The sequence below is a fragment of the Schistocerca americana genome, chromosome 2, assembly GCF_021461395.2.
Source record: "Schistocerca americana isolate TAMUIC-IGC-003095 chromosome 2, iqSchAmer2.1, whole genome shotgun sequence".
NCBI lineage: Eukaryota > Metazoa > Arthropoda > Insecta > Orthoptera > Acrididae > Schistocerca > Schistocerca americana.
The window spans coordinates 659,219,685-659,291,773 of NC_060120.1; the positions used below are offsets into that span (position 1 = coordinate 659,219,685).

A 72,089-nucleotide genomic window follows, 5' to 3' on the forward strand; every position below is an offset into this window, starting at 1 on the left:
AGAGAGCTGGTGTGTATGTCGATCCGCGGCAAAGACATAACGACGGGCAAACTTTCATATACCCAGTGAGACAGGTACGAGTGACAGAACAAACTACACCATAAACATGGTTTTCCTTATATGCCCTTGGATATTACTTCTGTCCACTGCTGTTTGGTTGCAAGGATATGACTACATAAGAACATCTAACTGTTTTTCTTCAACTTTAAATTGTGAATAAACATTGATTGGTTTCCGACATGTTCTTAAGTAGCAAATTATTCTTGTTACACTTTCTTTCCCTTGACCCATATTCCCTGTTGTTGTCTCTCTCTCTCTCTCTCTCTCTCTCTCTCTCTCTCTCTCTCTCTCTCTCTCTCTCTCATATGTAACAGTCGCACGAATAATAGAAACTGGAAGATTTTAATGAAATCTTAACGCTCATGTCAGTGATTTAATATTCTTCACTCAACTGTCCATTGAAAGTTCTCTCGTCGAAACAACAGCTTATCTATAATTTCTGCTAACCTGAAAGTCGTGCGTCTTTGGCGCTCTGCGGTAATCGAAGATTGTTCCTCCCAAGAAGGCGACGCTCAGATGCAGAGATGGTGGGACGCTGGACTGCATCCGTTAGTGCACGATCAAAGTGCAATTGTTACTATTGACGTTAAAGTAAACAGCATCATGCGCTAGGACGATGGTTACTTAAGGAACCAAAATTTCAATAATCAGAACTAAAATTGTGGCAGTGAATCACTCCACGGTGCGACGGCGTATATAAATACACATCAAAATGTCACGAGAGGTCAGTCATTTGCCAGTGACCGGCATGTGTTCATGTTGACAGGTCAACTACAGGCTGACTGTTTTTAGAGAAATTGTGGTTAACGATATTTTGAAATATATGTCCAAATATAGCCGACAAGTCATTGTCTACTCCTTAGATAAGAACCACATTCAGAGGGTCTACGAACAACTGTGTTTCGGTAAGAATAGCAAGAAAGAAGGCAGGAAGCTTGTGATTAACGTTGTATCGATGGCGAGATGATCAGAGATAGAGTACAGGCTGTGCCTGGAGGAAAAGGGAAGTAAGGAAGGAAGGAAGGTTAGATACGGGACCTGAGACTGGAAGATGATGGGGCAAGGAAATCGTGCGTGTCTTTTTTCAAGGAACAGTACCGGAATTTGCCTTTATGTGATGTTGGAAAACCGCGAAAAGTTTCCATCTAGATGGTCGGAAGGGAGCTCGAATCGAATCGATATTACTGCGATCTCACTGAGCCTCTTTGCTCAGTTAGAGGAAGAGCAGCGGCGTGAGTGTTTGGGTCGGCTTTAGTGCTGACACAGACACTGATTGTCAATCCCAAGACCGGCTAGAACCAAGTTCGGCCTCCTCCTACATACCGACAGACATGGAACAGCTATAAACGCACTGGACTCGCATTCGGGACGACGACACCGGTTCAACCACATGTCCTGCCACCCATATTCAAATGTTTAGTCAGTTGCCCAATTCGAGCTCATGACTACGTCGTCGGCCGAACATTAAACTGTCATATCCCACTCCTTCTTCGTTTTACATAAAATTTTTACGTCAAGAGCGTTCAACTGCATATGATTTATTCTATCTTTACTTCAAACAACCCTTTGGAGTCAAAATGGGGGATCAGGTACTCGACGTAACGTAGGAACCTTTCATTTCTGCAGTGCTTCTGACAAAAATCGTCCGCTTGCTCTTGGAAAGTTTCCAGTGTCATGTCGGCCATCTGCCCCGCCATGTGGGTGTCGAGGATGAGCGGCAAGATGTGGAAGGTGACGTAGACGCCGACCATGCCGAAGCGGTCAAAGTCGCGGCGCAGGCTGTCCAGTGGGTAGGCGTCCGCCTGCTGGAGGCGCCCCAGGGCCCGCAGCACGCGCTGCAGCTCCACGTGGTACTCTGCCAGCAGCTGGTCCACGTGGTCGCGCAGCACTTCCAGGCTGGCGCTCGTGTGCAGGAAGTACTGCAGCTCCACCGCCGGACACCCCACGTACATACCCTGCAAAGTTCAAGCAACCGTGCTTACTGTGGCCGGCTCAGCCCCTCCTGAGATTCCTCACATCCCTTTTCTAACGTGTTTCTGGAGATGTCCAGTGAGCCGATATGAAATGGAATGATCATAGGGGTGCGTCTAAAGTTAAGCATGTGGCAGACGTTTGTTCATTGGTAGGAAATCAGTAAAACGTGATTAGTCTGCAAACGAAGTTGTTTACAAAACATTCATGTTATCTATTATACTGAGAGACTTGTATCAAATAGGATTACAGCGGTTACTGAACTATACAAAGAGTGACAGCACGAATGATTGCTCGACCCATCATGACAAAAAAATCTTAACTAGCTGACACTTTAACATAGACAAAAACTGTCCCCAAAAGCCTATTTACAGACATGACCAACTAGCTTCAAATGAGAAATCTAGGGAAAAAAATGTTCAAATGTGTGTGAAATCTTATGGGACTTAATTGCCAAGGACATCAGTCCCTAAGCTTACACACTACTTAACTTAAATTATCGTAAGGACAAACACACACAACCATGCCCGAGGGAGGACTCGAACCTCCGCCGGGACCAGCCGCACAGTCCATGACTGCAGCGCCCCAGACCGCTCGGCTAATCCCGAGCGGCGAGAAATCTAGAAGTATACCACAACCCCTACGTAGTGATCTGTAGGTATCGTGCACACAAGTTTAGACTAGAAATCTCCTGGCAGATTTAAACTGTGTGGCGGACCGATAGTCGAACCTGAGACATTCGCTATTCGCAGGAAAGTATTAGGTTGGTGCGTAAGTTGTGGCGTATTTCTGTAAGTTTAACAGAACGGAGACTTTAGTTATCAACAACAACCTCCTTCACTATTTACAATAGTCTGACATCGTTAGGTTAACTTTTCGATTCCGCGACTGTAGAAATCACGTGGTTATGATGCGAAGAACTGCTCGAGCCATTTTCGTACCACTTTTTCATCCGGAAAGGAAGTTCCTTGAAGGTTGTTTGATGGAGAGCGGAAAACGTGAAAGATCTGAGGGCGCAAGATCATGTGAATAAGTCGAGTGCGAAATGACTTCCCAATCCAACTCTTGTATAGTGCTCTTTTGTCAGTCTAGAATAATGCGGGCGGGCGTGTATCATTGTCGATTAATACCTTTAAATGATCATCAATTTTCTTGCAATGCTGTGTGTACTGGCATTATTCCCGTACACAGCTGCCTCAGGTACTGTCGCCCCTCTGTTTAACTTAAGCAGAAGAATATGTCGGAAATATTCTGATTTATCCACATGGCACTCCATTTTCTAGCTTCCATAGCTCCACTCACTATCTCCAAATGACATCATGACATTGTGTAAAATCAAATGGCACCAGTGTTCTACAAATAAAAAACAGCAGATAATTAGATCTATGGCAACCGTAATACCAGCAAGCAAAACAAAAACACCAACATAACACATAGCGAGAGAACTGGCGCAGTGATCAGTGCATAAGACTTGCTTTTGGGACGACGATGGTTCAAAGCCAAGTCCAACCATCCAGATCTAGTTAGTCCATCAGTTCCCCAAATCGCGATACCAGCATGGTTCCTTTCGTTCCCCATTCTTCCCCATCCTTAAATGGTCTCTCGTTTGGAGAAATGTGCTTCTCACAAGTGACTATAGAGAATTAAGCATGTAGACATGAAGAACAAAGATGTAGAATGTTTGTTTTATTCATAAAGCTTTAAGAGTTCTCACATAAAAATTGAAGGCGCTACTGTTCTCCGCACCCTAATATATAAAAAGCAATTAATGTAAAACTAAAATGTGTACTACAAATACCATAGCATTGTTTATGTTTAGTTTAAATGTTTTCTTCTTCTTTGTACAAAGATACTTACAGAATTTTCGTTTTGTAAGTCAGTTTATTCATATGAAATACCACTAACAAGGGGACTTCACGATGCTGGGACCTCAGTTTCTTTTGTCAGAAACGTAATTTTATTAAGAATGGCGTTTAGTTTTTTGCTCAGGTGATGGGCTAGACGCTTCATACAGTTAACTACATGCCTACATGGTACATTTTCATGGTGTCTTTTTTGTTGAGATCGTAATTTAAGAACTGATAGATTATCTTTTTACCCCATCACCTTTCAGTTTTGTCAAATAAGGTGTCCTTCCTATTTAACACTTTTTTAAATAAGTGCCTCAAGTAAGTTTGTTGGGTTTCTGCCAATGCATCTTCTGTTGTTTCTACAAAATGCTCGTGTTTTATTGAAGTATTCTTGTTTAATAGTTGCAATAGTGTCTGCTTTGTCTGGTTTTGAAATAACAGCATCATTATCTTTTATTTTGTCATTAATAGCATTTACGATTTTGCTTTTTGTGATCAATTGACTTACTGGAATTTTTATTATTGTTTCTTGATTATTATGGATCTTTTACAAACTACATTGCTTTATTCTGCTGCTGGATTTTTGTTGCATATACTGCCATTTTTACACGTCCAATCATTTCTGCTTTACTACTATGGTATGAATCTCATACAGTGCTGTAAGTTCAATATTTCTGTAAACATTTTTGCTGACAAGTTCAATGTTGGGAAGGTCTCACACTCTTGTAGAATTCAAGTTTTCAATTTGAATTTGTTTTCCGGTACATGAGTTATTTATTAGTTAGTGAAGAATTAATGTTCTTACTGTGTTGATGTCTAATCGTTTATGTTATGTGTAGTAATGTTCATCGTAATGTTAAATATTGTGTTTTGTGCTAGCTTGCCCTTTTCTAGGTATGTCATGTGTATTATAGTATTCAGATGCCCTGTCTTCTTGTATTTCAGTTGGACTTCTTCTTTCACCAACATCACGTCTTATGTTTTATTTAACCAGCTAGATACATTGTTGACTTGGTACTGATCATATTGTGAGATGATTTGGTTTTTCAAGCACTTGGTGTTAGAATGTATGTGGCTTTGCAACAGAGGCATAGTAGTGGTTTCATAAAAATAATAATTTCATTTATTATTCTCTTTCAGAGTGAAGGAATGACGTGTGCATTAATTCTGATATCTAGGGGATCAACAAGTACGTATTGCTACTACAGTAGCGTGGTACATGGCAGCCAAATTTTACTATGTGACTCCCTTGTTTTTAATCATTAACAACCCAGTTTGGATGTTTGCTTTGTCAAACGCAGATCGTTTTTAATTTTTGTTCGTCTTCTGTAATTTTTGTTTCTCTGTCAGCATGAACAAAATTTTAAATGTAAGTACAAAAAGTGAAATTTCAAATTTATCATGCAGTCTTAATGGCATGAATAGATGGCAATGCAAGAAATATTTCGACAGTTACTTGGATTTGAGTTTTACATGTACTGTTGCTGGGGAGAATGACCACAGCGCATCAGTTGTTTCAGAATCCTAGCTAATAAAGGTATGCTTCCTAATAAAACGTTACGACAGTTGCCGAATCACGGTAATTCAGTAAACAAACCAACAAAGCATTTTCCCTCAAGTTAAAAGAAATGACAGAACAACGAAAGCATTCAGTAAATAAGCTACGATTCCTACAGAGGCCCTACCAAAGTTGTCTACCATGTAACCAAGGAAAATCTTATATTTTAAGAGTTGTTCTGGACATACTAAATATTATAACAACTGAATCAGCTACCAAGCAACTGTTAAAGTTCATTGCCAGAATAAAGAGGATGAGCCAGCCACTCTGCAGTACACTAAATTTAAATTTCCACAATAGGCCACACACAGCCCGAAACTTTAAAACCTTCAACACACTCACCATTAAAGGGCAGGTTCACAGCTAAATCAGCTTCTATCCATTTAATACAATATAAAAGGCGCCCAGTGAAAATGTACCTTTCAGTAAGTTGTCGAGCACATGCATCAAAGACAGGTGGAGGTGAACCTCTTTCCACGGTACAAACCCATATGTGAGGGGACAGTTTCCAATTTCGATTCAGATCAAGGACACTCATCCTGCCTGTGCAACCAGGAGGAGGAATGCCAGGTTAAATGCCGGCCGGAGTGGCCGAGCGGTTCTAGGTGCTACAGTCTGGATCCACGCGACCGCCACGGTCGCAGGTTCGAATCCTGCCTCGGGCATGGGTGTGTGTGATGTCCTTAGGCTACTTAGGTTTAAGTAGTTCTAAGTTCTAGGTGACTGTGACCTCAGCAGTTAAGTCCCATAATGCTCAGAGCCATTTGAATTTGAACCAGGCTAAATAGCTGGCTTCAATCAATCACAGCTTATTGTCCATCACTGGCAGCCACTGCTCCTCGTATGTGGATCTCTGACTCTCAAACTAAATGACAGCTTGAAGGGGAATAGCACATTGTGCCATGCTATGTTCACAGCAGGCCTGCTTGGCGGCGTACTCCGCCGAACCCTCACATGCCCTGGTTCGCGGCAGAATGATACCCAACACCCCCACTGCTGAAGCAAGTACAGTTTGTCATGTACGAGCTGGGCCATTTTCTCTGCGGGTGTCCGTGTTGCAATGAGTTTAGGACAGAAAGGGATCTGGGGCAGATGAACTGTTTGCCCAAAAGATGTCTCATCTGCTTCATTGCCTTTAGAATCGCATGGACCTCTGCAGCAAATATAGCATATTATTTGGAAATCTGAATACTGAAGACACGATTGGGCATGTAAAACGTTAAAAAAACGTTTTTGTAGCAATTTCCACAACAAGTTGATCAACACTACCGTATCAAAGATCTTTCCAGTGTAATTTGTTTCCTCATCATTGCTTTAGTTACGGAGATCAGTGAAACAGGACTATCTCCAAGTAGGTAACAAGACCCCACATGTTTTGTAACTTTTTGCAGAGTAGTACTTGGGTGGCTTTTTCAGCATTCGCAGTTATCAACACGAAATATAGATTGTACATGAATATGAAGAAAGAGATGCGAACCGCAATTTCCATTGTTTTGCCAAGATTTGAGGAACTGATATACACAAGCAAGCTCATCCTTCGAATTAATTGCATTGAAATAATAAGATTTAATAAGATTTTAAGTTGATTTAAATGTATTGTGTCAACAGTTAATAATGTATATCTATTCTTATGTCAAGGGATCTGTGGATCGTAAACGTTTGAAAACCAATGGAACAGGAAACCCATGTTCCACATCATAAATGTAACACCACTAGCCAACAGTTGAGAGTCACCGCCTAACTACTGCATAACCATATTGCGTCAAGAACCTGTTTCTGCATTAAATCACTCAATCTGGCACCAGTATGTCGCTATGACCATTGTCCAGCGTGATATTTGGGCATTCCAACATGTGACCAGAGGATACCTTCAGCATCTACATCACAACATGCTGGATCAATGTTGCGTCTAAGAAACTCCCTCTCAAGCAGCACAGGGCAGCGTGTCAGTGGCCACTTCATTGGGTTACCGCCATATCGTTCAGACTGGGAACCAATCGCTGTCCGCTGGTGCAGTAATCAATCTCAGTATTGTTCAACTAGACTGTCTGCCATAGGTTCTCCATCTGCAATCGGCTGTCCTGGGCTTTAAACTTGACCCATACTAGGCTGTCGCTGGAAGCTGGCAGGACTGGTGTTACAGATTTTGCTCCGCAGATGACATCGCCTTCAAGGCTGTCAGTACCACCTGTTCACCATGTTGACAGGAAATATGAGTCACCATCACTAACTCGGCACCAGCAGCTGCTGAGCTGCCTGTGCAGCAGGAATGCTCTGACCCTGAATCATGCTGCACTGTTTATGGCCACATGCGTGATGATGATAGCATACTATCACTGGACGTGAACCTGGGGCATAGTTGAAATCTTAAAGATCATCATTGGTACCCCACTAGTGAATTCACACTTGGAGGTTCAGACGGGTACCTTGACAAGCTTCCACCAAACCGCGAAAGGGTAGAGACCTCATGAAGCTGCTGACAACATTATATAAAGGAAAAGTACTGCAGTTATCCGTTGAATTTCAGAAAGGAGTTTTGAAACTCTAAGAGCACAGAACATGTGATATCTGAGTCTTTTTGTCATTATCTCGCACAAAAAAAATCTAGAAATTCTGCGGACAGTTGAAATATCGTGAAAGACCGGCTGTCGCAAACTTTTTCATCAATTTCCTGCACCAGTTTTTTGCTTACTATAGATGAGCAGCATTTGTCCATCTAATCTTAACTAACGTTGTAAGTGACTATCACAACCACTTATCATATTCGGTCCATATACAGCATTAATTCCATGATGAATCTCAAGTACTTTGACATTTTGACTATATAAACCGTATGAGAGTGAAATTCAATGTTACTTTCCCATTACTGCAGCTATGGACACGCTGACCTACTGGGTTAGAAAAGGTGGTTACTGTTCTGCTACCTCCACGAGGAAATGGGGGTTACTTTTCGCACTGATCTCTTAGAAAGACACCTTTGCATAGTTTCCCTCCAGTCTCGAGTCACACATACAAATAACTTTCATGTACACGGTTATCAACTGCTTATTCCTTTGTGCCAATTTCTCAGAGTCGGTTTACTGGTATAATGGTGCATCTCCAAAAGGATTCCATACTGATTAATTTAACAATATGAAAAAGTTCTCCAATATCTCACCTGAAAATCGAAGACGCGAACCTGTAGACTTTCCCCGTCCCTGCGAAACATCATGTTGTTCCTGTGGAAGTCGCCATGTAGCATAACTCTGAAATCTACTTTCGACTTTGTCACCACATCCACTGTCGTGCGCAGCAGAGGAAGCCCGAAATCGCTCAGCTTGCCCTTGTACTTGTGAAACCAAGCGTATTCTTCGAAGATCTTTAGCATTTTACCAAATCCGTCCGCCATTGAGGACTCGTAGCTCTCGAGCATCTTTTCGTTGAAGATGAGCGACTGGTGGAATAGACCGTCTGCATACTGCTCGTCGTCCAGCAAGGCGACGGAGGCGGCGTGCAGGCGGGCTAGACCTCGCACTGCGACCGTACACTGCTCCAGATCCAAAGAGACGGCCTCGTCCACCTTACGGAACCCGGAAGCGTCCAGGTCTTCAATCACCAGAAAGTCGCTCGGCGTCGAGCCCTGATAATAAAACTTGGGCCACACAGGCTGCCACTCGTCAAGGTCAACCGCTCTGAGAGCAGCCTCCACGGCCGGGAGGAAGCTGCTGTAGGCGATCTTCTCCTTGGTGAACACTCCACTTTCGATTACGTCCTTGAGGAGACCGTCGGAGTTCGGCGCGATCTTCACAATCAGCGACGTGGTCTTATCTCTCTGGGTCGCCCCAGTCACGGTGTTCCGCGAGACAACCCTGAAGGTTTCGCTCAGGTAGCCGCCACACACCTCCGCCACAGAGACGATCTGTACGCTGGATTCATCGGTTGCTGGGTCAGAGGCTTTCAGGGCGTCGGCGACAAAGGCCTTGTCCAGCCAAGACGGTGGCGTCACCTGTTTCGCTCCATCTCCTCTCGGCATGGCTGATTTATGTGCCTCGACCTTCGGAACAAAAGAGTCACATACTACGTTAAATCAGGAAATGCTATAGTATGACTGAATTTTTACATAACAACATTCGGAAAAGGTATCTTAAAACCACCAAGAGCATTGATTTATGATAAAATATTAACAAAAAATAAATAAAAACAGTATCTAAACTGAAATTTATGGGAGAAATATCTGAAGCCTTCAGAATAACTACAGGTATATAGCAACGTGATGACCTTTACCCAGTTCCTTCAGATTGTGTTCTAGAGAAAACAGTGCGAATCTGGTATGAAAGGCTGAATGAATGTAACAGATTTCTCATAATAGAGATAAGAAGGAGCTATCCGTAATTGGTTTGGAGTAATTTTAATAGTCAAGATCGTATTCAGTACTATTATTCCAGATTAACAGTTTCAAGAGTTAAGACTCGTTAAAAAAACTTGTTATATGTCCTGTTCCATTATTACTGTAACCCATACTATGTCGACATTCTAGTGGGTATTATGTAGGACAATTGACACAGGTTTGTTAAATAATATAGATCAATGGAGTACTTAATTCGTCATGTAAATGTAAACAAGTGCAGTAATCATTTTATTTGTGACAAACTGAGTTTTAATTTTGACAAACCTGTGTGGAATATCCAACTCAATATCCACTAGGATGTCAACATGGTATGTGTGATAGTCATAATGGAACGGGACGCGTAATAGCAAGTTCTTTATCTGTCAGAAGACTACAGTCTGTTGAAACCCATAACAAGGAATAAATATCACTGACTATTAAATTTTTTCGAATGAATGTAACATTTCTCCAACAACGTCGGGAAGAAGGATAACTTTGCTACTCCTTCTGAAAATGTGACATCTGCTGTAGCACAAATTAATGTTTTAGAAGAACATAGTAGATAAAACTACCTCAAGAATTTCTGTAGAGAAAGAAATAATATTTTTTAAAAACATTAAAAATGCACAAAAATTTCTGAAAACAAATATTGACCAAAATGAAAAATTTAAAAATTTAAATTTCTTGGTGAGATAATGGACGAGAATTGTTTGTAAAAAGCTGCTATGAAGGAAAGGAAACAAAATGGGAAGCGCATATGGTATAACTCGAGACTTCTACAACAAAAAATGCCTGTCGAAAAATACAAAACTAGGACACTGCCATACATTAGTGAAGCCAGAATGTCTATGAGCCAGTGAATTTCTAGCGTTAAACTAGGATTCAGATCTTTAGAAACACTAGAAAGCGAATCATTATGAAAACATTAGCCCTACGAAAAACTATGCGAAAATGGAAATTACGGATTAAGAATGAACTTTATCGACATTGGGAAAACTGATTAGAAATAATGAGGAAAAAAGGGCCCGGTAATTTTTGGAAACTTGTGTCGAATGCAAGACAGTAGACCAACCAAAGAGATCTTCAAATTGTGTATGCACTGAAGCGCCATAGAAACTGGTATAAACATGCTTATTCAAATACAGAGATTTGTAAACATGCAGAATAAGACGCTGTCAATGTAAGACAACGAGTATCTGCTGCAGTTGTTTGATCGGTTACTGCTGCTACAACAGCATGTCATCAAGATTTAAGTGAGTTTGGAGGTGGTGTTATAGTTGGCGCACAATCAATGGGACACAGCATCTCTGAGGTAGCGATGAAGTGTGGATTTTCCCTTACGACCATTTCACGAATGAGTAGCAGGAATCCGGTAAAACATCAAATTTCCAACATCGCTGCGGCCGGGAAAAGATCCTGCAACAACGGGACCAACGACGACTGAAGAGAATCGTTCAACGTGACAGAAGTTCAATGCTGGGCCATCAACTAGTGTCAGCATGCGAACCATCAACGAAACGTCATCGATACGGGCTTTCGGAGCCGAAGGCCCACTCGTGTACCCTTGATGACTGCACGACACAAAGGTGATGCCTCGCCATATGTAAACATCCCGTCTGTTCACCTGAATCCATTCATGTCCATTGTTCATTCCGAATGACTTGGACAATTCCAGCAGGACAATGCGATACCTCACACATCCAGAATTGCTATACAGAGGCTCCAGGGACACACTTCCGAGCTTAAGCACACACTGGCCACCAATAAAGGGTTTTGGACATCCCTGCATGACTCATGGTGTCAATTCCCTCCAGTACTATTTCAGACAATTATATATACACAAATTGAAGTCCCCTGCTCGCCTCTTTCTGTGTGTCCGGGCTAATCTGAAGAATCACAGCGGAGATTTCGATACGATTTTGAATCCTTTGGGCTAATATCTTGCATATATATATATATATATATATATATATATATATATATATATATATACACTCCTGGAAATGGAAAAAAGAACACATTGGCACCGGTGTGTCAGACCCACCATACTTGCTCCGGACACTGCGAGAGGGCTGTACAAGCAATGATCACACGCACGGCACAGCGGACACACCAGGAACCGCGGTGTTGGCCGTCGAATGGCGCTAGCTGCGCAGCATTTGTGCACCGCCGCTGTCAGTGTCAGCCAGTTTGCCGTGGCATACGGAGCTCCATCGCAGTCTTTAACACTGGTAGCATGCCGCGACAGCGTGGACGTGAACCGTATGTGCAGTTGTCGGACTTTGAGCGAGGGCGTATAGTGGGCATGCGGGAGGCCGGGTGGACGTACCGCCGAATTGCTCAACACGTGGGGCGTGAGGTCTCCACAGTACATCGATGTTGTCGCCAGTGGTCGGCGGAAGGTGCACGTGCCCGTCGACCTGGGACCGGACCGCAGCGACGCACGGATGCACGCCAAGACCGTAGGATCCCACGCAGTGCCGTAGGGGACCGCACCGCCACTTCCCAGCAAATTAGGGACACTGTTGCTCCTGGGGTATCGGCGAGGACCATTCGCAACCGTCTCCATGAAGCTGGGCTACGGTCCCGCACACCGTTAGGCCGTCTTCCGCCCACGTCCCAACATCGTGCAGCCCGCCTCCAGTGGTGTCGCGACAGGCGTGAATGGAGGGACGAATGGAGACGTGTCGTCTTCAGCGATGAGAGTCGCTTCTGCCTTGGTGCCAATGATGGTCGTATGCGTGTTTGGCGCCGTGCAGGTGAGCGCCACAATCAGGACTGCATACGACCGAGGCACACAAAGCCAACACCCGGCATCATGGTGTGGGGAGCGATCTCCTACACTGGCCGTACACCACTGGTGATCGTCGAGGGGACACTGAATAGTGCACGGTACATCCAAACCGTCATCGAACCCATCGTTCTACCATTCCTAGACCGGCAAGGGAACTTGCTGTTCCAACAGGACAATGCACGTCCGCATGTATCCCGTGCCACCCAACGTGCTCTAGAAGGTGCAAGTCAACTACCCTGGCTAGCAAGATCTCCGGATCTGTCCCCCATTGAGCATGTTTGGGACTGGATGAAGCGTCGTCTCACGCGGTCTGCACGTCCAGCACGAACGCTGGTCCAACTGAGGCGCCAGGTGGAAATGGCATGGCAAGCCGTTCCACAGGACTACATCCAGCATCTCTACGATCGTCTCCATGGGAGAATAGCAGCCTGCATTGCTGCGAAAGGTGGATATACACTGTAGTAGTGCCGACATTGTGCATGCTCTGTTGCCTGTGTCTATGTGCCTGTGGTTCTGTCAGTGTGATCATGTGATGTATCTGACCCCAGGAATGTGTCAATAAAGTTTCCCCTTCCTGGGACAATGAATTCACGGTGTTCTTATTTCAATTTCCAGGAGTGTATATATATATATATATATATATAAGACTCGAGAAGGTCTACGAATCTACGATTTTTGCCTGTTATCGATGTCGATACTTGCAAGATATTAGCTCAAAGGATTCAAAATCGTATCAAAATCTCCGCTGTAATTCTTCAGATTAACCCGGACACACAGAAAGAGGCGAGTAGGGGACTTCAGTTTGTGTATAGGTAGAGAGGTAACATTTAATAAAACATCTGTTTATCTATTAAAAATTGACTACAACTTACATTTTACGTTTGAATGCATGACTGTTCGTCTTAGACTTTTGAGTGATGATGAATGCAAAGTATGTTCAGATGGCAAAAGATTTTTATATGATGTTATTAGAGTTTAACAAGTTTCAGAATCTTTACTTTACTCGTCCTGTCAAACCTTGATTTCATGATTATAGGTCAACGGAAAGTACCCTATTGGTTTTGATGAGTGATTTTTTTTATCAAAATATGTGATATTAATGACTATCTTTTGATTGCATTGACTTATAAACTTATATTTTTTTAAACCACACTGTGACCTTAGACTTTAGTATGTAAAATAAATCTGAATTTGATACGCCAACGTGTTTCAGAAAATAAAATGGTCTTAATTGATGGACAGACAACAAAGCGATCTTACAGACTGAGGTTTTACAGACTGAGGCACGCAACCCTAAAAATAATAAAAATTAATAATCACAAAAGGCGAATGGTTACAGTTGTTTCTGAAGAAATTTTAATAATAATATTAATTATTATTATTTTTACCGGCATAGATTGTAAATAATCATGTTGCCAAATAGTACCGACACAACACGGCAGAGAGATTCGTTGAAATTTGTTGGTGTGAACGTGATGTAAGATGGAAACTAGTCTGAAATAATAATATACATTTTGGCATTTTCCTCTTTCGCCTACACAGTTCTAACTTCAAAGAACTCTAAGGTTTGAATCCATTCTGATTTGTCTAATTATCAACTACAGCTACAATACACTAGATTCTTTTTAATGCAGTAAACTTCACCATTTAAATCAATTGTGTGTGAGTGTGTGTGTGTGTGTGTGTGTGTGTGTGTGTGTGTGTGTCTTGATTCATAACGATGCAATTTTAATCTCCAGATACCATTCGTTAATACACCGAATCTTTATCTTGTGCCAGGTATATATTTCATCGATAATACTTATGAAGCAAAATTCTAATTTGTGTTGGCACTCTAACCTGGATGCCTGACAGTACTTTCTGAGCTACGCTGTCCAAGCTAGTCTTACGAGCCGATCTAAACCAACTTTCCATTGACCTCAACCCTTCCCAAACGGCTCGGGCACGTCCGTGACGCGTGCTCCAAAATCACAATTGGTAGCACACTGTTCACGAAGTCAGAAATGTGCTAGGACCAACAAAGAAAGGTGCTAAACTGCACTCGTCTGGAGTCAATGAAAGCAGCTGCGAGTAAGGAAGTGTATGTCGGTGAGACGGTGAGATCTGTTATCAGAAGCCTCACCAGATACGAGTGACATTTATGTTGTCGAATCTAAAGTATCTGGACATACCTATGTAATGCGGAACTGACACCGCCAGTGTAAAAGACAGCCGTCAGGAGACCACAGTGACTTCGATTTTGGGATAGTCGATGGTAACGTAATAAATCAGCCAAATCTACAGCTGGCGACGTGAATGGATTAGAAATGTGAAGGGGAAACCACAGATAAACCATGACCAGGCAGACCTCATGTGCTGACAGAGAAGGACCGTCGTAACTGCCGTGGGTTGTAAAAAATCGCTTAAATCAGCGGAAGGAATCATTCATGTGATCCACAGTGCTACCAGCAGTCCAAAGTTCACAGTGACTGGATATGGAGCTAAGAATGGGCAGCTCCTCGTAAGCCATATATTTGCGTAGTGAACGCGCACTTAAGACGGTGTGAAGAGCGACACCACTGGAGAATGGAAGTGGATAAGTGGAAGTGGATAAGTGGAAACGAGTGCTTTGGAGTGTCGCATCAAGCTGTACCCTGCTGCAATCCAATGGAAGGGTTTGGGTTTGACTAATGCATGGAGAATTTTACCTCTCATCAAGAGTAAACCAAACACTCAAAATGGAGAAGATGACGTTACAGTATGGGCGTCTTTTTAGTGTTACAGTGCGGTGCACTTATTGCGCTTAAGAAAACACTATATGTGGAAGGATATGAATTTACAGCATTGTGCAATAAGTAGAGCAGAGGGACAGTATCGAAACGAGGATTCCTTTCATAAGCACTACAATGCAACATATCATGGAGCAGCATCCTTTAAGCTACCGTTTGTGGACATTCCTGAAATGGGCGAACCTACCCAGAATCCCGACCTGAACCTATTGGAATACCTTCGGCATGAGTAGAAACACGGATTTTGCTCCAACCCCTGCGTCCAATGTCACTACCTTCTCTGGTTTCGGGTCTGCCATTCCTCATCGATCACTCAGTCACCTCGATGAAATTGTCCCCAGCAGAGTTCACGCCATCATAAAAGAGAAGGGTGGACACCACTAATGGATGATCGGATACTTTTGATCCGAGAGTGTATAACTCGTACAACGCAAGTGAGCGGTGACGAGCTTCACAGTGAGTGCAGAGTTCCAGAGAGCTCTTACTCTACCTAGGAAGCCACTCACCCAGGATATGAACACCATTTGCAGCATTGTGTACTGTGTACATCAGAGGTACAGCTGGGGGACGAGGAAGATACCAGAAGTGGTTGAGATTTTTTGATGCAGTTTCACAACATTGACAGGCTTTCGTCATCACGGCCGTCAGCTGCGATTGGATCCTGGCCTCAAGAGAATATTTAAGAACGAGCAGCGCGTTATGTCGCGACGACCTTTAGTAACCATGTGAGTGGCGAGGAGATGCTCATAACACTCCCCTGGCAGACATAACAAGAGTCTCCGAGGACATAAGGGAAGTGTTATGCATTACGGAAATGCTTACTGTTAAAATTCACAGAACTGACTTTCCACGAAAAGTCGTCAGGTATGTTGCTACCTCTCATGGATATGTCGTTAACTGACCGTAGCCGAGCGAGTCTGAGGCGCCTTTTCACGGTTCGCGCTCCTCCTCCTCCTCCCCCCCCCCCCCCCCCCGTCAGAGGTTCGACAAATTTCCAAACTGATCATAATCTGCAATTTTCATAAATCCAGAAGCATACGGAGGTTCATAGACAGTCATCCTTATGGTGTACCATTATTGCATGGCAAAACGACAAAACAACAGGCAATAAGAACAGAGAATAAAAAGATGCATTTGTTAAGATAGTGGCAGAGTATACTCTACTGGAAGCCCGCCCGGTTAGTCGTACGCTCTAACGCACGGCTTTCCGGATTGGGAAGAGCGCCTGGTCCCTGGCACGAATCCACCCGGCGGACTTGTGTCGAGGTCCGGTGAGCCGACCAGTCTGTGGATGGTTTTTAAGCGGTTTTCCATCTGCCTCTGCGAATGCGGGCTGGTTCCCCTTATTCTGCCTCAGCTACACTATGTCGGCGATTGCTGCGCAAACAAGTTCACCACGTACGCGTACACCACCATTACTCTACCACGCAAACATAGGGGTTACACTCGTCTGGTGTAAGACGTTCCCTGGGTGGTCGTGGGGGGGGGGGGGGGGGTTCCACCGGGGGCCGAACCGCACAATAACTCTGTGGGGCGGCGCAGGGGTGAAGTGGACTGCGGTAGTCGTCGTAGGGTTGTGAACCACTGCGGCTGCGGCGGGGACAGAGCCTCTCCGTCGTTTCTAGGTCCTGGTTAACATGCAATACAATACTCTACTGGACATGCAGAGGAAAGAAGCCTTCAGACAAGAACTTGCTGTAAAGGTGACAAAAGTTATGGGATAGCGATATGCACATATACAGATCGCGGTAGTACAACATACACAAGGTATAAAAGGGCAGTGTATCGGTGCAGCTGTCATTTGTACGCAGGTGATTCATGTGAAAAGATTTCCGACTTCATTATGGCAGCACGACGCGAATTAAAACACTTTGAACGCGGAATGGTAGTTGGAGCTAGAGACATGGGACAATCCATTTTGGAAATCGTTAGGGAATTCAATATTCCGAGTTCAACAATGTCAAGTGTGTGCTGAGAATACCATTCTCAGACATTATTTCCCACCACGAACAACGCAACCGTCCACGGCCTTCACTTAAAGACCAAGAGCAGCTGCATTTGTGTACAGGTGTCGGTGCTAACAGACAAGCAACACCGCGTAAAATAGCCACAGGAATCGATGTGAGACGTACGACGAACGTATCCGCTATGAAAGTGCGACGAAATTTGGCATTAATGGGCTGTGGTAGCAGACGATCGTCCCGGGTACCAAAGCTATTTGCATAACATCGCCTGCAGCTCGTCTCCTGGGCCGGCTGGTGTGGCCGAGCGGTTCTAGGCGCTTCAGTCTGGAGCCGCGTGATCGCTACGGTCGCAGGTTCGAATCCTGCCTCGGCATGGATGTGTGTGATGTCCTTAGGTTAGTTAGGTTTAAGTAGTTCTAAGTTCTAGGGGACTGATGACCTCAGATGTTAAGTCCCATAGCGCTCAGAGCCATTTGAACCAATCCTCTCCTGGGCTCTAACCTCATCTATTGACCCCCTAGACGACTGGAAACCTGGTCTGGTCAGATGAGCACCGGTTTCAGTTGGTTAGAGCTGATGGTAGTGTTCCAGTGTGGCGCAGGAAGCAGATAGTGGCTCCATAATGGTGCTGTAAACGTGGAAAGGATTAGGATCCGCTGGTCCACCTCAACCGATCGTGAGCTGAAGATCGTTACGTTCGGCTACTTGGACACCATTGCAGCCCTTCAGTGATGGAATTGTTATGGATGACAACGTGCCACTTCACGGGGCCACAGTTGTTCACGATTGGGTTGAAGAACATTCGGGACAATTTGAGCGAATGATTTGGTTAAAATGGTTCAAATGGCTCTGAGCGCTATGGGACCTCTGAGGTCATCAGCTCCCTAGAACTTAGAACCACTTGAATCTAACTAACCTAAGGATATCACACACATCCATGCCCGAGGCAGGATTCGAACGTGCGACCGTAGCGGTCGTGCGGCACCAGACTGTAGCGCCTAGAACCGCTTGGCCACTCCGGCCGGCAGCGAATGATTTGACCAACCAGATCGCGAGAGATGAATCCCATCGAACATTTATGGGACATAATCGAGATGTCAGTCCGTGCTAAAATCCTGCATCGGCAACACTTTCGTAGTTATGGATGGCAATAAAGGCAGCATGTCTCAATATTTCTACAAGAGACTTCCAACGACTTGTTGAGTCCATGCCACATCGAGTTGCTGCACTACGCCGAGCAAAAGGAGGCCAGATGCGATATTAGGAGGTATCCCATGACTTTCGTCCCCTCAGTGTAATATTTGAGAACGAATTAAAGGAACGCATGGCTAGATCCGGAATTGACAGAACCGCGATGATATAGCTGAGGTAGATGCAAAACAACAATAAAAAATGGAAGGAACGATCAAGAAGTTTCCACTCGATGGTCTTAGTGTCCAGAATCTGTATGTTAGTCAGACAAATTTGCCGTGAGCATTGACAATCATCCAACTAGCGCATCAAATTAAAGATACCCATTTTGCAGAACACAGTGTTCTGCTACGTAAAATAGTCACATTCTCGTCCGACAGGAATCGTCAACCCTTCAGGGTGTTTCTTTAAGGGACCAAAGGCGTGACAATCGTATGGGGAGAGAATGGGCCTATGGTGCCGGTGCTCGGCTGTCTCCCACGTGACTCGGCGTAACTTCTGCATTTTCGACATGGGGACGTGCGTTGTCATGAAGCAGCAGCACCCGACAACGGTGGCTTTTCACAGGCATGCTGCTCCGTTTCTCCCTACACGTTCTTCATTCTCCGATGGACGTCTACGTCCGTAGTTCCACGTTCACACATTTGTCGCTCGCACGCCGGAAAGACACGATGCCAGTCTAATCCCTAGCCTGCATGTCGGTGCCACATCGGAGTCGCGCTTCGTTGCACACAGGCTACAGCCACATCCTCGGACGAAGACTTTTTGATCGCCCCTTACAGTTTAAAAAATCGGAGACGAAATGAGTAAATAAAGACTGAACGCCAGAACAAATCTCACGGAAGTGGTTCTGCTGCTGCTGCTTATGATAAGCACGGTAAATGCCAATAATAGGATAAACACTTACTTTGACGCAAAACTAAATTCGATCGCTACGGGCATGATTTTATGCACAACCATTCTCTGATACGTAACAATCCCCTCGCAGTGTTTGTATGTTCGCAATCGTGGAACAAACGAACTGCATTAGCAGTCTCCCGCAGTGAGGGGTGAATTTCCGTCTTCCGGTGGCTCATTACGTTACCAGTCACGGCAAATCACGCTGATGAGGTACTTCACCAAGCCGTCCCTCCCAGAAATAAACACCTGTACTGAAAACAAATCACTTATGCGTCTCCTGTACTTGACTACCGCTCCATGAATCCTAAGAAACTACAGTTTATTACCCGCGTCATCAGACACGTATACAGAGTGGAAGGAGTTTTTACCAATTTTTTGTGCATTGTTAACCATTTGTGATTCATCCTCCCCGCACTGTTCGGCACTTTCTTCCTCATTAATCATTAGTTTTCTGGTATGTTAGTATATTCTTCGGGGGTCTATTTAGGAGATTTGTGCCCATAGTTCTCCCATGATCACAAAGGAAGCCGGTATTCCTGCCACTGCCGATAATATCGTACGACAGTTAGTGGCGACACAACTTTGAAGCCCGCTACTTCCTTCTTTTGCCGTTCCGTCACATCAGTGTCGGGTGCCATTGTACCTGAGCCTCGCCCCCCCCCCCCCCCCCCCAAAAAAAAAAAAAAAGCTTTGCCGTGTACTGTTTCCACGGACACACTGAATATTTAATATTTGTCAGAAATCTCGAGTCTTCCACACTTGACTTGCTTCTACGTCACTAACAAACTCGAAAGCTACTACCACCGCATCATCTGCATTTACATCTATACTCCGCAAGTAACTTCATGGTGCGATGCGGAGGGTATTTTCTGTGCACTTGTCACGTTTTATGTTCCAGTTTCCCGGTCGGCGGAAGGATGAGTTCACCAGATGATTAAGTACTTGATAATGTATCAGCTCCAGTAGCGTAAAAAGGTTTTTATTGAGAAAATTGTCTTTGGCCCCTAGGTCCTCCTCAGGTGATCTGCAGTTAGTAACTGTGAAAATAAAGACATACAGTAAGTGTCTTAAAACAAGCTACACGCAGAGTAATTATGAAGTAGGTCGCATAACAACTCATCACAAAGTTTAAGAAAACGCATGTACAGAACAAAAGTTTCGGATAAATTTAACCAAATCTTTTCAGTGGATAACACTAACATCTTAAACTCTTTCTCAACTCGACATCTCACTTATATACACAAGTATTGACTCAATTTTTAGGCAACCAAATAAGAAGCTGCTGTACAGAATATGAAATCAAAAATCATCGTTGTGGTCTTGATCTCAGCTGATTGTGCGAATAGTGTGATTCTTGTTGAAAAATGAACAGCATAGCACCAACTTTTTAAATTACGAAATAACTTTTTTCTTGCAAGTAGACTATGTATAAACTATGAATAAATGAAATGGTATTATACTGTACGGGTAAGACGAACGAATTTGCACCTTTTTAACAGAGTAGTCCTGTATTCGGGAAGACAGAGGCTCTAATAGCCATATGGTTATCATGCTATATATCTTCCTTGTTTTCCCTAAATTACTGCAGTCAAAAGCCAGGATTGCTCTTACTATAAGACCACGGCCTATTATGGCCAAACTAGACCTACAACAATTTAATTATATCCAATATCCTTTGGAAGTGTCAGCAATGGGTGCGGAAGATGAATTGAACAATAGCTGGACACAAATGAAAAATATAAAAGAGCACGTTTGAAACGAAATGGTAATCCCGTAATACATGCAACCAGACATTTTCGAAAACAGCTCTGTAAGTACATATTAAACAGTAAATAATTCACCTTACATGGGACGATCGGAGTACATAGACGAAGAAAGAACCTGCACGGTAAGACAGAAATGAAATGAGACAGACTGACCAACAGAAACATCTCTAGACAAAAGTATCGTTTTTAGTGGATTTTCATGTGTGTCCTCGGGCTTTACAGTGTACGATTCACTTTCATACAATGCTATGTAACAAACGTACATTCTCGGAAGTTTATTCTTTAAATTAAGGCCTATGTTTCACACTAGTAGACTTCTTTTGGCCAGGACTCCATTTTGTGCTTGTACTAACCTGCTTTTGTATCCTTGTTTTGTCAGTCAGAGGTTATCTTCCTTTCAATGTAGCAGAATTCTCTAACTTCATGGTGACCAATTTGTGTGATAAATTTATCTGTAATCTCATTTCTACTATTCCTCATTACATTCATCTTTCTTCGGTTTACTCTCAAACCATAGTGTATGCTCAAGAGACTGTTCATTCCATTCGGCAGATCCTGTCACTCTTTCTAACTTTCACTGAGGATAGCAATGTCATCAGTGGACCTTTTCGTTGATATCCTTTCACCCTGATTTTCATTCACACTGGTTAACCTTTCTTTCTTTCTTTCTTTCTTTGTTTCTTTCTTTCATTTCCGACACTTCTTCTTCGATGTCTAGATTGAACAGTAGGGGTGAAAGGCTACAATCCTGCTTGATACCCTTTCTGATATGAGAGTTTCGTTCTTTGTCTTCGATTGTTATTGTTTACTTTTGGTTCTTGTATATTACCTGTCTTTTCCTAAAACTTACCCCTATTTTCCTCATAATTTCGAACATCTCGTACCATTTGACATTGTCGAACGCTACGACCGTGTCTTGATTTTTCTTTAGTCTTACTTTCATCATCAAACACGTCAGAACTGCCCCTATGGTGCCTTTACCTTTCCTAATGCCAAAATTACCCTCATGTAATAGAACCTTAATTTTCTTTTCTATTCTTCTGTAAATTATTTTTGTCATCAACTTGGATGCATGAACCGTTAAGCTGATTGCGCGAAAATTCTCGCTCTTGTCAGCTCTTTCAATCTTCGGGATTGTGTAGATGATGTTTTTCCGAAAGTCAGCTGGTATATCTCAAGTCTGAAATTCTCAAGACTAACGTAAATACTGGTTTTGTTCCTCCTCTCCCCCCCCCCCCCCCCCCCCCATGATTTTAGAAATTCTAACAGAATGTTATCTGTCCCTTCTGCCTCATACAGTCTTAATTATTCCAAATCTCCTCTAAATTCTAATTCTAGTACTGGATCCGAATTACCAATTTCCTTTTAACTTCACCGAAGACTGCTTTGACTTTTCTGAATCCTGACTCAGTCCTTCCGACAATCATTTCTTTTCAGATTTCTTCATGTTTTTCATGCAGCCAGTTCGCCTGAGCTCCCCCTCATTCCCTATTTATTTCAATTCTAAGTGACTTATTTCCGTATTCCTTAATTTCTCTGGACATTTTTGTACTTCTTTCATCGATCAACTGAAGTATTTCTTCTGTTACCCATGGTTTCTTTGCAGTTACCGTTTTGTGCCTATCTTATCTTTTTCTCCCCAACTTCCGCGACTGTCCTTTTTGAGAGATGACCATTTTTCTTCCACTGAACTGCCTACTGAGCTATTCCTTGGCGCAATATTATAGCCTCAGAGAACTTCAAGCGTATCCCTTAATTCAGTACAACTTCCGTACCCCGTTTCTAAACATTGATTCTTCCTGACTGGTTTCTTAAACTTCAGCCTACTCTTCATCACTACTAGATTGTGATATGGGTCTAAATGAGTGTATATCTGCTCCTTGGTACGCCTTACAACCCTTAATCTGATTTCGAAATATCTGCCTGACCTTTATGTAATCAAACTCCCAGTTTTTCCAAGTATACCTCCTCCTCTTGTGATTTTTGAACAGAGGATTCGTTGTTACTAGCTGAAATTTATTGCAGAATTCAGTCTTCCGCCTCTCGCAGTCCCAATACCAAGCCCGTAACTCTTTCTTCTACTCCTTCCCCTACAATTGCATTCCAATCCCCCACGAATACTAGATTTTCGTCTCCCTTTACGTACTGAATCATACTATAGCTCATACATATTTTTCTCAGAATTTCGAACATTCCTAAGTCAACAAATCCTTTTACCCGGTCTTCCAGGTCTTTATGTTTCTTTTTTAAGTCTCCGTTCCAGTATCAAGCACATCAGAATAGCCTTTCTGATGCCTTTACCTTTCCTGAAGGTACACGGGTTGTCATCTAAAGAGATTCAGATTCCTTTTCCAGCCTTCTGTACACAATTAGTTAAACAAATTACGGTTGCCAGTCCCAGCGTGTACTGAAAAACGTTATCGGAATTCACTTCAGGTGAACAGGAGGGTGTTCTCTCTGTACATCCAACTACACGAGTCTATTGAAGACAAAAACCAGTCTCGCAGGTGAGTAAACGTTCAAGGAGTGAGAGACGTCGTATCGTGCATCGTCACTACTGCTTCATGACTCTGCACCTCTTATTAGACAAGAGCGTAGCAAAGACGCAGTCTGCAAAGAGCCAGTAATCGGCGTTCTCCCACCTTACATGATTTTAACCATCCGCCTCATCTCACTCCAAATTCGGTGTTTCTCTGGCGAACAAAGATACCATCGCAGTGTCTCTGAGGTCGTTTGTAAATTGGTCCTATTACACGCATGTGGCTGCAGATCGCACACTTTCCAAGTCGCTACAGACAGAAGGCTGCCCGCATACAACTTTTGCTGTTTCTTTCATTTACCGCTGGCTTTGTTCGCCAGAAAAACACCACATGATGTTCAGATGAAAGCCTTCTCCACAAGACGAACTGTGTCGCGTCTCTCTTAACCTGACAGCTCTTATATTAATAACAAACAGCATAAGAATATGCAATACAGGCATTCACGGCCGGTATTTATCCTATATTCTTTGTGACACGTGTTGTATGGGTTTAATTCAGGAGTTTTTCTGTGCCTAAACTTTTATCAAGTTCCTATCATGCCGTTGTACAGAGGTCACAGAAGTTCGAACTTAAAAAAAGTAACGTTAAAAGGAAATAAGAGGAAAAACTAAAGTCAGACAAGTTGTATACCTTAATGCTATACGTATAAATTATCGTTTTATACTGTAGCTGTTACTACTTTTATTAACATCACCACCACCACCACCACCACCACCACCACCACCGTTACTGTTACTATTGTCACTACTAATGACTGCAGCTGCAGCAGTAGAAGTAATGCCAATATTAATTTTGTTAGTTCATAGTCAGTATAATTTATTCACACGGGCACTGCAGACACTCGGATCATTTTAATGCCAGTCGTCATACTAAAATTGTTAATTATTTAGGTTACTATGATGTAATTTATACTGTATGTGAGAAACCCCAGTCCGATGTAAGAGGGCCTGAAGGTTCTAATAGGTCAGTATAAATAAATAATAGATAAATAAATAAATAAAAGACAGCTAACTCTTCTGCTGTTTAAGTTACGGAACACGCGTCAGCATGACTCTTAGTAGCGGTCGGATGGCGTCACAATTGCTAGCTGTGAGATTACCAATAAAAAATTCTATAGTTTCGGCTAAGTTTGAAAATTAAGTTATTACATCTTTATAGCTTCTGAGGATATCTCCCGAAGTAGCGGACGAAACGTTAGGCACAAAAATATGCCTTGGAGCTTTGCCAAACATACCTGGCAATGCCCATAAAACGAATGTCAACTAGAACATCAAAACCTAGCAATTAGTTTCTCGGAAACATATCAGAACATCTGTTACTGAATTCATTGATGCGAAGAGGCCTTAAGTGGCCTGGACTCTCAACAGGATTTTTTTTTCAGCGTTGTAATGGTACTGGTCTGGAACGATAATTTTGCGTTCAAAGCATTCGCCGTTTGAAATAGGTGTTTTTCAGGCGAGTTTCTCACAATATTGCGATTTTCTTACTCCAGCACACGTGGACGTGTTGCTGAGTCATCATTACAGCGCTCGCATGCAGACAGGTTCGCGGAGCCTCAGGTATTTCTCCTCTCTTGCATCACGCCAGTGCTACAGCCAACGACTGCGGCCAGCAGCTGTGACGTCGGTGGTGTTGCAAGCGCTCGCTGCCCGCAGGCTTCGCCTGCTCTTGCTTGGAAGGCCACGTGCCGGGCGTCATGCGCAGCTTCGGTCCAGCTTGTTCACCACGAAATACACCTGTTGTAAAAATTACGTTCTCGTGGAAAACACTCTATCCTGCAGAAGCTGAATGCATCCACCTCTACGACCAGAGTACCACCTACAATCAACATCGGTGAAACACAAACTGTTCACTGCGCATACTTTCGCGATTCAGTGCCAACTGGGATGAGGAAATACGTTCAAGTTGTTCAGACAGAAAGAATACTTTTTGACCGCGGTAGGTACTTATACACTGAACCCAAGCATATTTACGGCCCGCCGCGAGATTGAACGTCTTTGCGGCCACATGACGCTGTTAAGTATTATTTTCAGCCATAAAGGCTATGTTTGTGAACCGTGATTGTGTGGGATAATTATTTATTTCAAGTTTCTGCTACCAGTCACTTTTTATTTTATGCTTAATCTAACATAATGCAACGCGTTTCGAACACGTCCTGTTCATCTTCAGGCGTTTATACATACATACATACACACACACACACAGTAAAATGTTACTTAAAAATAAACAGTCTTAAACTAGATTAATCTAGAACACTTTGTCCATTATTTTTTACTGTAGCTGCTGGCGTGGCATTTGGGGGGAAGAAGAGGGGCAGTGTACGGCTAGATATCAAAATCAGTGATGTCCTCTGCTGGTTTTCTTCCTTGTGTTTGACTATGTATATCACAGCCTGTATAGGTTGCAGATAGATTTGCATCAGTTGTGTGTTACGAAAGTAGTGGGAAAGGCTTTTATATGACAGTTGATCACTTACAATTTAATCATCTTGCTGCTTCACTTGCATAACTGGTGTAATGGCGGAGCTATTGACTAACATTACACTATTGCACATTGTATTTTAAAAAGTATACTCTGAGGTGACAAAACTCACGGGGATAGAGATATGCACATTTACTGATGGAGGTACTATAACATACACAAGGTAAAATACGGCAGTGTATTGGCGGACCTGTTATTTGTAATCAGGTGATTCATGTGAAAAGATTTCCGACGTAACTATGGCCGCACGACGTGAAATAAAATATTTTCAACACGGAATGATAGTTGGAGCTAGACACATGGGACGTTCCGTTTCGGAAATTAGAGAATTCGATATTCCACGATCCACAGTGTCAAGAGTATGCCGAGAATACCAAATTTGAGGCATTACATCGCACCACGGACAACTCAGTGGCCGACGGCCTTCACTTAACGATCGAGAGCTTGCGTAGAGGTGTCAGCGCAACACCTCGTGAAATAACAGCAGAAATACGTGTGGAACGTACGATGAACGTATCCATTGAGACAGGGCTGTGAAATTTGGCGTTAATTGGTTATGGCAGCAGGCGTCAGACGCCAGTACCTTTATTAACAGCACGACTCGCCTGCAGTGTGTCTCGTGGGCTTGTGACCATGTCGGTTGGACCATAGCCGACTAGAAAACCATTTCCTGGCCGTGTGAGTCCGGACTTCAATTGGTAAGTATTGATGGTAATGGTCGAAGCGTGGCATAGACCCCACGAAGCCATGAACTTAAGTCGTCAACAAGGCGCTATGTAAGCTGGTGGTGCCTCCATAACGATGTGGGCTGTGTTTACATGGAATGGTCTGGGTTCTCTGAATGTTCGACTACTTTGAGACCATCTGCAGCCGTTCATGAGCTTCATGTTCCCAGAAAACGATGGAATTCTTATGGATGACAATGGGCCAGATCGCCCGACACGAATCCCAGCGAACATTCATGGGATGTAGTCGGAGGCTCAGTTCGTGCACAAAATCCTGCACCTGCGAACACATTCGCAATTATGGACCACCATAGAGGCAGCATAGCTCAGTATTTCTTCAAGGGACGACTTGTCGAGTCCATGCCAAACTGAGTTGTTGCACTACACCGGCTAAAAGGAGGTCCGATACAACATTAGCAGTATGTAAGCGGAGCAGAGATGGTGGGGGAGCATTCTAGCGACGATACGGGTCTAAAATGGGGAAATCCGCTGACAAACTTGTAAGACGTACATGACTAAGGAATTTATTGCTATCGCACTCGAGCAGATGTAACTTCGATGGATTTCTCACGCGCTGCCTGAGGTATGTAAGCCACAACAGAATCGCAGACCAGAGAGCAATGTCGGCAGCAGCAGCAGCAGCAGCAGCAGTAGCAGTAGCAGTAGCAGCTCGCAGTCGGGCGGTTGGGGTCAGGTCGCTCGTATACAGCAGTTGTCTCGTTGTATAGCTCACAGAGAGCACTTGTGTCCTGTATGGAATTACTAAGGCCGGTCGTGGAGAACAATGGCGGTGCCCGAGCGATGTAGTATATGGTAAAAAGCAAAAAATTATTATTATTATTAATTTCCGCGCGCATATGTAATTTGCAACAACTCATTTTGTACTATTGTTACATCAAAGTCACATGTAAATATTTTTTCAACAATTTTTCAATAATAATCTTTCTTATAAACATAACTTTTGCCAGTAATTCACCTGAATTTAAAGTTTTTTGGTAATTTCTCCTATCCATGGGCAAGCCAATTATCGTAAATAAAATCAGTTGTTTTTCATACATAATAAAAACTAGTGGCTAGCATTGCACTGGGCTGTGCCAGAAAAATTTCTTACAGGAGCAGATATATATATACGCGTTATCCGGCGACATCATTAAGGTAAGAATTTTCAGTTTATTCAGAATGACTTTTCAGGGCAATAACGCAGCATTGCTGACGTCTAGATGCACCAGCTTAGATTCACAGTCAATTATTGAAAGGTTATATATGAGTCACATTTTTATTGCGAGGTTAGTCACATTTTTATTGTGAGGTTACGAAAATAATTTAACTGTTGGGAGGTTAAAAACTATTTAGATAAATGGCAGAAGGTTATGGCTCGGTATCTGGGAACAAGAAACTCGCAAACGGCTAAGCTTGTCAGCTGTCCGATTGCTGTCACGAGTATGTATGAAACATACTGAAGGGCAGTGAAACCACGAGGAGGCCACACGGTGTTTGGACGTTCATTTCTCATCCCAGGATGTGGATGTCAGACACTTTACTGCTCTGTGAAGTAGAATAGGCGAGGATCTGTTGTGGATCTTACACGAGAGTACAGTGTTGGTGCAGGCTCAAATGTTTCAGAGCGCACAGCTCAGGACACATTGTTGAATATGTGGCTCCCTGTTGACCCAAAGATATCGTTTCACTGGGAAACGTGTCACCTAGTCGGATTAATTACATTTGCCATTGTATTAATCGGATGGTCGTGTCAAGGTGAATGACTACTCGAAACATGCATCGCACCGCGGACACAGGCCGGTGGGGTCAATATTATGTTATGGGAGAGATCTGTGGTGGTAATCGAATCCATCACGACTACATGAGCATCATTGGGGACCACCTGCAGCCCTCCATGCTTGATATCTTCTCCGGCGTCGCAGGTGTCTTTAGCAGCGTCACAAGACCAAAATCGTGCTACAGTCGTTTGAGGTTATAATAGTGAAGTCACGTTGGTGTCTTGGCCACTAGATTCACCGGATCTGAAGCCGATTGGTCGCATCTGAGACAGCAATGGGGCGCCAGTTCCGTAGCCATAAAGCACCGGCCTGTAATTTACAGGAAATGCGTGATCTGTGACACCAGATGTCTAATCTGCTGTCACATACCTTCGAGACCTACCAAAGACTTATCAAGCAGAATCGGTCCACTACTGCATTTAAGAAATGTGCCAACATGCTATTAGGCAGCATAATGTCATTCTTCTTCAGAGCATGTTACAGTGATTTAAGTCGTTGAAATCAGTGAACTAGTAGAGAAAAGCGAACAAATATAGAGTATTTTTGAATGCGTAGTTATGTTTTGATAAATGAGAGTGATGAAATACTGTTCTTGTAAAGAGGATAGAGGATCATTTACCAGTAACAGCAATTCAAAGATTGCGTTTTGCTTGATTTCCTCAAATCATTTCACGTTTACTGTCAACAATTAATGGCTTTCACTTTCCACAGTTAATATTTTGAAATTAAAGTAAACTCTGATCCAAGGTATATATCATCATTATCATCCACATGTTCACTACTACTTTCATTTTGGCATTTGTAACTCCTTGCTGCTGGCCGGGGTGGCCGAGCGGTTCTAGGCACTACAGTCTGGAACCGCGCGACCGCTACGGTCGCAGGTACGAATCCTGCCTCGGGCATGGATGTGTGTCATGTCCTTAGGTTAGTTAGGTTTAAGTAGTTCTAAGTTCTAGGGGACTCATGACCTCAGAAGTTAAGTCCCATAGTGCTAAGAGCCATTTGAACCATTTTATCTCCTTGCTTTACCGTCCGCTTTCCTCCTTTCTGTAGGCTCTGGGTATTTTATGATGTATTCAGGGAAATTACGCCACTAGCAAAGATATCACTCAACGAGATTTAAATATCAAGTAATCGTATCATTGCTGCCTAACATATATCTTAACGAATTTTTGCACTTTTGGCCTTATGGCGTACTTCGCGATTACGAAATACATGACGAGGAAAGAAATTCTTCGTCTTAGGCAACAAATTATATCGTTCTCAAGGAGGAATGTAATCGGAAACAAAGTTAACGCGCCCTCAAGGATCTGTAAGAGGACCAAAACTATAAGGCCCATCGTAAGAAAGCAGTAACACGATTTGTTGGTAAAGCAGTGCTTGGTGCTATGATTGGTAGCAGGCCCTCAACGTAGCATATGAACGTACAATAAATACGCTGAACAGGTAAAGATTCTAGAATGAGACGAGGTACTGGCGGAATTAAAGCTGTGAAGACGGGGCGTGAGTCGTGCTTGGGTAGCTCAGTCGGTAGAGCATTTGCCCGCGAGAGGCAAAGATCCCGAGTTCGAGTCTCGGTCCGGACACAGTTTTAATCTGCCAGGAAGTTTCAGGTAAAGATTGGTTGATTGATTTTGATGGGGTTGGGGCCAAACGGCGAGGTCATCGGTCCCATGGTCTAGGATGGCAGAAATCACGGGAAGAACACAAACAGCACAGTTCGGTCTAGAAAAAAAGTTAGGGCAGTAGGGAGAGGAAATAACAGGAGGGGTGGAGAAGAGGCAAAGATACCTGTATTGTTTACATCACTAGTGATTAATCATTTGTATAAAAATTCAAGCACATACTATGGCATGTAGACTGCATTTATTTTCTCGCACTGTTCGAGAATACAGCAGGAAGTGGGGAAATATATACTTTTAACGCAGTGTACCCTTTTACTTAGACCGTACGGTGGTTTGCAGAAAACAAATACAGATAGCCAAACAGGGGCAACAGAATGCGACCAGTGACTGCAATACGAAAATAGTCCCTCATGTTCTGTTTCCTCATACTCATTTTACCCACATTCACGAAGCCATCTATGAGTTTTTGGATCATCGTAATTGCTTTTCGAAGTGCATCTGTGTTTGAGTGTAGAGCACTTTCAAAGCTTTTCCGAGAGCTTTTCAGACAATGAAGTCTGTAACCATTCACACATTATTGCATCAAGTTCGTTCGAGGAGCCCAGGCGATAAAATTATTTACTTAACCATTTACAATTACGATTCATTCGTTGCACGAGAAACTCAGACGTAAAATATATGTAATTCACAACACCATTAATAATTTCTTTGAAACTTGTCCAACGAAATTACTACAGCAAAACGATCTATTATCTCCTTTTAAAAAGTTCCAGGAATTGAGTCCTAATTATTCTATTATTTCTATGGCAAAAGTTCATAATGAAAATATTGCTTAATATTTGTGGGTATTCAGGATAGAGCAAAATAGAGGTAAATTGATTATAAACACCCTACACGTATCTTTGGAAGCCATATGAATATGATTTGTGGATATATAGAATTTGTCAGTTTACGGTGTATAGTAACGCAGATGACTTGCCCTAGAAGTAACAATACGCGCGTATCGTGTACCTGAAAGTTGTTTCAGTGATACACCTGTAATCTCATTTTGTTTTTCTTTCATATGATAAACATTCAGCAGCATATATCGCACAAAATATTTGTTTAAGAGAACCGGTTTCGACAGACTTAGCTGTCATCTTCAGCTCTTAAAAATCTTTTGTTGTGAAACATGTTCCTTTTATATAAAACTGGGACCCAAGTTGTCAAGTTGATAAAAATCAGCACGTTGAAAAAGGTTTGTGCTGACAACTTGGCGTGAGGTTCAACATAAAATGAATGTGTTTCACAATAAAACATTAAGACCTGAAGATGACAGCTAAGTCTATCGAAACTGTGTCTTAAATAAAGAAATATTTTATGCGATCTAGGCGTATGAATGTTTCATAGCAAATAAAACAGATCGATCCTTCAGTTCTCTCAAAACGAGAAAATTCTATCTTTACGCGTTAGCGGCTCATTAATTACTTAGACGATAGTCGAATACCAAATCAGAACTTATGCAAGCTCAGTTTAAGTTCCTTATTTTTGCTTGAATATTTAGGCCCTGAGATTACGATAAACTCATGGTTTAAGCAAACTATGTTTTGTTAAGAACAGGCAGTGGGTTTTTCATACAAAAGTTGCTTTCCAAATACGAAAAACCGACATAGAAAGTACATTTTTCCTAGTATTCATAAGTATGTGATGGAGGGCGGACCCTGTGACATCGAAGGAGAGTCAGGAGGAATGACTTACTCGAAAGTCAGGACAGGGGGGGGGGGGGGGGGTACCTCACTAGTTCCCAGTGCAGCAATACCTCCTCCAGGAACAATATTTCAAGATCGGACCGAAACACTGGCACGTAAAATGCCACACGAACGTCGACATCTGCATCCATACCTTACGGTGTACGGCTGAGGGTCCTTCACGTGACTATCTTGGTGCCTTCCGTGTTTCATTCGCGAATGGTGAGTAGTGGTAACGACTGCCAGTAAGCCCTACATGAGTTAATTTCTTTGATGTTCTCATCGTGGTTTTTACGGAGGGTACATTTAGGGGGAAGCATTATGTTTGTTGCATGTAGGAGGAAGCAATATCTTTCTTGGCCGTCGTTGTAAAGTCTGATCTCGGTACTAGAACAATAGACCTGTGGATGATGCTCAACGCATCTCTTGTAGCGTCTGCCAGCAGACTTTGTTGAGCATCTCGCTAATGCTCTCACGGTTGCTACCTGTTACCATTAGGGAATGCGCATCTCTCTACTGGATCTTCTCTGTCTCTTGCATTAATCGAATATGAATAGTTACAGATTGATGAGCAATGTTCAAGAAGCGGCCTAACGGATGTGTTGAGAGCCAGCCGGGGTGGCCGAGCGGTTCTAGGCGCTACAGTCTGGAACCGCTCGACCGCTACGGTCGCATGTTCGAATCCTGCCTCGGGCATGGATGTGTGTGATGTCCTTAGGTTAGTTAGATTTAAGTAGTTCTAAGTTCTAGGGGACTGATGATCTTAAAAGTTAAGTCCCATAGTGCTCAGAGCCATTTGAACCATTTGATGTGTTGAGAGCGTGGATGAGTTACATTCCCTTAACATTCCTCCAATACATCTCAGCGTGACATCTGTTTTTAATACTACTAGCTTTGTGTGATGTTCCCCCTCTATGTCGCTCTGAGCAGTTACTCCTAAGTATTTTGCTGTTGTTACAGTTTGCGAAGATTATCAGCAACAATGTAACTCTCGCATTGTATCAGCTCTGGAAAAACATATGTGTGAGATCTTTCATGACCCCAGAGTGACCCTAGCAATTATGTCATAAAATGTGAAATATTTCCACAAAAATAATCAGTTATTGTGAGACCCATGCACATTGTTGAAATTAAGCTGCAAACTTGTAAAACATCAGAGGTAATGTTCCCATCACTTCCCCTCAAGTGATCAACTGAAACATGTACCATTTGTTTCCTCTTGATTTATTCCCTTCCTTCAGCAGATTTCCCTGTGTACAGTCGTTCATTTATGAGGTAATTTGTCTCTCAATCTATAGCAGCCCACATTTTTATTTCGTACCTTCCAGGCTTTGAAGAAATGTACAGCTTGAATAGACACCATCCCCTGAAAGTAGACAGGTGCCCATCAACTATAATAATATACAACCCAGGGATATAAGAAGAAATGCAGGTATCAACGAACATTTCAGATACAGACACTATAGGTTCAGCAATGGATCCAGAAACGGTTTTTCTTTTCTCTCCTGTAAGTTTGTCACCGAACCGGAGCCACATCAGAACGTCTCAGGGCCACTCGAAAAATATGTAAGCCGTATTCATCCGACCAAAATTAATTCAGAGGTTTCCCACGTGCCTTGTGTAAACCAGACCACAGAATGAGTATCTGTAGTTCTGTAGAGACAAGTTCAACTCAGTGTTCAAGGTACGGCTATAGAATTTTACTGTCTTCTGCACGATTACTGTTATACATTACTGTTGCACTTAGCACATTATGTGGTGATAAAAAGTCTGAAACAATCTGCCCTTGTATGCAGTTGTGGTCTAAGGTGACTTGGGATATGTGGAGTTTCACGTATTGTATTCTTGAAAGCGTTCTTGGGCACATCGGGTGGTGGTATGTCGTATGTTATCTGTCCACTTCTAGAAATACAAGCGTAGCCGCACTAGTTTCCTGAATACCATTATGAAGTTCACACTCATTACATCCGCATATTCTCCGACCTCTAGATATTCCTCTATCATGTCGACATCAGCATCACTCATCAGTACGATCCACATTTCCAATACTGTATTACTTGTGTCTATCTGCCAAAGCCCGCATGAGCCTGTAGCCCCTTTCATAGGGTACATCATCATCAATTATGTATAAAATATGAGACCATGTCCTACTTCAACAAAAAGTAATTCCTAACTGTGAATTAGTTTCAATAAAGCATATGTATGTATTTTTCTACGAATTGATTGCAACAAGAGACGTAAATGTCTCTTGAGAATGTGCATTGAGGCCAAGTTTTTATTTTCGTAATAATGTTGGAAAATGACAAAATCACATGTTGTACACCTGCGGTATTTTCTGATCCCATTGCAAAAATACTAAAATATTGTACTACGAGCCGTGATATAACCATAAACATCTTGTCCGCTTATAAAAAGTCCATAAAAAGTATATCTGGAGGCCAAGAGGCATACGTCCACGCTAAAATTGTTTCTTTGTAGTGGAAAGAGCCTTTGAGTCTTTTGTAAGCCCTTGTCGCCAGTTTGTATAGGCCTCGTCACTACTGTTGTTGCGGTAGGCAGGTTTCGAGTTCTTGAACGGCTTCTGGTGTAGTATGCAGCTAAGATAATTTCTCCCTGCCACTATTACCCAGAAATGCCCTAGGGTCAGGTAACGGGATAGGAGAACCAATGTCTTACAACACTCCAAGAAATCAGTAACAGAGTCCCACAAGTGAGTTGAAAGGTTTACGTATCTTTGCGACTTGTCGAATAATGAAGTCTGCAGCGCTGCATGTAATGGCTCTCAATGGCTAAGTGCAAATGATCTAGGTAAACTTCATCATACATATACAGGGTGTTACAAAAAGGTACGGCCAAACTTTCAGGAAACATTCCTCACACACAAAGAAAGAAAATATGTTATGTGGACATGTGTCCGGAAACGCTTACTTTCCATGTTAGAGCTCATTTTATTACTTCTCTTCAAATCACATTAATCATGGAATGGAAACACACAGCAGCAGAATGTACCAGCGTGACTTCAAACACTTTCTTACAGGAAATGTTCTAAATGTCCTCCGTCAGCGAGGATACATGCATCCACCCTCCGTCGCATGGAATCCTTGATGCGCTGATGCAGTCCTGGAGAATGGCGTATTGTATCACAGCCGTCCACAATACGAGCACGAAGAGTCTCTACATTTGGTACCGGGGTTGCGTAGACAAGAGCTTTCAAATGCCCCCACAAATGAAAGTCAAGAGGGTTGAGGTCAGGAGAGTGTGGAGGCCATGGAAATGGTCCGCCTCTACCAATCCATCGGTCACCGAATCTGTTGTTGAGAAGCGTACGAACACTTCGACTGAAATGTGCAAGAGCTCCATCGTGCATGAACCACATGTTGTGTCGTACTTGTAAAGGCACATGTTCTAGCAGCACAGATAAAGTATCCCGTACGAAATCATGGCGGTGAATCGAGGAAGTACAGTACATGCTGACGAAACTAAAATGAGCTCTAACATGGAAATTAAGCGTTTCCGGACACATGTCCACATAACATCTTTTCTTTATTTGTGTGTGAGGAATGTTTCCTGAAAGTTTGGCCGTACCTTTTTGTAACACCCTGTAAAAAGGAATTTACGACAACTGTCTGCTAAGAGATCACTACATGACGTTCCCTATCTAAGTCAGCCAAGGACGATGTTCTATAACCAAGTGTGCAAGAGCCAAAGAGACATTCTCCGTTGTCGTCCGGTCATTGGCGGATTGTACTCGATCGACAGTTGTCCGAGGCGAAGTCGATATCTTTATTCTCAGCGCCGCCCGCGGCGCTTGTGGAGCTCGCGTTAAGTGGCGAGTCTCTACTGCATTGTCGCCAGCCTGCATCTTTGCGTGTGCGGTGCTTTTGCCCTGGCTGTGTCTTGTTCGGACGACACAGGACCCCAGACGCCAAGCAAGGACTAATCAAACATAAACCAATTTCTTCACTAATTTATACGGAATAAGTTGCATTTATTTACGCTCAAGGTCAGCTGCCAGTCTCTTTACCAATCGTCGATTCCTTGCAACTCTTCCTTGATGAAACTGATGCGTTTCTAACGTCTAAGAATTTTTCCAGTGGTTCAGAGGAGTCACCCATCGATATTCTGGTGGTCAACATTGAGTTACGTATCATGGATCAAGTACGAGGGGCGGGTGACCGAGCGAGGTGACGCAGTGGATAACACTCTGGCCTCGCATTTGGGTGGACAAAGATTCACATCAGCGTCCAGCCATCCAGAGTTAGCTTTCCTGTAATTTCCTGACTTCGCTCCATGCAAATGCCGGATGGTTCTTTTGAAAGGGCACGATCGATTTCCGTCCACATCCTTAATAAAACGATCTGAACGTATGCTTCGTCTCTAATGACCTCGTCGAAGGGACGTTAAATGCTGATCGTCCTTGTGTAGTAACGGTGGGCACATTTTTTTTTAAATTATTGGCGCATATACCCCATAGCTAAAAAACTTAACGCCCACTGATACTGGAGTTCGTAAGTGTCTGCATGTGACTTAAAACCAGATAGGCTACCCCGAGGACCATGTTAGAAACACTCTCCAGAGGTAAACTCCATACGAAAAGTCAAATTCTCTTGAATGAGACCACTGGCGGAATCTCGACTATATTAATCGTTCGACACTAGGTATATATTTAATAACCGCTTTCACAACACACCGAAAATGAGCATTACACGTGAGGTACGGTGGTTTATTAAGTTGCTGCGATGTATGTACGAGGGCGTACTGAAAAGTAATGCCTCTTACACCTTTCTAAATAAAATACACGTCATTAACATTTTACATCTTTATTCTTCATCTCTATATATTTATTTCTAAATATAGTCACCCTGGTGACGAACAAGTTTCTCCTAACGAGAGATCAGTTTGTTCGTACCGTCACTGTAGGACGTTCGACTTTGTTGACGGAACCACAACTTCACCTCTCCTTGCATTGCTTCATCACTATCAACGTGGAGTCCTCGAGTGCGTTATTGAAGTTTTGGGAACAGTGTAAGACGTCGTGGTCTACTGACCTTCATTGCTTACATATTCCGCCCTCACAATTATATTCTGCACATCAAGACGCTTCATTCGAACCCAAACTCGATAAGATAAAGTGAATGTTGTATGAATTCATGTAAACGATATGCAAATAACAAGAAAGCTCACCGTGGCTGAAATACTCGAGGCTGTCGTACACACATACATTCCAGACACGACGGTCACAGGAGCTTTTAGTTCGAGAGAGGCAGACCACACGCCGGGAGACCGGTCCCTTCAGAGGATGAGTCAACCTCAGCCGCCCGTGGAGCGGACAGCATTAGCCCGAGTGAAAGGATGCAAATTCCGCTACCTTGTATGGGAGTGCCCAGCCCATGCGTTCTTTAGAAACAGAGCACGCAGTTTCAGAGGTTTTCACAGGGAGACAGCAAACGCCAAACGCCGATGCTACAGATTTCCGGATTGGTCGCCTTAAACGGAAGGTCATCCTCCCGTTTCAGAAGAGCAATGCTGATTGGCAGACGATATTTCTGACGCCTTGAGCTGAAGGAGTAATGGAAGAGACCAAAATATATACCCCTTCACGTCTGGCGTGGAGAGGGGCCGTTCCGTTGTCGCTCTTGAACGAGAACACGTAACGAGAGCGTGTGCACTCGTACGTGTACTCAAAGAGCGAGGAACAAGTCTCTCCTCAGTACTTCACTGGAAGAGCACCTCTATCGAGAGCAAATCGGAGTGCGACTCTATATTGTGTCCTTGCGATTAAGCGTAGTTCACTGTGTTGGCCGCCACACTTATTGTGCGGTGTGAACTGACAGAGGTATAGTTAAACGCCTGTGAGCGAAGTTTTGAGTGGCATCGCGGTGGACTGGTTATCTGACCGGTGTACCACGCCAATAGTTAGACTAGGGGCAAATAGGAGTCCTTGACTTCATCAACGCGTAGGGAGAGTTTGATTGGCGAAGGTCAATCCAGATAGAACGAGAGTTATCTTGAAACTTCCTGGCAGATTAAAACTGTGTGCCCGACCGAGACTCGAACTCGGGACCTTTGCCTTTCGCGGGCAAGTGCTCTACTGGCAGAAGTACAGCTGTGAGTACCGGGCGTGAGTCGTGCTTCGGTAGCTCAGTTGGTAGAGCACTTGCCCGCGAAAGGCAAAGGTCCCGAGTTCGAGTCTCGGTCGGGCACACAGTTTTAATCTGCCAGGAAGTTTCGTATCAGCGCACACTCCGCTGCAGAGTGAAAATCTCATTCTGGAGAGTTATGTTATTTGTCAGCAGCGAGCGGCGCAGACAGCAGTCATTGCAGCTTACGGTATTGTGCGCTACAGCTCTTGCGAGCCCCATATTTCCTCCACAACAGTACACGTCACTGTATTTCACACGCGACAGCCTCGACCATACCTAGAAACATTCTAAAGGATAATTATTCAAGTTGAGTAGGCGCAACTCTCAGCCATTCTGCCAAGTCAATAACAATCCTAAACTTTGTATAGAAATTTTATTAGCGAATCCTATCCTTGAGAGGTAACTTCACATTCCGAGAAGAACCCGGAACTTTTTCAGTTCATAACTAAAAGTTTCTCAGAATTTTAGCAAAATAAATAATAATTTTTGTTAGTTTCATGTTTTTCCTACACTAACTTGCACTACTCCAGTACCCAAGTATCCCACTAGTTACGTAATAAATTTTGTGAATTTTTGTGTCATTTCCTTACAGCGGACGACTCCAGAAGATATTTATTGCTGAAAGTTTTTCAGGGATGTCTCTTTAGAACGTTCGGAGCGTCTGTCTGATTTCTGTAGTAGTGTGGGGTTGGAAATGCATCTTGCAGGAGCCACAGGGTAAAGGGTACATCTCAGATTAATCCGTTGCGCAGAATGACAGAATAGCACCCACATGTCGCTCACAACAGATGAAAATCAGACGGGGCGAAGCCGGGGCTGTGTGAAGGACGATCGATGACAGTGAAACCAAGGCGTCGGATTATTGTAGACGTCGCAGCGCTCTTGTGTGGTTTGACACTGCCATGCTGAAGGACAGGGTGCTCCCTGTGTGGACAAAATTTTCTAATTTTAAACTGGATTACAGCACGCTATTTCTCATGTGCCGACATGATTGCACCACACACCAGAATGTCACATGCTACAATTTGGATCCCTCTAGCGGCAGAGTATTACAAATATGCTGATATGAAGAAAAAAGTTTAGAACCTATAACGGATCTTTTACGTTGGGATAAATTTATTTTATTTTTTGTTAGATGTTTTCGTTAAATAGCTGAATAAATTGTAATTAGGAATAATTTAATCAAGCAGAGTAGAAAAGATAAAGTCAGAGAGATGTTCATTGGGCGGACATTGTCGTAATATAACGTCGCCTTGTTCGGTTGTCAAAACAAGTCGTTTGTGTTCCGTTCTGCTTTTCGGTCGTACGCGTATCTGAAAGGAATTAATTCGGGGACTGGAATAAACATTCACATAATAGTTACGATTCGATATTCCGACAAAAGGGGTTAACGTTTGAATAGTGGGCGACAGGATTAATTTTGACAGATACGTGAAAACGGACGTAACGAAAGTTGTTCGCATATCACCCTTGAACGTGACCTTTTTTTTTTAATTAACGATTGCGGGCTCATTAAAACCTATTATCTCATGATTAGGATCAATCCCTCTTTCCTCCTAGATAGTGATCATTCATTAACATGTACGTCATAAGAAAAAGGATTATTAGTAAAAGTGATGTTAAATGACAATTACGTGTTATTCCGTTAGTGTGGAACCGACGTAATATCTCTGAAATGACATTGATATATAATTTGTGTTAAATACTGAACTGAGATAGGAAGTAAATTGAAATTAGTGAACATTTGATACTGAGACTATAGAAGCAGAAGCGCTTAAGGTTTCTCCTCTCAAAAAATGGAAAAATAAGTACGAACTTTAACTCAATAGTCGACATTATGTATTGCAAAGACATAAGCATTTCATACTTATTTTGACGACGCGCTGATAAACAAAGGAACGTTGAGTCTCTGTACGAGTAATAAAATTAAATCTAAAAACATAATTAATAACGGCGAACTCCGCTTTAACAAACTGTATTGCGTGTCGTCATCGGGCAATAACTGCTCAACCCTGGAGACTTGTGTGGTGGAATTAGAAGTCGGGCATATAAAACAAACTTAAAAATCCATTCAAGCTACAGTGGAGTCGGCACAACACGACGTGGGCAATTATAAACCTTAATGAAGTTTGCTTTATTTAAAAAGCTTTAAGAGTTTTCATATAAAAAATTCGGATGCATTCCTTTACAGCATGTTCTCGTATTTGAAATGTGCTCTTGAGACAAAACGGCTGTATGTGACAGTGGTCGTAAGATTGCAAAAGAACCACCCGTTAGACTCCTGCACAGTGTCAGTTACGTCATGATGGCAAGAAACCTGACTAATAGTTCTCCAGTGAAGTGAGATCACCTTATTTCCGCGGTGATGTTGGGTCTTTCTCGTAGCCGTAAAAGCCAAGACTCTCGGCTGAACCTTGCACCCATCTGAGAGGCCACGGACAGCTTCGCGCAGCTCAGCCTCACAGTGGCCGCTTTGTTTTTGCTTGTCATCGCCTTGCGGGTTGAGACCGCCACGCAAGCGGCTGCAAGCAGCTGACATGCTGAACAGGGTGACCCCACGCTGCAGACTGTTCCTCTCGCGTGGCATGCTGGACAGATATGCACATATGGGAGAAGACGCATTCAGACCCCCGTACGCCACTCATATTCCTTTTTCCCGCAGTTCCATCAAATCGCTTATCGCCAATGTAGCGATTGATACTTCGAAACCGACATGGACGACTTCCAGAACGTCCTTGTTCTATACGAGACTGTTGCTCCCCCTCTAATCATTGCGTCATCGACGAAAAATTTAACGTTGCACTCCTCGTGTAGCTCTCCCTTCTCACCATGGATGCACACACGAAGGAGATTGTATTGGTACAAATGCAGTTACTGACTCAACACAGACACAGTCGCTATTAATAATATAATCGCGCCCGGCGGGGCTAAAATAACGATACAAAAAATATTAGATTGGTGTATACGTTCGCAACGTTGAAACGGAACTTGTTGTACCGTTCCAATGTTTTATTAAATTGCTAGCACGCAGAAATTATTAGAAAGAGTTTCTTATCTTGCAGGTAATACCTCAGCTGGTGTCCGAAAGGAGAGAATGGACTAAACAGTGTCATTTATTGTATTTTTTATGTTGTGTACCACGTTTCCCATTTTCCTTTCCTTTGTGCGGCCTGGACGGTATAAATGAGTGGCTGTGTGAACTAGCAGAAAGCTTTAGGCACAGATTGTAACAGTGCATGAATGGCCGTTCTGGAGTAGGGTAGTACCAACCCCCCAAGCGTGAACAAGTTTAGCAGAGACCAAGTTTGCAGGTCAGGGCAAAGATGACACGTAGACTCGCGTATTGGCTCTGTCAGGTTGGCGCGCCACCCCCACCACGTTTGTAAGCGGAACGGTTAGGCGAATTCGGTTGGAAGAGCATTTGTTCCTGGCCCTTGCTCAATACTAGAATAAAATTTGAGTTTAAAGATTCAAAAACATGTTGATCCTGACAGTACTATTCGACAAAGATTTAAGTTAAACGTTTAAATTTTCTTTAGCGTTTTCTTGTGTGTGTGTGTGTGTGTGTGTGTGTGTGTGACAATTCTGTAGTTATTTAGGAGGACATGTGGTTATGGGACGTCTACAGGGTAGCCCAAAGGTCGGGTGTCTGAGAACTCAGTACTTAACGGAATAACGTAGGTAGGAAGGTAAATTGCTTGAAATTACATGGGGTTTTACAGGAAACAAAACAGTGCACAAAATGAGCAACAGATGGTGCTTCACAAGATGCAAAAAAAGATAGTAAAATCGTAACAATTGAGATTTAACAAAGACGATGTTCCTTACAGTAAATGCTCAACATGTCGATCGTCGTTCATCAACACAATACCTGTGGTCGAGGGACAATGTTGGGAACTGCACTGTACAGCATATCAGTAGGTATGGTGAGAAATTGCCATCCCTAATAACGTTGGACGATCGCGGTAAACTTGCGACTTCACGGAACCCCTTAATAAAATCACACGGATTGAGAACTGCGGCCTGAGACGCCACGCATGACTTGCGTGGTGGCTCAGCACACGATCCTCACCAAAAGTTGTGCGCAAGAGAGCATTCACTTGTGTGGCAATATGGGGTGATCCTGCATGAAAGCCGTACCTTCTGGCAAGTGTTTACCAGCCGCGCTAGGAATGATCTCTGTCTCTCTCACTACAGCTCACTACAGCTCATTCTATACACAAATCTCGTGTGGTGTCACTGGCCGGTTTCTGTATAGCGCCATCTGCTAGCCAGATTTTGTACTCTTTTGGTTTCAATATACCCGCAAGTCATTTCAGACACGTGTGTCAATTTTTACGTCTCTACCTACATTATTCCGTGAATTAGCGCATTTTCAAATGTTAACGGACTTTAACGTCACCCTCTTTATAAAGAATGTAGTCCTGCCGATTATCTTCCGTGATGACTTAACATGCTTTATTCAGGCCCATCCAGACTTTTTTCGTAATTGTTAACACGAGGGAGTGAATTTCCTGTTAATTATTGTCCCACGACGGTACTGTAGCCCAAAGTTGATCCCGTTAAACAGTTTTCTTATGAAAATGTTAGTGAAGAAGTTTATTTGCTTACTGAAATTTTCAATTTAACTATTACGATTACCTTGTTTTCTAATACGTGCATGTGGCCGGTATAAACTGACTACCGGAATATTATCTTGCTAGAACTAGTAATAACAGCTTTGTGTAACCTAACTGAAACATTTCTTGCATTTTGTGTGTATTATTATGGTGCATTTCGAAGATGAATTTCAGTCAGATTTCTTAAACAACTGATACACAATCACAGTCAAAATTTAGAAAATAAACAGCATGTGACAAATACTTGTGAGGTGCTGTTATATACTGAAAATGTGAATCCTATTACCTGTCGTTCAGTATGTTTTGCACGAAAACCAAGATCCATTACCAAACGACTGCAGAGCATATCCCTACAACATCAACAAGTAGCGACACTCTTTACGGTCTAACTCTGTGGCTGATCAAGTGCGTTATACTAACCACAACATGTTGAGAGCTTTGTTATTTAAGTACGTTGTCGGAATTTGTTTTTAATTTCTTGCGGAAAGTTACGTCATCCGATATGACTTCCTAGGAGGTAAAGCGACCAGATTTACGTCTCGATAACGCACTGAATCACCAAAACTTTGCAGTTCTGAGAATCTTACGCACGAATGCGTGACACTTCCTTAAGCCGTTAAGGCGAAGCACAAACAAACTTCCTCGATGCCTTTAGACGAATTACACCTTCTCCTTGAAATGCTAATGGGCAATATCCACACATGTAGCACCGACAACAGTTTACAGTTGTGAGCATCTCACTTTCTTGACACTTGTTCAAGCTCCTAATCCTTTAAGCCGACATACAAGTTCCCTCGAAATAGTCGACGAAGTACACCGTCGTCATGCGCTGCTATCGGAAAGTAGCTAGACATGCAGCATTCCTTATGTTTCCAGTATTCGGCAACAGTTAGCAGTTCTGAGAATCTGTCATACAGGACACTTCCTTAAGCCACCATGCCGTCAATATGGCACACAAACTAACTTCTCCGGTGCGTTTTGGCGAACCACGACCTTGAGATGACAATGTGGTGTGAGGTACCGATGATAGATGGTTTGTTCGGCACGGGTATCGAGAGTAAGACCACCTAAATTGTTGTCCTCCTCTGTGATTGGCTGCTGCGTTCGGAAGTTGTGCGCCAAAATGATAATATTCTGTTATTAATATCAGAAAAGCTAAACAGCGTATTTACTTGCATTTCATACTAAAGCAAAATGGTTCAAATGGCTCTGAGCACTATGGGACTTAACTTCTGAGGTCATCAATCCCCTAGAACTTAGAACTACTTAAACCTAACTAACCTAAGGACAACACACACACCCATGCCCGAGGCAGGATTCGAACCTGCGACAGTAGCAGTGGCGCGGTTCCAGACTGTAGCGCCTAGAACCGCTCGGCCACTCCGGCCGGCATATTAAAGCCTATCTCAATAACTTCCTATCATTCCATTATTTCACAAGCAGAACAAAAAACAGTTGCTAACCGTAAAGACAGACGAAACACCTCGAAGATCTTCGAATAGCGTCGAACATTCACGGCGGGCGACGTGTTTCGGCTGTCAAATCAGAGCTGCTTCGCCAGTGTCGGAGGACAGACATGTTGTCTGCCACGGTCGGTATCAGGTAGAGATTTTATTAGCAATGTATGGTTATTTGGACATTTAGTTAACAACAGTGTGACAGTAATTACGGAAATACGCAAATAATTATTTTGTTGAGGAATGGAAACTATTTGTGACTCTAAAGTGGAATGTAATTGTGCAGTTTTTCGTGTCTTTTAATAAAAATCGAGTGACATCCCGTATAAACAAACTGAAAATATAATTATTCACATAATATCAGTTTCTCGCTAAGTTTCTTACAGCCCCAGGATAACGGATTCATGATCTACGTGCTGTTTTTCTGCGCAGGGGACAACAGCTGTAGAAGACGTGGGGTTGGTGAACATTAATTAGAACTTACGCATTACTCTCAGGGCGGTGGAAGCAAATAGGCACATCGGGTGTATTGCAATCTTAGTACATATGAGATCAGTGACACGTCATCCGTGGCAACACACACGAGGCATGAAGGAGAGAAATTTTCCAGGGAAGAGGTTTATCATACACACGTATATACAGGGTTGTCCATTAATAGTGACAGGGACAAATATGTCACGAATTAAGCATCAAACGAGAAAACTACAAAGAAGGAAACTTGCTTAGCTTGAAGGGGGAAACCAGATGGCGCTATGGTTGGCCGGCTAGATGGCGCTGCCATAAGTCAAACGGATATCAATGAGTTTTTTTTAAAATAGGAACCCCCATTTTTTATTCCATATTCGTGTAGTACGTAATGAAATATGAACGTTTTAGTTGGACCACTTTTTTAGCTTTGTGATAGATGGCGCTGTAATAGTCCTAAACATATGCCTCACAATTTTAGACGAACAGATGGTAACAGGTAGGTTTTATAAATTCAAATACAGAACGTTTTTATTTCGGTTGTTCCAATGTGATACATGTACCTTTGTGAACTTATCGTTTCTGAGGACGCATGCTGTTACAGCGTGATTACCTGTAAATACCACATTAATGCAATAAATGCTCAAAATGATGGCCGTCAACCTCAATGCGCTTGGCAATACGTGTTAAAACATTCCTCTCAACAGCGAATAGTCGCCTTCCGTAACGTTCGGACATGCATTGACAATGCGCTGACGCATGTTGTCAGGCGTTTTCGGTGCATCACGATGGCAAAAATCCTTCAACTTTCCCCACAGAAAGAAATCCGGGGACTTCGGATACGGTGAATGTGCGGGCCATGGTATGGTGCTTCGACGACCAATCCACCTGCCATGAAATATGCTATTCAATACCGCTTCAACTGCACGCGAGCTATGTGCTTGACATCCATCATGTTGGAAGTACATCGCCATTCTGTCAAGCAGTGAAACATCCTCTAGTAACAACGGTAGAACATTACGTAGGAAATCAGCATACATTCCACCATTTAGATTGCCATCGATAAAATGGGGGCCAATTATCCTTCCTCCCATAATGCCGAACGATACATTAACTCGCCGAGGTCGCTGATGTTCCACTTGTCGCAGTAATAGTGGATTTTCTGTTGCACAATAGAGCATATTATGCCGGTTTACGTTACCGCTGTTGGTGAATGACGCTTCGTCGCTAAATAAAAAGCGTGCAAAATATCTTGTCATCGTCCCGTAATTTCTCTTGTGCCCAGTGGCAGAACTGTACACGACGTTCAAAGTCGTCGCCATGCAATTCCTAGTGCATAGAAATATGGTACGGGTGCAATCGATGTTGATGTAGCATTCTCAACACTGACGGTTTTGAGATTCCCGATTCTTGCGCAATTTGTGTGCTACTGATGTGCGGATTAGCCGCGACACCAGCTAAAACACCTACTTGGGCATCATCATTTGTTGCAGGTCGTGACTGACGTTTCACATGTGGCTGAAGACTTCCTGTTTCCTTAAATAACGTAAATATCCGGCGAACGGTCCGGAACACTTGGATGATGTCGTCCAGGATACCGAGCAGCATACATAACACACGCCCGTTGGGCATTTTGATCACAATAGCCATACATCAACACGATATCGACCTTTGCCGCAACTGGTAAACGGCCCATTTTAACACGGGTAATGTATTACGAAGCAAATACCGTCCGCACTGGCGGAATGTTGTGTGATACGTACTTATACGTTTGTGATTATTACAGCGCCATCTATCACAAAGTGAAAAAAGTGGTCCAACTAAAACATTCATATTTCTTTACGTACTACACGAATAAGTAATAAAAAACGCAGTTTATATCCGTTTGACCTAGCAGCGCCATCTAGCGGGCCAACTATAGCGCCATCTGGTTTCCTCCTTCAAACTGGACGAGTTTCGTTCTTTGTAGTTATTTCGTTTGATGCTTATTTCGTGAGATATTTGTTCTGGGAACTTCATTGTATGTTCTTAAGGTCAGTTGTAATTCGCTTTTTAGTTTTTGTACTAGGTAAGGTAATCTAGTTTTTTACGAATTATGAAAACTGTGTCCAAAACAGTCACATTACAGTGAAGCTGTCATCATGAAGGGGTTTTATGAATGCAATCTTACAATAAAAATGATTTTTTTTCTTCAGTCTTCTCACTGGTTTGATGCGGCCCGAGACCAATTCCTTTCCTGGCCAAGGCACTTGCATTCCATTCGTTGACTGTTTTCCAGTCTCTGTATTCCTCTACAGATTTTACCCTCTACATCTCCCTCGAATACGATTGAAGTTATTCCCTGACGTCTTCACACATCGTCTATCATCCTGACTCTTCTACTATGTAGTTTTCCTCTACTCGCCGATTCTGCTGAGAATCCACATAATTTTCGATGTCCTACTACAGCACCGCATCTGAAACGCTTCAATGCTCTTCGTTTCCGGTTTTCCCACCGTTCATGACTCGCTTCTATACCATTCTTTGCTCAAAACATACGTTGTCAGAAGCTTTCTCCTCAAATTAATACTGATATTTGATATGTACACACTTCTTTTGGCCAGGAATGTCCCCTTTACTCCTGCTAGTCTGCTTTTTATGTGCTTGTTTCGTCCGTCATTTGTTATTTTGAGTCCAAGATGGTACAACTTCTCCGCTTCGCATATTTCGTGGCACTCAGTTTTGGTATTTAGTTTATTGCTGATCATTTCTCCTTTTGTTTTTCTTCAGTTCACTGTCAATACATTCTGTGTGCTGAATAGTCTGTCCATTCCAATCAACAGCTTCTGCAATTCACCTTAATTCTAACAGAGGATAGTACCCAGCCTGAATTTTCTTCCCACTCCTGAACTCTCATTTCCGACATTGTATAGACTGAACAGCAAGGGTGAAAGACTACATCTTTTTCGTATTCCATTTCCAAATTAAACATTTCCACTACTTTTTCCTTTTGTTTGTCTAACGAATAAGTATCCAGAGCATACTGTCAGTCACTGCCCTTTCGTCAGGAGTATGATGCATATGGAGGAGTGAAGTGGCTTTCCTAACAGCTTAACATACTGATGAGGATCCGTTAAGCTGGAAGATGCAAACCAACAGTGTCTCAGAGACTGGAGTGGCGGTGGTCGGATTTCATCCTTACTTCTCACATACCCCTTTCGAACACTGACGAATCCAATATGCATAAATAAGGAAGTTCCCACATGCATATTCAGCGTGTCACGAGGACACGAAGCCGTTGCGTTAAACTGAGATACAACGAAGCGGAACTGAGTGCTCCAGTTAAATATCCTGCATATGGTACTGTATATAAGTTGTTAATGTCCCAATCACTGAAGTCCTAAGCAACACCCATTAAGTATAAGAACAAGAGTCATAACTCTTACAAAACGCAGCATGTATTCATAACTTTGACAATCTTTTGTCAAACAATAATTTAAGGGATATTTACAGTTCAATTGGTTCAAACTGCTCTGAATACTATGGGACTTAGAACTTAGAACTACTTAAACCTAACTAACCTAAGGACATCACACACATCCATGCCCGAGGCAGGATTCGAACCTGCGACCGCAGCGGTCCCGCGGTTCCCGACTGAAGTGCCTAGAACCGCTCGGCCACTACGGCCGGCAAATTTACTGTAACAAGGAACACTTATGACAAGTTTTTTCGCTTCTTTGGTAAAGCCATTCAATAAAATAGAAACAGGTTATATTTGCCAATCATTTCTTAGCTCCAGGAAAACAAATACTACTTGTGCCTCGTGGTACTTCAGCGGGCTTACTGCAGATGTTGTATATTCCTGCTTTGCAGCAAATATCGTTAACACAGTCACATAAATACACTTGAAGTTAATATTTTAAGTATTCCTGGCAATTGCGCACACGCAGAGAGAGAGAGAGAGAGAGAATGAGTGGGGGGGGGGGGGGGGGGGGGGGGATGCAGGCACCGATGACACATCCGGAATCGCCGAGAAGTCACGGCATGTGACACAGTGGCGTTATCACCTGAAACAAAGGCTTAGTATCAGAAGACCGTCGCTATAATCTAAATTAGAACATAGTTGCTCTCTGGAGAATCGTCGTAGTGGAGACTGACAACGTGCGAAACAAGAAAGGTTTCGTTACGTCTGAGCTAGAATGTGGCCACACAGACAATGTCCCACATAATGTATACACCCTTTATGAACTCTTCTCTATTCCAAAATAAAGTTCCTGCAAAGTGATAGTGGAAGTTGTTGCATGCCTCATTCTCATAAAATTCTCACTTGCTGAAGTACCGGAGAAATAATCTGTCGTTTTGTGGAATACTGAATTTCATGAAAATCCGTTACACAGATCCTGGAAAGCGGCTTCCTTTGTATACTCCGAAACTTTTCGCGAAACATTTCAGGAAATGTGATGGTAATGTAAATACAGTTATGTTTGATGTATGAAGCTAATTTAGCATGGTAATTAGGTATAGGTCTTACTTTTAGCTAATCTCAAATTTATTTTGTCGATATATTTCTTACAAAACACAGTTTTTTTCAATCTTAGAAGTTATCGGGCGTCGCTAAAAATCCTAGTTCCATTTAGGAAACACTAGCTGCTACTTCAATATATCTGAAACAATTTATTCTATCTTTATATCTGTGGAATATTAGGGTTGTATACGGTACGTAGACTGGGAACGGCTTTTGGGGCGTTCGGTTCGTAATCCCAGGTTGTTTGTCAACATCCTGGGGTCAGGTCAGTTCCAACCCTCGGCGTAGATATTTATAGAGTGGGTACACAAGAGGAAGTTGTTGCTGGTCGTTCCTTCGGATGATGTTGTTAACCTTGTCTTTGTGCGTCTCGAGAACCATAAGTTACAAATTTTCTTCTTTCTTCTACTTTATAGGTCTAGTTCCGTAGGACCAAATTGAGAAGCAAATGGAACGTGTCAGTACATAAAATTGCAAATAAAAGTAATAACAGAGAAAATAAAATGTTTATGAACCTGAAAAAGTCAAGCCATAAGTTTAAGTAAGCGCAATTAACAAAACAACAACAATCAGCTTAATTTTTCAAAGAACTCCACGACAGAATAGAAGGAGTGACCAATGATGAAACTCTTCAGTTTCCATTTGAAAGCGCATCGATTACTGCTAAGATATTTGAATTCTTGTGGTAGCTTGTTGAAAATGGATGCAGCAGTATACTGCACACCTTTCTGCAAAAGAGTCAAGGAAGTGCGATCCAAATGCAGATTGGATTTGTGCCTAGTATTAAATGAACGAAAGCTGCTAATTCTTGGGAATAAGCTGATATTGTTAATAAGAATCGACAGTGAAGAATATATATATATATATATATATATATATACATATATATATATGTATATATATAAAGAGGCCAATGTCAGAATACCCAGACTAGTGAACAGGGGTCGACAAGAGGTTCGCGAACTTACACCACTTATTGCCCGAACTGCCCGTTTCTGAGCCAAAAATATACTCAGAGTGGGATGAGTTACCCCAAAATGTAATACCATACGACGTAAGCGAATGAAAATAAGCAAAGTAGACTATTTTTCGTGTCGAACCATCACTTACTTCAGATACCGTTCGAATAATAAAAATGGCAGCATTAAATCTCTGAACGAGATCCTGAAAGTGAGCTTCCCACGACAGTTTACTCTCTATCTGAACACCTAAAAATTTGAATTGTTCAGTTTCACTAATCATATGCCCATTCTGTGAAATTAAAACGTCGGTTTTGTTGAATTGTGTGTTAGAAACTATAAAAACCGAGCAGCAGTTTATTTTCTACAATCCAAGAACTTATGTCATGAACTGCACTATTTGAAACAGAGCCAGTGTTGAACACAACATCCTTTACTACCAAGCGCTGGATTTCACCATCTCCGTTCTCATATAGAAATCGTCAACTACACAGAAACAACATTTCACTTCACGATCGCCGAAACCACACAATTACATACAGACTTCATCTGTGATTTCAGGAATAGGGGTACTGTCTCGGTAAGCTGACGTCACGTTTTGGCATCCGTCATTGTGTGTAAGTGGGGGCTTTGCATGCATTGGACTGTTTGTGCATTCCATAGACTTCAAATTGGATGTTTATGCAAGTTTAGAGGGTAGCCACTGTTGTAATTGCAATAATTTGAGTTGCAGTGAGTTAGTACAATCTTCGATAAGTGTGCCCACAAAATATCAATTGTGCAAAATACCGTCCACCATCTACTATACGAGAATTCTGCTGTGACTTGACAATCGCTAAGAAGCCTTCTGAATTAGGATTCTACGTCGTGTCCATCCTCTGCGCTATATGCTGTAATGGTTCGCTAACCTATGAGTCGGCGGCTACATGCCTTCCAGATGTATGTCCAAGACAAACAAGTACTTGGTTTCCAGTCACATTGTCTCGGACAGAACTTTGAACTGGAGGGTAAGCATATTATCAGTGCGAGACAGTCCTAACTTTTGGTATATACGGAAGAGAATGCGTGCTGAACCCTAACGTGCTTCCAATGAGCTACCCACCCCCACACCGTAACAATTCGGTGCACAAAATAAAATTAAAGCTTCTTTTATTAACATACGTTATATTTTTGTAAAATTACGAGTGACATTCAATAAGTAATGTAAAACTTTTTTGGTACCCAGTTTCGGTTGAAAAATGCCGAATTTTTTGTGGACATCATGTAATATTTCCGATTCAGCCCTTATAGTTTCATAAAGTTTCGATAGGTGGCAGCGCTATACGTAGCCTTCAAAATTGCTATGGAAGTGCGTTCCAAGCAGAGATATATCACTGAGGCTCTTTCGGCGGAAAACCAGATCATGGAAGATATCCTTCGGCACTCGTGTGTCATTATCGCAAGAAGAGTCTTTTAGCTAGCGTTGCCGCCTCTGGATCACGGGGTCCCGCGATCGATTCCCAGCCAGGATGGGGATTATCTCTGCCTGGGGACAGGGTGTTTGTGTTGTCATCACAATCATCCATGAAAGTGACTACATTGGATTGTTTAAAAAGTGGACTGTGCAAAAATGGGGACTTTGAACGGGTGCTGATGACCGTCCGGTTGAGCGCCTCACAACCAAAACATCATCGTCATCATCATCGCAAGGAGGTCGCGCTAGCCTGTCTGACATCCAGTGTGCCTGCCGGCCGCACACAGCTCTGACCCCTGCATTGTTGGATTGTGCCGGAAGACTCATTGGAGGTGATCCACAGATCAGAGTCAGATACCTTGCTGCATAACTGAACGTCTCTGTTCGTAACGCTGACACTTGTTAGTGTACTCAGGTGTTAGCCCGCTGGGTTTCTCGAAGCCTAACAGAAAACCATTAAGCGCAACGAAGGACCATCTGTGCGAAACTGCTAATCGTGTCAATTTTTTGTCAGACATCGACACAGGCTGTGAATTATGGGTTCACCACTTCGAACCGGAAACACAACAGCAATCCATCGCATGGCACCACACCACCTCGCCTTCGAAGAAACGTACAAAGCCGCACCCCCAGCTGATAAAGTCATGGCAACGGTCTTCAGGGACTCTTAATTGGTTATTCTGTTTGATGTACTCCCTCGCGGTGCAACCATCAACTCTGAAGTGTACTGCGCTACTATCAGGAAATTGGAGGAGCAACTTCTGCGTGTTCACCGCTACAAAAATACAAACTAATTTGTCCTTGTCCGCGACAACGCAAGGCCTCACCCAAGACTGGTACCAGAGACTAGCTCCCAAAACTTCATTAGACTGTTCCGCATCCACCCTACTGCATGGATCTCGCGCTTCCGACTTGCACCTGTTTCGTCCAATAAAGGATGCACTCCGCGGGAAGCAGTAGCTCAATGATGGGGAGGTTATTGATGCATTGAGATGTTGGCTCCGACGTCGACCAGTAGAGTGGTACTGTGGGGGTACAGAGGCCCTCCCAACAAGCTGGCTTAGGGCCGTCGCATTGAAAGGAGATTATGCTGAAAAATGGGGCTTTGCAGCCAGAAGAGTGGGTATTATTAAAGAGTATTGGAATCCTGAACAATACCAACCTGCTTTCAGGAAAAGTGTTTTATTACTTATTGAACTCGCCTCGTAGATTCCACATTACTTATTTCAGTGGCAACAAATGCGTATCCTTCTTGCACCGTGATGTATCATAGGTAAGCCTTCGTGTAAATTTTATATTCATTCTTGTGCCATGCTTGTTCCGTCAGCTGTGTCCTGGGTCTAAAACTACAGATAGTACAATACTACTTATATTGTGTTCCCTCGATGTTACACAGGAGCAGCATTTGTGTTTTGTGTGGCTTAGTTACTACGTACCCTTTGCGCAGATCACCTTCAAGGACAGTACGGCGCTGTCTGAGTTGAGTCGCCCATTTTTTTGACTGTTGGTAATAACGGAGCCGGTTCTTTATGAAACCACCAATTCAGAATAGGTTTTGGTTGCCGATTAAACTTCCAGACTAAAAAAGTTATGACGACCCAGAATTCGAAACTGTTCATTTGAAAGCAACATAGAACAATTTAAAATAGCCGTTTAAAATACAAAGACTATTTCGCAGATCAAATCGATGCTTGGCTTCCGTTACGGTGGAACATGTATCAAATTAACAAAAAATAACTTTGAAATCGACACCATTTCGACTGTAGTCCGAGGTCTTCGCTTTATCCTCGGATAGGTAACAACTGCAAATCTCTTCTCTCTAGCAGTTCTCACATCCCCCTCTCGAAAGATCATTAATTTCCTGAACACGGATGCAAGAGTTATTTTAAATGTCACAATCGATTATTTCAGCTAGAGTGTTTACGTGTAATTAAATTTTAATTTTCTTAACTGGGTTTGGAGTAAAACTCAAGCCTCCAAAACAAACAGAACCTTGCGTTTCATCATAAAATTTTACTTACCGCCTTTATACTGAACTACCATGCCATACGCAAACAAACGTTTGATGGAATCGTCACACAGTATAATGAACTGAAGTGTTCCTGTAAAAGACCCGTTGCACCCATAGACGGGGCCCGTTCGTTATCAGTGCACTAAATGTCAGTCAGAATGTCATTTTTTCACGTTTTTCGACCGTTTCTATTCTAGTACGTCACATGTAAAGTTAAAATTGCAGTCATACTGTTTTCAACGGAAACCTCCGCTATTCTACAGGTCACGGCAGTCAGCTTACAGGTGGATACTGTACTTCCACGAGCACGTTGATAACTGTGCCGCAACCTTCTTTGTCTGGCTTTACACGCAAACAGTTTATCCTCGACTGTACTGATCAGACTAAAGGAATAAACGAAATACCGATAAAGAACTGGAAATTCGAGGCTTGTCAACAGCGACAGTACCGCAACTAAAGCGAAGAATGCTGGTTATACTGTTAACTTTCGTGGCATTAGTAAATAAGACTTCAGATTACAACGTCTTAAACACTTGCGTCAGAGGCGTAAGTGACGGAACAGGAGCAGCTGTGTGTGTCCTGAACATTTACTGCACTACAGCTGGCTATGATTACTGATAAAGAAACTACGATCCCGTAAAGAGCTGGTCCGATTTGTAGCTGGAGCAGTCTTTTCTTCGTAGTTACAACACAGCCCGTAATCCTCTGAGGCCAGACAATTCCAACCTGCCTCGTGGAACTTTGCAAAGACTGTTTTTGTCTACAAATTGCGTCACTGAACTCATAATACGTGACATTAGTTTTAAGCTAAGATTTTTCACGGATGACGTTGTCGAGAGCAAACTGCGCGAAAATGCAACTTGGCCTTCAAAAGGAATGTATATGCTCTGGGTACTGCCACGTCTTTTAAGCGAAAGACTATAAGGTTGTGCTCTTCTCCTAATATAAGAAGCAGAAAGCCCACAGCTACGCAACAAACTGAACGGAACTCGAACTTGCAATAAGAAAGAGAGGAAATAGTAACTAGATAAGGACTAAATTCTTAATTTGTGTTGCAATACTGTCCGTAGTTTGTGAGATTACGTAACGAGTTTCAATTCTGTCCCTGCAAATACTAAAAATACGCATTTATTCTACCGTAAGCGTTTCGTTTGATGGGTTACATACACAGTGTGTTGCCTGGACTGAAATAGACAAAAAATTTAGCTTTCCTTTAGATCTAGCATTAAACGTGAATTTTAAATCATTCTGACTACAAAGCGTCGACAGTGCTTTAAATAAATGAAAAGAGGCGCTTAAGAACGTATAATAGCGCATAATTTAATAGGTACACAGGCAGTTTTGAAATATGTTACTAAAATAATTAATAAGTTTAGTAGTGATTAAAGAAAATGCTTTAGCAACGCGAACAGAAACCTAACAAAAGGATGTGAAAAGACTGGCAATAAACTGAAGATGTCGAACAGCTGCTTACATGTGCCATTGTGGGACTAGCGCAATGTTATCCGGCGGCACACCCTAGAATTGTAAATACAACAGTTGTTATTGTGACCGTAAGTCACAAGACTGGTTTGATGCAACTCACCATGCTAGTCTAGCCTGAGCAAGTCTCTTCACCTCCGAGTAACTACTAAACCCTGCATCCTTCTGAGCCTTTTACCCACTGCACTTCCTTCCAGTACTAAAGTGGTGATCCCTTGAGTCTCAGAGTGTGTCCTATCAACCGATCCCTACTATTTGTCAAGTTGTGACAAAAATTTATTGCCTCCCCACTTAAGTACGTCCTCATTAGTTACGTGTTGTACCTGTCTATCCTTCAGCATTCTTCTGTAGCACGGCATTTCAAAATCTTGTGTTCTCTTCTTGCCTAAACTGCTCGTCAGCAGAGTCGAAATCGTATCGTTTGTTTAGAATACGTGTCGAATCGCACTGAGAGCTTACAGAGAAGTGCGGCATAGATGACCGCTTCTTTCAACATAATCTAATATTCCCCCAAAAAAATATGTTTTCTGTATCTGCGTTTAATAGGTGAAAAAAAAGGTTACAGCAAAAAGCATTAGCAAATCTTCTAGAGCCTCAGGATCACACAAGAAAGAGAAAACATTAGATACAGTACTGCATTTATGAGGGCAAGTAGCTTATCGTTTTTACTTCAGAAAACGGAGGGAAAGGATGGAAACATCACCACTTCAATTTGATTTGTATGCGATAATAAATAGCAAATTAACCTCCAACGCTCTCGTCAACAGCAGTCGGAGAGAAAGCTCTTTCAGACACAGTTCAACGTGAATAACATGACTACAGGTGTGCAATTTCAAACACTAAACGTCGAGATGGATGAAACGTCGCTTTTGGCGAACTCATGGAAGTCAAACATGTGTTGAGTGAATGCACATGCAAAACCCGTCCACAACAACTTTCAAAAGCCTCTTGATAACTAGCAGCAAAGCGGAAGGTAGGTACAACACTTTAGGAGATGGCGTGGACTAACTAACCAATAAGCTGCCGGTATCTGCCCGCAGGTTCTGGCGGCGCGGCGGCTGGCGGTGTGCGTGCAGACGCTGCTGAGTGCAGACTAAAGCTGACAGCAGCCGGCAGCGCGCCTTCGCCGTTCCACAGCCGGCATATCGTGTGCCGCAGGCCGGGCAGAGGGGCGTCACGGACAACGCGTTGCGCAATCGTCAGTTCCCAGAGAACTAGCAGGTCGAGGACGTGCGCACTACAAATGAACGTCCGCGAAAAGGCGTCCCCCGTCCTCCGCTTCCTCTGTGGGTCTCCCGGAATGGTTCCCAGGGTGATGTCGCTAACCACGCACCGCTATACCACCACTACCACAATGTGGTAGATTCCTTCCTTACAAAAGCTTTGCTTCAGAGTAGAGTTCTACCAGAATTACGGATCGGTAGTCTTGACAACATCAATGACGCAGTAAGTGGTAGGATTACCGGTAATAGTGGTGGCATTGGAAGGGAAAGAAGCATAAATGAATGTGTAAGAGAGAAGCTGAGATTCAGCGACTGCTCTTTGTTTTTTTGTTTCGTTAATTGTTTTTTCTTTGCACATAATTAGAACCACACGTCATTCAGTGTTACTCCATTGTGTATTTCATATCCTTAAGGAATATAAATTGCATTTTTATGAGTAATGAAAATTAGCTGATTGCGTAACTTCAGCACTTTTGTGTAACCAAAGCAAATCCTTTTGATGTAAGTACAGTTTACATGCACAATGTGATACTTGTTTATGAATAACAGAAATGTGTTTTATAGAAGTTCGACCAAGTACCGAAACGATTTTTGATATATTTTTGTTTTGCTGTTTATTTTATATTTCCTTTGTGATCAGGAAATTGCATTTTCTAGCACTATGTGAGAGACCTGTATTGATTTAATTATTTTTACGACTGCGTACCTCTGTTTCACGTTACAAATCAACTATTTTCGAATAAAACCTGAATTAAATATTGCAATTGCAGTTTTTCTATAAGCAACAGTATAACAAACTGTAGCTGGACAACTATATAAATCAAAAATGTTCCGCAGATTACCCGGCCATTTATATATCCTCATTCACTCTCTAGACAGTTTGTCACTTCTGGCTAGCCGGCCGGAGTGGCCGTGGGGTTCTAGGAGCTACAGTTTGGAACCGCGAGACCGCTACGGTCGCAGGTTCGAATCGGGCATGGATGTGCGTGATGCCCTTAGGTTAGTTAGGTTTAAGTAGTTCTAAGTTCTAGGGGACTGATGACCTCAGAAGTTGAGTCCCATAGTGCTCAGAGCCATTTGAACCATTTTTGAACTTCTGGCTATCAGAGAATCCAGTAAGACACTGTTCACTTACGTAGGGAAAGTGATCGTTACGAGGTAACGCCCGATAGGTATGCAACACACCTAACATACAGGTAAAACGGGTATGACCATAACAGGCCAAAGCTGCTGGGAAAACTAACTGCTGCGCAGGGTTACAGAGCGGTCTAAGGCGCTGCAGTCATGAACTGTGCGGCTGGTCCCGGCGGAGGTTCGACTCCTCCCTCGGGCATGGGTGTGTGTGTTTGTCCTTAGGATAATTTAGGTTAAGTAGTGTGTAAGCTTAGGGACTGGTGACCTTAGCAGTTAAGTCCCATAAGATTTCACACACATTTTGAAAACTAACGTATTGTTTACTTACGATAGTCTACAGTAGCCTTTCCTCCACGCTGTTTTCTTCTTTTTCAGGCTATCAGTGTACTGACTGTTTTGATGCCGCTTGTCACGTATCCCTCTCTTGTGTAAACCTCCTCATCTCAGAGTACCACTTGCACCCAACGTCCTCCGTTATTTGTTAGATGTATTCCAAACTCTGTCTTGCCCTACAGTCTTTATGCTCTTCAGCTCCCTCTAGTATCATAGACTAACACATTTTTATCATGCTCTGCCTTCTACTTCTCCAAGTTTTCCACATGTTCCTCTCATCTCCTACTCAGTAGAGAACCTGCTCGCTTATTATCTTATCAGTCTTCTAAATTTTCAACATCCTTCTATAGAACCATATCTCAGATTCTTAGATTCTCTTCTTTTCTCTTCTTTATCCCACAGTTCATGATTCACTTACATACAACTCTGTGCACCAAACGCACAATTCAGAATTTCTTCCTCAAATTAATGTGAATATTTGATGCTATTAGAACTCTTGTGGTCAGGATTGCCCTCTTTGCATGTGCTTTTCTGATTTTCACGTCCTCCTTCTTGCGTCTGTCATGTCTGTCATGTGGTTTTTGCTTCCAGTGTAGCACAATTCCTTTACTTCGTCTACCCCATTAAGCTTATCGCTAATCCGGTTTCCGCTATTTTTAATCATTTTTGTCTTTCTTCGGTTTTCTCACAATGCTGTGTGCTCATTACACTGTTCATTCCACCCAAAAGGTCCAGCATTACGTCCTCATTTACAGTAACAGCAATGTCACCGCGAAGTCTTATAATTGATGTCGTTTCACTCTGAAATTTAATCCCACTCTTGGACGCTAATTATATCCCTTTGTAATGCCTTTTCTAATGGAAGCACTTCGCTCTTACTCTTCCATTCCTATTTTACCATCTTTGTTCTCGTACATATTGTATACTAACCGGATTTTCCTGTTTTGCTCAGAGCTTAGAACACAATTCACTACTTTACGTTATCGCACGATTTTCTCGCTCAACAAATAGTATGAAAATGTACTGTTTCTTATTAAGTTCTCGTTCCATTAATAAACGGAGCCATTACTGACCTCTCCGTTTCCTTTATTTTTCCTAAAGTTAATTGGATTATCTCAACCAGATCCTCGAGTTTCTTTTCAAATCTTATGTCCATTATTTTTGTCAAAACCTTGTGTGAATGAGATGGTAAGCTAATTGTGCCATTGTTCTCACACGTATGTACCCTTGCTAACTTCAGGGATATGTGGATGATATTTCTACGAAAGGATAATACTCATAGATTCTGCAACCAACTTGATTAGTAATTCGATTGCGACTTCCTCCAACGTTTTCAGAAATTCTGAAGTAATGTTGTCTATGACTTCCGCCTTATATGCTAGTAGTTCTTCCAAACCACCGTTGCACTATAATACTGCAAAGGCACTGTGCCTTTAATGGAGCAATTAACACTGCCTTGCATGTCCTCATGCCGTTGATCATTTCTGATTCCTTAGGGTCCGTTTCTTGCCGCAAGGATAGCAGGATGCCCCGAACTTCTGTCAACCTCTCCGCCCTCTTTGATAAGGCCATTGTCAGAACGATGCTGATTACTTATACTATAACTCTTCAGCCGCTTTGCCGACGGTTTTTATTTATATTTTTAGCGGTGGGTGGAATCGAAACCAGGACCTAGCACGTTTTCATTACAAGCCTTATATGCTAACCCTACACCATTGCACTATAGTGGCATGATGATTATCTACAAGCTGTTTAAAGTATTTCTGTGACCAATGCGTTCGTTTCGCTTGAATGAGTTGTATGAACGTCAGTATGTTTTTGCTGGTACTTTCAGGAAAAATTGTGCTTTCATATCATTTCGGATGCTTGTAGCTACGTCACTTTATAATCGGAATCGCTCAAAACTGCGTCGGTGTTCGCTGTGTAGGCTTGTGTGTAACTATTGGTTTAAGAGAACGTACACGTCTCGTCGACCTTCTTGTAGTTAATGGGAGAATGTATTTTTTATTGTGGTCCAGACGAGAGCAGCGTATTGCAGTGATAGTATTTGATCCCGCTGTGTTTGATCCGACAGGCGTTGACAAAGCTTGTCGAACAGTGTGGTTTTCTTCCATCTTTCATACGTGTCTTGCAGTTTAAATTGGGAATTTATAGACTTCTTATTTCAAATTATTCGGTGGGTGAGAATTTCGGGATATCAGTTGAAATGCGTATAATTGTAATAACCAAATGTGAGATATGAAAGTTTCTAACAGGCTGGGATTCGAGCCCGGCACAAATTTGTCACAGTTGGATAACATATCTGTAACTTTTAAAGCACACGTCACGTAATTCGCATTTTATACGGGTGCTGAATGTCTAATTTAAAAAAATTGAGAGATTTGTTTATGATGGACATAAAAATTTTAAGAGACTACGTAATGGTAGCAGATTACTATTACGTCAGCTGCTATATGTAAAGTTGATTCCTGGAGAAAATAAGAGACGTAATACTGTTCTACATATACTCCAAGACAAGAAATGACGCACCACGAAGAAATTATCGGACTGGAATGGAAATCGGTAGATGCGATGTGCATGTACAGACAAACTGATGATTACAACTTCAGAAAAAATGGATGGTTCTTTCAAGAGAAAGAGCTTCACAAATTCGGCAAATCAATAACGAGATGGTCCACGTCTGGACCTTATGGAAGCAGCTAATGGTTTGGCATGGATTGATAGATTTGTTGCATGTCCTTCTGTGGGATAACGTGCGAAGTTATGTCCAATTGACTCTTTAGATCGTCAAAATCGCGAGCAGGTTGGAGGGCCCTTTCAGTCTGGAACCGCGCGACCGCTACGGTCGCAGGTTTGAATCCTGCCTCGGGCATGGATGTGTGTGATGTCTTTAGGTTAGTTAGGTTTAAATAGTTCTAAGTTCTAGGGGACTGATGACCTGAGATGTTAAGTCCCATAGTGCTCAGAGCCATTTGTGGGCTCTAATCTCTCTGATTTTATCCTCATGGTCTCCCCGCGAGATATACGTAGGAGGGAGCAATATACTGCTTGACTCCTCGGTGAAGGTATGTTCTCGAAACTTCAACAAAAGCCCGTAGCGAGCTACTGATCGTCTGTCTTGCAGAGTCTTCCACTGGAGTTTATCTCCGTAACGCTTTCGTGATTACTAAATGATCCTGTAACGAAGCGCGCTGCTCCTCGTTGGATCTTCTCTATCTCTTCTATCAACCCTATCTGGTACGCATCCCACACCGGTGAGCAGTATTCAAGCAGTGAGCAAACAAGTGTACTGTAACCTACTTCCTTTGTTTTCAGATTGCATTTCCTTAGGATTCTTCCAATGAATCTCAGTCCGGCATCTGCTTTACCCACGATTAATTTTATGTGGTCATTCCATTTTAAATCACTCCTAATGCCTACTCCCAGATAATTTATGGAATTAACTGCTTCCAGTTGCAGACCTGCTATATTGTAGCTAAATGATAAAGGATCTATCTTTCTATGTATTCGCAGCACATTACACTTGTCTACATTGAGATTCAATTGCCATTCCCTGCACCATGCGTCAATTCGTTGCAGATCCTCCTGCATTTCAGTACAATTTTCCACTGTTACTACCTGTCGATATACTACAGCATCATCCCCAAAAAGCCTCTGTGAACTTCCGATGTTATCCACAAGGTCAATTATGTATATTTTGAACAGCAACGGTCCTACGACACTCCCCTGCGGCACACCAGAAACCACTCTTACTTCGGAAGACTCCTCTCCATTGAGAATGACATGCTGCGTCCTGTTTTCTAGGAACGCTTGAATCCAATCACACAATTGGTCTGATAGTCCATATCATCTTACTTTGTTCATTAAACGACGGTGGGGAACTGTATCATACGCCTTGCGGAAGTCAAGAAACACAGCACCTACCTGGGAACCCATGTCTATGGCCCTCTGAGTCTCGTGGACGAATAGTGCGAGCTGGGTTTCACACGATCGTCTTTTTCGAAACCCATGCCGATTCCTACAGAGTAGTTTTCTAGTCTCCAGAAAAGTCATTATACTCGATCATAATACGTGTTCCAAAATTCTACAACTGATCGACGTTAGAGATATAGGTCTATAGTTCTGCACATCTTGAAAACGGGGATGACCGGTGCCCTTTTCCAATCCTTTGGAACGCTATGCTCTTCTAGAGACCTCCGGTACACCGTTGCAAGAAGGGGACCAAGTTCGTTGGCGTACTGTGTGTAAAATCGAGCTGGTATCCCATAAGGTCCAGCAGCCTTTCTCCTTTTGAGCGATTTCGTTTTTCTATCCCTTCTGTCATCTATTTCGATATCTACCATTTTGTCATCTGTGCGACAATCTAGAGAAGAAACTACAGTGCAGTCTTCCTCTGTGAAACCGCTTTGGAAAAAGACATTTGGTATTTCGGCCTTTAGTCTGTCATCCTCTGTTTCAGTACCATTTTGGTCACAGAGTGTCTGGACATTTTGTTCTGATCCACCTACCGCTTTGACATAAGACCAAAATTTCTTAGGATTTTCTGCCAAGTCAGTTCATAGAACTTTACTTTCGAATTCATTGAACGCCTCTCGCATAGCCCTCCTCACACTACATTTCGCTTCGTGTAATTTTTGTTTGTCTGCAAGGCTTTGGCTATGTTTATATTTGCTGTGAAGTTCCCTTTGCTTCCGCAGTAGTTTTCTAACTCGGTTGTTGTACCACGGTGGATCTTTTCCATCTATTACGATCTTGCTTGGCACATACTCGTCTAATGCATATTGTACGATGCTTTTGAACTTTGTTCACTGATCCTCAACACTATCTGTACTTGAGACAAAACTTTTGCGTTGGGCCATCAAGTACTCTGAAATCTGCTTTTTGTCACTTTTGCTAAACGGAAAAATCTTCCTACCTTTTTTAATATTTCTATTTACGACTGAAATCATCGATGCAGTAACCGCTTTATGGTGGCTGATTCCCTGTTCTGAGTTAACTGTTTCAAATAGTTCTGGTCTGTTTGTCACCAGAAGGTCTAATATGTTATCGCCACGAGTCGGTTCTCCCTTTGAAGTAACCCCGGCTATTGTTGTACCTGCCGGCACACATTGAAGACGCGACCCTGTAGTGTCTGCACATCGTAGATTGGCGTGCGTGGCGTAGACCGGTTCTATCAAGTGTCCGCGTAATCAAAAGTCTAGGAGGTTGAGGTCTGGGGAACGAGCAGGCCAAGCTGTCTCTCCCTCCCTCCCCCCGACCAATCCAGCCGTCCCACCCCTTCCCTCCCCCGACCAATCCAGCCGTCCCAAAATGTCTCTGTCAGATGTTCCCGCACATTGTTTCGAAAGTGTGCTGATGTGCCATCGTACACGAACTACTTTTTTATTCATTGCTGCTATGGCACAGCCTCCAGCAACGTAGGGAATACATTGACGAGAAAATCCAGATAATGCACCCCAGTTAACCGTTGTTGTAGATAGTATGGCCATATTAATCTGTTGACAAGTACGCCTGCCCATACGTTGATTGAGAATCGATGTTGATGCCCTCTTTCCTGGATTGCTTTGGAACTTACAGCTGCCCATACATGCTGGTTATGTAATTCACAACACCATGTCTTGTGAACCCGTCTCATCGGTAAGTAAAATCTTGGATGTGAGAAGTGGATCTGCGGTAACAGCCACTGACAGCACCGCCGTCTGCCACGAGGATCCTGTGACCTTAGGGCCTCAGCGCGATGTACATGATGTGGGCTCAGCAAATATTCATGAAGTACCCGCCAGATAAGAGAGTGATGCACGCATTCTGCTGCTAATAATCGCCACACATTGGCCCCGGGGGTTTCTTCCATCGAACAGAGTACACGCTCCTCCATGTCAGGCATGCGAACTGTGCGGGACCTTCCACTGTCGGTCTTCCGAGGTGCAGTGGCACTTGTGTTCCTCAGATACTGAAAAGTCTGCCGAAACAGCTTATCAGAGGCCACTCTACGCTGTGGATATTTTTCAGCGTAGAGGACACGTGCTCGCTACCTAGGTCCATTTGCTAAACCATAGCAGAATATCATATCCACCGTTTCAGTTGTCGAGTAATAGGCTTCCATCGCTAACAAGAGGTGAAAGAGAGAAAATGTAAATGTACTGCACCAATAACAGTAAACACATAAGTTAATCTGCGCTTGGAAGAAGGGAAATCACCAGGATACGCACCAAGGCACACAAACACGACCAAAACTGACGTAACCTACAACACGACTCGACCCACAAAACTGCCTGCAGACTACTCAACGGTAGATAAAGTACTGTGAGTAAGACATCATAATACCCTGCTGACACATTTGACGGAGTAACAATGCAACGACTGTGCTAATATCCGCAACCAGTCATCGCGCTACCCTCCCTATAAACACGTCTTTATCTCGTGAAGTATGCGTTTCGAGTCACATGTTTATCGGACTTATTTTTCTTATTTCGATGAGTACTCCCACCTCTCAAAGTATTCCACACTTGTATTCCACACTTTTTTGAACACCCTGTATTCAGATTATTATACTAAAGGACATATTTTTTAATAAATGATAATTAATTGAAACCCTCAGCTGCCGACAGGTGTTGTTCATACACCTCGATGGGAACAGCTGAAAATGTGTGTCCCGACACGGGAGGCGTGCAAGGGATAAGTCCCAGCAGTCGCGCTATTCATAGGTGTCCTTTGTGGCTTTTGCCGGCACAGTAGCTCAGCGTGTTCGGTCAGATGGCTGCTCGCCCTCTGTGAAAAAAAAAAAGCACCTGCACACCTGAGTAGAGGAATCAACGATCAACTTGAACGGATGTCTTATGACGTCCGCCCAGACCAAACGCAACGAACAATACCGAAAAAAGGAAAGAATTGGATAGAGCGTCTGCCATGAAAGCAGGAGATCTCGGGTTCGGGTCCCGGTCGGGGCACACGTTTTCAGTTGTCCCCATCGAGGTATATCAACAACACCTGTCGGCAGCTAGCTGAAGGTTTCAATTAATTATCATTTATTCTAAAGAAGCTGCACGGTCATCAATGGTATCTGTTCTTTCGAGAACAGTTACTGTCTTCATATATATTTTTTAATATTTGAAAGCTATATACATTTACATGTTCAAGTCACTAGACTAAAGAATATATTATTTTTTTAATATCCCGAGTTCGCTAGCAGAAAAACAAGAGAAAAAAGTGTAATACCTGATATGTTTTATGGTTACTTCATTCTTGATTGTTCTATGAAATTTCTCTTTCAAGCAACTTGCATATCATTCCATTTTTCACAGTTGGCAACATTTGCCATTTCCCCACCAAATTGGGTCAGTGTAGGCTCGCAGGGTACACCCTTTGAAACTGTGTTTACAACGTTGTTTCATGTTTCTGTTGTGAACTTCAATTTGGTTTTTATTCTACAAACTTCTTGCTACATGATAAGATCTTATATAGCCTGTGAACTTGAAAGTGTTTAGTGTAGGAATAAACCTTGAAGGTGCCAAAGAGAGAACATACTGAAAGCTTTGGATCAAGGCAGTCAGGTAGATGCAGTATTTCTTGATTTACGAAAAGCAATTGACTCAGTACCACACCTACACTTACTGTCAAAATTACGATCATGTGGGAGATCAAGTGAAATTTGTAGCTGGATTGGGGACTCTTTGTTAGGGAGGACGCAGCATGTTATCTTGGACGAAGAGTCATTGCCACATGAAAAAGAAACTTCAGGTGTGCCCCAGAGAACTGTGTTGAGACCCTTGCCGTTCATACAGACAATATTAACAGTAACCTCAGACTTTTTGCGGATGATTCAGTTATCTGTGTTGAAGTACTGTCTGAAAGAAGCTGCATAAATATTTAGTCAAATCTTGATAAGATTTCAAAGTGGCACATAGATTGGCAGCTTCCTTTAAGCGTTACTAAAGGTATAACTGTGCACTTCACAAAACGAAAAAAATGTAGGATCCTATGACTATGATATCAATGAGTCAGTGTTGCAATCGGCCTACTCATACAAATATCTGGGTGTAATACTTTTTAGGGATATGAAATTGAATGATCACACAGGATCGGTTCTTGGTGAAGCAGGTGGTAGACTTCGGTTTATTGGTGGAATACGGGGGAAGTACAGTCAGTCTACAAAGGAGATTGCTTACAAATCTTCGTGCCATAGGTCTAGAATATTGCTCAAGTGTTCGGGACCCCGTACCAAAAAGGACTAACAGGGGCTATTGAAGTATGCAGAGAAGGTTAGTACGAATGGTCACATGTTTGTCTTATCCGTCGGAGAATGTCACAGCTGTACTGAAGGAACTCAACTGGCAGACTCTTGAAGATAGACGTAAAATATCTCGAGAAAGTCTATTAACGGTCCCGAGAGCCGGCTTTAAATTATGACTGTAGGGATATACTAAAAACCCCTACGTATCGTGACGTAGGGATCGTCAGGATAAAATTACAATAATTACTGCACGCACAGAGACATTCAAACAGTCATTATGCCTGCGTCCCATACATGAACGGAACGGGAAGAAATACTAATAACAAATACAATGGGAAGTACCCTCTGCCATGCGCCTCACGGTGGTTTGAGAGTATAGATGTAGATGTAGATGTAAATGTAGATGTAGATGGGAAAGTCAAAACACATTTCACCTAGGAAAACATTTGTCGCGGTAGTACGTCTTGCTGAAAACCGTTATACACAGCAAGAAATTGCTGTCGCTAAGAGAATATCACAGAAAACTGTTAGCAGACTCAATCTTCCAGTGTGCGAACTTGCTGAATACTAATTAAACAGAGGAGGAAAATGTGGATGTAAAAGAAAATCACTCCTATAATAATAGAGAAGACTTCCAGACATGGCAAACAATGAACCGTTAACTTACTTCTTCTGACTTTAGCCATCAGCTGAAAGGTTTAGGTTTTGAAGTTTCTCCTGTGACAGTGAGGACGCAACTGGTTGAATGTGTTTTAAAAGCATGCCGACCGATGAAAAACCAGAAAATTACCACAGATGACTAAACTATTTCAGGCGTGGACAAGTGAGGTCTTGGCGAAGGTATGTAACATGATGGTAAATTAATTGGGAGTGAAATGTAAAATTAAGAGTTTGTGCTCCAAATTGTGGCGTTTTATTAACGTCAAAGAAATGCAAATTTGAATTTTGGGATTGTTCAGGTCTCCTTTGCTACAATTTACATCTTTTCTAATTTGGAATTTTGTATACATCGTCGAGTTATGCTTCAGTGACGAATCTGTATTCTCTGCGATGGAAGAAAGCAGCCAGTCTGTTCGTCGGAGACCAGGAGAAGCGTTCCAGTGCGAAGCATCCAACTTCGGTTAGGCTCTACAGTGGAAGACCCTGGAAGATCAAACAGTGTCGGAAGGGCAGTGAGGTAGGACAATATAAAGAAATCCTTGGAAAGAAATTTTTTCACCAAATCACTGAGTGGCTCCCCAATAAATATACCATTTTTATGCATGATGTGGCACCTTGCCACAACGGCAAAAGTATTGCGAAGTGTTTGGAAGAAAAGCAATTGAAAGTGTTGCCCGGGCCAGGGAACAGCGCTGATACAAATCCCAGTGAATATTTTTGCTCTATTGTCATGCGTAGGACAACGAAATTTACAATAACCACCAAACTAGATCTCATGGATAAGCTACAGGAAATGTAATAGCACGACAATGACATTAAAATGTCATGTGAAACGTTGATAAACGCAATTCCGTGAGGATAAAAATATTGAGCAAGCATGCACACAAACTATTTAATGGAGGTAAATGTGCAATATATGTAAAGTTATGGAAAAACACGTCTGTTATCTAATAATTTGAACATGTCTGCAAACACATATACTGGGTGTTACAAAAAGGTACGGACAAACTTTCAGGAAACATTCCTCACACACAAAGAAAGAAAATATATTATGTGGACATGTGTCCGGAAACGCTTACTTTCCATGTTAGAGCTCATTTTATTACTTCTCTTCAAATCACATTAATCATGGAATGGAAACACACAGCAACAGAACGTACCAGCGTGACTTCAAACACTTTGTTACAGGAAATGTTCAAAATGTCCTCCGTTAGCGAGAATACATGCATCCACCCTCCACCGCATGGAGTTCCTGATGCGCTGATGCAGCCCTGGAGAATGGCGTATTGTATCACAGCCGTCGACAATACGATCACGAAGAGTCTCTACATCTGGTACCAGGGTTGCGTAGACAAGAGCTTTCAAATGCCCCCATAAGTCAAGAGGGTTGAGGTCAGGAGAGCGTGGAGACCATGGGATTGGTCTACCTCTACCAATCCATCGGTCACCGAATCTGTTGTTGAGAAGCGTACGAACACTTCGACTGAAATGTGCAGGAGCTCCATCGTGCATGAACCACATGTTGTGTCGTACTTGTAAAGGCACATGTTCTATCAGCACAGGTAGAGTATCCCGTATGAAATCATGATAACGTGCTCCATTGAGCGCAGGTGGAAGAAACTAAAATGAGCTCTAAGATGTAAATTAAGCGTTTCCGGACACATGTCCACATAACATCTTTTCTTTATTTGTGTGTTTTATTGCCGAGAGCACAACATTGGCCGACGTAAATGTCTGAATTGAGTTCCTGAAGCTGACTGGCTAAAAGAAACATATTAGTCGCTTCGTGTGAACTGTCAGAGTACCTGCTGTTGTAGGCTGCACTCAGAGGCACTGAGCGCGGACACTTATCGCACTTATCGGAATTTTTCACAATATTACTACGCCTGCTGAGTGAGTTAATGGGTACGTTTGGCACTGTAATGGTTTGGCGAGCTAATACTGGCATACGCTACAGTGTGCAGTCTTCGAATTATTATTTCAATTACAACTTACAATAAAAAGTATATATGTGCTAACCGTTAGTTCGGCAGACTTGTACCATGCATTGCAGTCCGAGTGACTACACCGCCAAAAAGAGAAAAAAAGAGTCTGCACACACAGCCGGAAAAAAATGAAACACCCTCAAGGACAAGATAATTTCATTTACAAGTGACGTGACAGGCAATTCACCATTATATATTACTGGCCATTACAATTGCTACACCACAACGATGACGTGCTACAGACGCGAAATTTAACCGACAGGAAGAAGATGCTGTGATATGCAAATGATTAGCTTTTCAGAGCATTCACACAAGGTTGGCCCCGGTGGCGACATCTACAACGAGCTGACATGAGGAAAGTTTCCAACCAATTTCTCATACACAAACAGCAGTTGACCGGCGTTGCCTGATGAAACGTTATTGTGATGCCTCGTGTAAGGAGAAGAAATGCCTACCATCACGTTTCCAACTTTGATAAAGGTTGGATTGTAGCTTATCACGATTACGGTATTTCGTATCGCGACACTGCTGCTCGCGTTGGTCGAGATCCAATGACTGTTAGCAGAATTTGGAATCTATGGGTTCAGGAGGGTAATACGGAACGCCCTGCTGGATCCCAACGGCCTCGTATCACTAGCAGTCGAGATGACAGGCATCTTGTCCGCATGGCTGTAACGGATCGTGCAGCCACGTCTCGATCCCTGAGTCAACGGATGGGGACGTTTGCAAGACAACAACCATCTGCACGAACAGTTCGACGAAGTTTGCAGCAGCATGGACTATCAGCTCGGAGATCGGAGACCATGGCTACGGCTACACTCGACGCTCATCACAGACAGGAGCGCCTGCGATGGTGTACCCAACGACGAACCTGGGTGCACGAATGGCAAAACGTCATTTTTTCGGATGAATCCAGGTTCTGTTTACAGCATCATGATGGTCGCATCCGTGTTTGGCGCCATCGCGGTGAACGCACATTGGAAGCGTGTATTCGTCATCGCCATACTGCCGTATCACCCGGCGTGATGGAATGAGGTGCCATTGGTTACACGTCTCGATCACCTCTTGTGCGCATTGACGGCAATTTGAACAGTGGACGTTACATTTCAGATGTGTTACGACCCGTGGCTCTACCCTTCATTCGTTCCCTGCGAAACCCTACATTTCAGAAGGATAATGCACGACCGCATGTTGTAGGTCCTGTACGGCCCTTTCTGGATACAGGAAATGTTCGACTGCTGCCCTGGCCAGCACATTCTCTAGATGTCCCACCAATTTGTAAACGTCTGGTCAATGGTGGCCGAGCAACTGGCTCGTCACAATACGCCAGTCACTACTCTTGATGAACTGTGGTATCGTGTTAAGGCTGCATGGGCAGCTGTACCTGTACACGGCATCCAAGCTCTGTTTGAGTCAATGGCCAGGCGTATCAAGGCCGTTATTACGGCCAGAGGTGGCTGTTCTGGGTATAGATTTCTCAGGATCTATGCACCCAAACTGCGTGAAAATGTAATCATATGTCAGCTCTAGTCTAATTTATTTATCCAACGAATACCCGTTTATCATCTGCATTTCTTCTTGGTGTAGCAATTTTAATGGCCAGTGGTGTAGGAGTATGTGCTAGCAAATTCAGACCAAATGAAATATATTTGTCATAGTACAGGATGTCCAAACACACGCACCGCTACGCAGTGTACTCCTCTCTGACAGCAACGCATGCGTGTATTCCCGTATGCAAACGATCGTAAGCAGCCCTATGTAAACGAGCGTTCCCTACTGGAAAAGCGCATCAGTTTCCTATCGAAGAAATGGCAGCAGCAGCGGTTAGCAAGCAGAGTGATTCGGTGGGCACTAGTTACTCCACCCTGCAGAAACACCAAATGTGGCTACGATTTGTAGCTGATGGCTCCCCAGATAATGATGCCTGTGATGAGGCTTGTGTATCGCAGGCGAATGCACCTCAGAGCAGGAGGCTCAGCAGGTCTACGTCGTACAAGTGTCTGTCAGTCACTCACATACAGACAGAACCTACTCACCTCACTGAATGCCACTGCACTCTCCAGTCGAATATTTCGCGACACCAGAGTACCTGTGCTTGGCGGTGTCGCGGTGTCATTGGTAGCCTGGCCACAGGCACACGTGAGTTTTCGAAGGAAACATACTATTACCTAATATTTTAAGGAGAAAAAGCACTTTAGCTAGATATCAAACCCAGCAACCGATCTCGTTTCGAGTGCAACGGTTAGCAGACACTCGCTCTACCCCAATTAGCCGCCTTATGTCAGATTGCCAAGTACTGTACAGCGGATAGAAAGCAGCGCCGTCCTATTCGTGGGCTGCTGAAGACGAGAGAAGATTAGATGGAAGAGGGCCACGTCCGCCGAACGTGTTTTGAAATATTGTTTTAAAACACGTGTTTTACGCGAAAACAGTACGTAGTATGTCGGCCTGACACACGCACACACAAATACATACACACACACATAACTCAAAATGAATAAACGTAAACAACTTGTCAGTTACTATGAAATGGAGTTAATTACTTTAGATTTACAATTTAATCGCTCCAGTGATATTGGAGAATAGCGCAACTTTTGCAAATGTACTCCACCTTAAAACTGTCAGATTTTCAATCGAAAGAAAATGACGCACGGTGCCTATTTTAATAATTAAATAGCGGTACGCTGCTTCTTTAATGGCACACTTATTCATTTTATTAATTTACACTGTTCTTGTTAATTGCAATATAAAAGCGTTCAAAGCAGAGAGTTCTCTGGCACCTACTCCAGCGTAGGAGCCGCGCACTTCGACACAACATGCAATGCACTCTCGCTTGTTGCTTCGCCGACTTAGTGACCGCGCTGTACAGTACTTCCCGCTTGGTCAGTTAGTTGGCGATGTTTCCTTGTTAGTCCTGCTGCAAGCAGACAGTTTCCAGTGATGCTCTGTGACTGAACAGGTGCAACATGTCCGCAGATTTCTTACTTGGATGTTGTTTGGGCGACCACCGCTGCTCGCACAATGCGTCGATTTTGGCGTGCGTCTGTACTATTTTTATACGGGGATGTCCAGAACCTGGTCTACGAGTGTGAAAATGTTCCACAGAGCCCTGGTAAAAGCAGCGACAGACCACCGGCCAATTCATTACGCCCAACACGTGCGGCAATCCATCGATAAGTCAATCCAGCTCTCCGCTGGCCCATAAGGCGATCCTGTTCAAATGACTATCACTGTTTGACTGGAATATTTACACGGCAGAGGGGCATGGTTGTACACCTAGAATGAATATTGCAAGCACTGCTCACCTCTAAATTCTGCACAGTTACTGAAAGCAGATACAAAACAGAGGGCGCACAAACACACCTCC

The 72,089-nt window shown here is 42.9% G+C and overlaps 1 protein-coding gene and 1 non-coding gene across 2 annotated transcripts; one reads left to right on the forward strand and one right to left on the reverse strand.

Annotated features, from left to right (window-relative positions):
- Nucleotides 1-331: 331 nt before the first annotated feature.
- LOC124593709 lies at nucleotides 332-56,293 on the reverse strand. The gene is made up of 3 exons (XM_047132017.1): nucleotides 56,171-56,293; nucleotides 8,597-9,472; nucleotides 332-2,015 (listed from the first exon to the last, which is right to left on the reverse strand). Exons 2-3 carry the CDS (start codon nucleotides 9,449-9,451, stop codon nucleotides 1,599-1,601), a joined length of 1,272 nt encoding a protein of 423 aa, XP_046987973.1. The 5' UTR covers nucleotides 9,452-9,472; nucleotides 56,171-56,293; the 3' UTR covers nucleotides 332-1,598.
- Nucleotides 30,225-30,298, forward strand: Trnas-cga. The gene has a single exon. It is a non-coding gene; the product is annotated as a tRNA-Ser (tRNA).
- Nucleotides 56,294-72,089: the final 15,796 nt, after the last annotated feature.

Excerpts from the sequence above, each read along its gene's own strand:
- LOC124593709 (XM_047132017.1), bottom strand. The coding sequence starts at position 9,451 with ATGCCGAGAGGAGATGGAGCGAAACAGGTGACGCCACCGTCTTGGCTG. Across the intron at positions 2,016-8,596 it reads TTCGCGTCTTCGATTTTCAG|GGTATGTACGTGGGGTGTCC; the intron begins GTGAGATATTGG and ends TGAACTTTGCAG.